The 72,089-nt window shown below is 31.8% G+C and overlaps 1 protein-coding gene across 1 annotated transcript; it reads right to left on the bottom strand.

Moving 5' to 3' along the window:
- Window positions 1-34,414: 34,414 nt before the first annotated feature.
- Window positions 34,415-54,555, bottom strand: LOC137918879 (monocarboxylate transporter 2-like). The gene is made up of 12 exons (XM_068761808.1): window positions 54,363-54,555; window positions 44,913-45,129; window positions 43,630-43,799; window positions 43,011-43,158; window positions 41,313-41,431; window positions 39,229-39,396; window positions 37,866-38,025; window positions 36,483-36,624; window positions 36,114-36,245; window positions 35,870-36,044; window positions 35,294-35,446; window positions 34,415-35,053 (listed from the first exon to the last, which is right to left on the bottom strand). Exons 3-12 carry the CDS (start codon window positions 43,751-43,753, stop codon window positions 34,521-34,523), a joined length of 1,854 nt encoding a protein of 617 aa, XP_068617909.1. The 5' UTR covers window positions 43,754-43,799; window positions 44,913-45,129; window positions 54,363-54,555; the 3' UTR covers window positions 34,415-34,520.
- Window positions 54,556-72,089: the final 17,534 nt, after the last annotated feature.

A 72,089-nucleotide genomic window follows, 5' to 3' on the forward strand; every position in this document is an offset into this window, starting at 1 on the left:
TGAAAGGTGTTTAAAATGGCTTACATATTTATTGTCACGGATAAGTTAACATAGCCGTCGGACTTTGTTTATAATTAAACATAAATTAATACTTATCATTTATTAAAATCAATTACTTTATTTATTTAAATATTATCATCATCATCATCATATCAACTGATGCTCCCTAAAAAGCATATCTCTTCTTTTAAGATCGCCACGATGACTGCTCTTTCGCTGCTAAGATCGTGATTGCCACTCGGGAACCATTCGGCCCCAACAGGCGTCGGTTTGGAGTGCGATGTGTCCCGGCCACTGGCACTTCTAAAATAAAGTACCACAAAATTAGATTAATATTAGTTTATACATGAAATATTCACGTAAAAGACCTATCCATGCACTAGATTATACAAATAGATATACTAAAACTGAAACACATCATATATCAAATAAAAATCTGTGATTACCATAAACAATTTGATCGTGCTTCTGAATAAAATGGAAATACACGTTGTCGATATACATGTATGTTTCGTTTCGAATTGTCATAACAATAACCTCTCGTTGTATAATGATATAACCACATAAACGTGCTTATTACGAGCATTTTATTTTATCTCTGTTGTTTTTTGGTATCGCTAATGGCGTTGTCAAGCGAATATTTTTATCATAATACGAGTAATGTCGTCGTATGTAAAGTTAATTCATTTTGTGAAATGTGTTATTTTTAAAATATTTAGAAACATATAGAACAAATAAAAACGTTTTAAACAAAAAATTACTCCTCCGCGGCGATTTAAAATGGCGGTGAGAAGACTTTGTAACGCGTCGAATGGATTGCGACTGGTAAATGAGGACTTTGTTAAGGTCGTCCGAAGACGTCGGTCATTGAAAATCTATGGGGGGGGGGGGGGGTCTAATAGTATCAACACGATCTAAAATTGAACTGAAGTTGTAAATTAAGCAAAAACTTCTACATAACGGTAACACATAAATTAATTTCTATATTTATTAACATAAACTCCGGATATTGGTTTCGGCTGCGCTTATCGTACTTTTAAAACGTATAGGTAAATTAAATAGAGCGATGATTTGTGATTTAATGCATGAAAATGTAAAGAAAATACTAAATTATCAGCAAATTAATATATCCGCTCGCTTTTCCCTTGTAAGAAAATTTGCTTTTAATAGCTGACAAAGGAAATGCAAAGTTTATTATATAAAAACAGTTTCCAAACTCTGAATTATTATCATTTTTTTATTTTTGTTCGTCATTCAACCCGTGGTATCCGGTTTGATTACCGGGATACAGTCTTATATAACTAACACTTTGTGCGTTAATTATATAGGATTGCCACTGCTCACAAACAAGTTTCCAGAGGATAAACAGCAGCATCCTCTGCGTACCATAATACCACACTGCGAGCGCCAACCCGCCTGCCTGGTGATTATGGCATATCCTCCATAAAGATCTTTGAGAGATGTCTATGCCTTGCAATAGGCGTCTATAGTTTGAAACGGCTATTCGTTATCCACCACACTAAATAAAGTTAAAAATGTGGTAGTCCTTATAATTATAAAAATAACATTACATTGTAAAGAAAGGCTATGTACATAAATTTATATCGAGCAGTCATCGGAATAAAGTAATGTAAAAACTAGCTTGAACCAGAGTGAATGTTCCAACGCACATAAACCAAAGGCTTCTTCTTTAGAAAACTTTTATTAGTGCTTAGTTCGCTGTGTGGTTTTAGTATAGCACAGCCTAGAATTCACGTCTTTTCAGCGAATTTTATTTTAAAGACGTCCACGCTTGTTTTTTGTCATCAAATATTTATAAATCTCAAACACTTTTAAGTATTAGCTCTCTCTTAAAAGAAAAATACTTTAATTGACTCATGTTTTATATGTATTACTGAAGGTAATAGAATCCATCGAATACATTTTATTGCAAATAAAAGAAACGTACAAAACGGGTGTTCAATAAATTGAGACCAATAAAACGGATGGTCTTATTGCTAAAAGCGATTTGTTTTTGACAGCCTTTTGATGGACCTCATAACATATGTTTATTTAACTATATATCATCGAATGAAGCATTCTTATGTCGAATGTTGGCCCAAAGTGCTTGTATAAGCATTTAACTTCGCTCTAGATCAATAATATCTCTGTAAATAACCATAGTATTTCTGTATTAATAAAAATAATACATATTCTCTCAACGAGCCATGGAGAGAGCTATGCTCCAAAATTTATTTGATCGATTTTTAATGAACGAAATCCAGCAGTTCAGTATGTTGTAGTGACAGTGGATAGGCCATATAGCACCTAAAATAGATGGCCGTTGGGGTCTAAAGGTCAAAAAGTCTCGGCAAACGCTGCTCAGAATGCCTACTCACAAGGTGAACAGACGACCTTGTTAAGGTTGTCGGTGTGGGAGGCCTATATCCAACACTGGATGATCGACGGCTGAAATAAATATATTGCCTAAATAATATTTGTTATTTGATCAGTCACAAGTTTCCAAAGAATTAAAGGTCCGCGTGGGAATTAAGATTACCAATAAATTAGTAATTAATGTTCGTTTAGAAAATATAGCACAAGGACAAAGTAAAGGAAACGTGTATATTGAGATAGCAGTTTTACAATACACAACACAGGCGGGATTGTGATATGTGGCAGTAAAAATTAGACAACATTGGCGATCCAACCAGTGCAGTGTATCTCTTCGTTTTCACACAACACTTACAGAAACCTTTATTCCGACATCTATTCTTCGTACAATACCGTTTGACTAATAAATATTTATTAAATATTTCAACTAATAGCATTCCTACAATATTATATAAATAATAATTAACACAAACGCTATATATTCGATTTAATGTTTAAATGTGTCCAGAAATACATTAAACTAAAAAAGGATTTATTCCAAACAATGTTTTAAAATTGTTGTTTTATCCTCTTACCGGACAGGCACTTAACTGCCGATGTTAATGTTTTCTACAAAACGAAAAACGAAATATATGTGGCTTTTAATTTCCACATATCCCATTTTCCAAATGTACTTGTACAAATTTAAAATAAATTCTAATATCTTTGAATACAATCTTGTTTTACAGATTTCAATCTTCCGAACTCATCATCTGACAATCCAGCAATAAAATTCAATTTGAAAATATCGAGAGACATTAAAATTGAAGGCACGTTTCGCTTTGTAAAATTAATTTAATAAATCTTACTCTGAAAGGTCTTAAAATCAATGCAGCTTTCATTCTATTACTGAATTCACTGACTATTATTGAAGGTTTATTATATTAAATAGAATTGATAGGTTGAAATATGTAACATTTTAGTAAAATTTGAATTAAAATCGTAGCTAATTTGTTTTGCAAAAAATGAATCATCACAGCGCCAATTTTGCTGTCTAAGAAGTGAAGTACAAACGTTATTGCATTCCAATTAAACTATTATGTACTTTGAGAAATTACTGAGTTAATAAGACTTACCATCCCATCTAAAGGTATAAAGGGAACTTGTGTTTTAATACAACAACAACTTGACCACGTCTTAATCAAAGAAAAGTTGAATAAAATTGTTAATAAACGTAAAATTTTAATTTAGATTTTTTTGTCTATAAGAGTACCAAAATATGGCATGAACGTGGCACCAACGCTGAATTTATATTACGAATTAACTCTAGAAAATATCAAATAATTCAGGTAAAAGAATAACTTTTACAGATTCTTGTTAATGTTGCACAATTTTTTTATTAATACCGTAAAAATATTTCCCACAAACCGAAAAAATATTGTCGTACATACAGATGAACAATGTGCACAAATTAAAAAGCCAGTAACATATAGCTAACGGCTCTACGCTGTATTGCTTTGGATTCTGTCCAAATACAAATTATTGACTTTGACATTGGAAACGTTTTGTTTATGTTTTTGTGCAAATAGTGTTTTCCATGAAGCATCTAAATTTTAGATAAAAACAATTATAGATACGCTATTGTACCATAGATTAAACTTTTACACTTACAATGATGATTTGTTATAGCTGTACTACATTTACCTATTTAAAGCTTAATATAAAATGCTTACATCCTGCCAAAAATAAATATTTTTAGAAATAATGTATAAAGTAATAATATTTAGGAAAGAAAAAGTGTTATCAAAATTCGAATTACTACATATAGTAATAAATTATTGTTTACTATCTGTTCCTGCAGACTTTATCACAGAAGTTATCATCCTGTCGCATCTAAATATAAAAAATGAAATTTTTGGAGTGATCACTTTACATGGAATGATTGGAAATAAGTGTACAATTTTTTTCTTTTTTTTTCTGAATAATGAGCTATTTTACCTCTAAAGTTTTAGCACTAATCTTAGATAGTAGAAAGTTAAATTCAAAAAATTTAACTTTTTCCCGCAATTTCTGCATTCTTACTTTACAAATAATTTGTTTATTTTATATTCACGTATTTTTTGTTACATTATGTATCTTTACAGATTTTAAATAAAATAGATGTTCTGTTTAAGAAAATAGAGAGTAAAAACAAAATATTCAATGTTTACGTAATGTAAGACTCACGTGCGAACGGGCCATCACAATTCTAAGTGTCCTATTAAGGAACTTAAACAACCACCCCCATATAACCTCAATAGTCCTGAGAAAGGACGAACTTTTTAAGGGAGCTATTCATGAATAAATAAAAAGAATCGTATCCAACATTCTTGAACCCTATTCAATTGTATAACAAAAGAGCCTTAGAGAATTTCAAATACAAAAGTAAATAAATAATTAAAAATTAAACTTTGAAATAAGTCAAGTGAATGTCATTAATTTTTATTACATATCGGTATACCTTGTGACCCTTGTCGGTATTATGTGGCGATACTAATGTGATGTCGCCGCATCCAATAAAAAATATTTTCAACAGATTTTCGCTCCTATGATGTATACTTTAAAGACTAGTTTGTTATATCTTGTTCTACAGGGTATTATTGTGTTAATATTGGCGAATCTTTGTTATATCATAAAGATGCAAGATGAGTAAGAGATGACACGCATATTTAACATTATGATAGTATATAGAATAATGAATTATAGGACATTGTTTAGCGCTTTTGAGCCTTCTCTTTTGAGGGCTTATAAGATGTTTCCTTGCAATTCAGTAATTTTGCATGCTTCAGCGACCTTTAAATGAGAACAAAGAACTGTTTATAAATTACTTTCTTTAATTTAATTTTTTTTTATTTAATAATTATTTATTTTAGAAGATATACAACAAAGGTACTACCACTCTGATTTATTAAACTAGAATAGAATAGAGACTGATGTCTTTTCGTGATATGTAGAGGTAATCATTTGCAAATAAATACTAATTTTATTACATTTCTTATTTATTAAAACTAATTATATTTAAATTTTATTTATATTTAGGATCTGTAAATAGACTTTTACCACTTTCGAAATACTAATTAACAGTCTCTTCACGAGTTCGTTAAACGTGAAGCTCTGTGCTCCGAGTATTTGGAGCAAGTCTTTCGTTCTCTATTGAAAAGGCAGCTGTGAATTGGAACTAATTACTTTTATGTTTACTACTACTTGAGATTAACCATAAAAGTGTGATTTCTTTACGACTATTTATTTTAATTATTTTATTTAACAGCCGTTAAATAACGACGTAAAATTTACATTTCATAAAAAATAAGAATAATCATTATTGATTATATTTAATAATTTTATATCTATACGTTGTTATTAGTTATTTAGAAAAGAATATTGTTCATGTATCATGAATAGCTAAAGGAAAATAAATTTACTACAACATTATCGATATAAAATAGAAATTCTGATATCTAAATTCTATATTTTGCTATTTTAATACAAAACTAATAATATACCAAAAAGCCGCGTAACCTTGCTTTTTGTCATCAATATCATCATGTCAGCTGAAAGAAAACCACTGCAAGGCATAAACCTGCTCCAAAGATCTCCACGATGACCGATATTTTGACTTATAAAAGTTTACTTCTTTAAAAATCTCCTGTAATTTATAGAAGTCATGTGTTAAAAATAGGATGAATAAATTTGATACATTAATTTAAAAGTAATGTATAAAATGAAGGTTCATGGAAAAGATCTAGAACAAAAAGTCTGTCTACGCCCTGGCATGGAGCCAGAAGCCGGTGGAAAAGAGGTCAATCTACGAGTTATTTATGTCAACGATGATGATGAGTTATCGCTTACAAAGGAATACAAAGAAACGGTTCTAGTTATGACAATGAAATTTAAACTTCCGTCTGCACTTTAACACCACACCAATATTTGTTGATTGATTAACGCTTCAACCAAAGCTATAAGAGATATGTTGTATAAGAAATTTTGTTTTTATATTGAATTTTACGGTCGCATAGATAGTCCAGCGAACCTGCAGCTTAGCAAAGATATTTGCACCGAGTCTATGCATGTATTTAAAGTTTAAGTAATAACTTTTTTTTAACAAATCGTTTTTTGGACGGATCTAAATAGACTGCTGCAAACCTGTCTATGGTCAGACTCTCGAAACAAGGAGCTAACATTTTTTATAGTCGGAAAAAGGTACTAAACTTAATAAAACAAATATTCATTATGCTGATGGATGTTACCAAGTAAAGTAAAAAGCTTATAAGCAACATAAGTTACCATTGTTCCATTATTTATTCATTCACATATTAATTCATTCGTATTACAATTTCCTTTAGATCGTTTGTAGAACGCCGAAAGAGTCTAATTTGATAAATACTAAAATTGAATTATGCCTCTGTACGATAGCATTCGTACTATATACAGCCACCAACTGAGAATCAAATAAAGATTACTTTATTATTATTTAAAAATCACATAAGGCTTTCGATATAATATCTATATATTGCCATAATTTTTCTTCAAGGAACTTTTCTCTAAGAGAGTTTTAACCTTTATACTGTTTTTACAAAAAATGTCCGATGTCATCACTCCCTCAAAATTAATATTTTATTTTGCTAAATTATCGTATTACATTCAGAACAAGTAAAAATTCTGCAATAGGCAGTAATATTATCCGTGAGCAAAAAATGTATACATTTGTATAAATCACATTTGATATCAATTATTAATTAATGCCCCGACATACATTATTTCAATAACGTGTGCAAATATTACGTGACTTTGTGTCTAACGTTCACCCAGCGCTCACATTACATATTAATTATTAATCGATAGGAGATTAATATTTGGTAAACAGAAAACGGTCCATACAGAAATATCTGTTAAAATTTTGTTTTGAACATATTTTCTTTAAAAAGTAGTAAAAATGGTTATCTGTTTAATTACTAGTCTTCACACGATTTTTAAGAATTTCGCAAAATGACATTTTATGTAAAATAAAAAGGTAGCGTTAAATGTTTGCTTAGTGCAAACCTCTAAGAAAAACATTGACGATATTTTCGATTTTTTGACTTTTTAGAAATAGGACGCGAAAGGTTTAATAGACAGACAAATGGTAAATTTAGGAATAGAATAAAAAATATACCATTGTTTTCCTAAAATTACTTCGCTTTTTTTCGTTAATTAAAACATCTGTCCATATCAGTCAAATTTTTGATGTCGATAAAATACAAAAATGACGATAAAGGAAAATTGTAATTAATAAAAAGAAATACAGTGGTTAATGAAGCATTAAATTTGACATATTCATATCAAACATATTCACATCATTCATATTGCAGTCTTTGAAATAGAATACTTAATTTTGTTAGTAATCGTAATTAATAGTTAGGGCATTAATTCAATTAATTAAGTGGTCACTTTGAAATACGTTTTCTTTATTTTTTTTATTTTGAACAGCGATAGACATTTGACAGTATGAGGTATGTCGCGGTAGCTGGCGTTCAAACTACCCGACAGGGTAATGACAAATATTAAAGAAACGGCGACGGAGTTAGTAAATTTTGATTTAGATAGAAAAATTCCCTTTCTATCTTTTGTAAGAATAATATAATCTTGGACACGTGTTTGAAAACTATTAAATCAGTTATTTCCACACGTATGGATTCATTATTATCAGTTGTACAATGTTCACTGTTGAACATAGGCCTCGCAAAAGATTTGCAAAAAGTCCAGGTGGAAGCGGCCTGCATTCAGCGTCTTCCGAAAAATTTAACAAAGTCATCTGGTCTCCTTCTAGGTGGACGTCCTGCGATGCGCTTCCCCATTCGTGGTATCTAATATAAAGTTGAATAGCTGAAACAGGTTGATAAAGATTAAAGCGTCGTAAAACAATAGTCTGATTCAGCGGAGTAAACTAGGTTTGAAAGTACTGCAGCGTTTAGAAATAAATGCTAATAAAGCCGTACCTTTACTGTTGGCCGAACGACCCGTTGCTTAAATTAATAAACGTTTGCATTATGAAATTACCGCAAACGTTTTGCTTTAAGTGTTATTATGTTGAACAATTTCCTGAACCAAAATCATTGTAATTCCAGTTAGGCAAATGGTTATATTATTAAAGTTAGTTTACAATTACAATTCATTAGAAATGTTTTCGCTTTAAACAAGATTTATTATTTAAATTATAATAAGTAAAACTTTTTCATAACAATGTTCGTATTAATGTTATTACTAGTTATTTAAGAAAATATATTATTATGATGAATGTATATATACCAGTGATGACATAAAGATCTGGGTCGTGATCCCTTACGATGAGTCTCATATTAAAAGCTCATAGTTACCCAGAGAGAAATGGAGACCGCTATGGTAAGGAGTTTTGACACATGATCGAATGAAAAATGAGGAGAACCGCAGAAAAATCAGGTCTCCGACGAAGCTCGAAGAATTACTGGTCTGAAGTAGCAGTGGGCGACGCATATCGCTCGTGCAACCGATGGCCCTTAGATCGAAAGTTTCTCGAGTGACTTCATGAGGCGATGAGGTTAGGTCTCCCACTAGGTGGGCCGACGACGTAGTTAAGGTTGCGGGATATCGCTCGTCATCGTGGCGAACTTTGGGGAGGCCTATGCCTCGCAGAGAGAGTCTATTTGCTCTAAAGAAGAAGAAACGAATATTATATTCACTAGAAACGGCATTCACAAGCTAATTACTATCGTGTTTTAAACATACACACTTAAAATAAATACCACCAAACATACATACACACTATTATGAAATTATGAAGGTATTTCATTATCATCATTGTCATCTTGTCAGTCGTAACCCGCCCACATCTTGGGGAAGGCCTCCTTTATGGATTTCCAACAGCAACAACAAGCGGTGTGCAACGAGCGCCTTCCGACAACCTTAACAAGGCTCTTGTGGGTGGACATCCTACGAGTATGTTGCCTTAGCAGGCCAATGATCTCCACTTAGACCCCAACTGCCATATGTACCGCATACTATGTGGCCTGAAGCTTGCTAGTGCAACTTGTCGATCCGCTGTGCTATGTGGGTTACTTTTGTTCGTCTGTAGTACTCCATTCACAGTAAATATATTTTAAAATATAGTACATAAACTAATCAACAGACGCAGAAATACTCGCTTATTTTATAAATCCAACCAAATATTGACTAAAAGTTTCATCTCCCCGGACGTCATACTGTACAAACGCCGGATGCAATTGTTAGTGTAAATACAAATGGCGCTAACTTTAACATAACACTTCAATATCGAGAGTCTTCATTAATTCAGTGCAGTTGCAAAATATCATTTGTATTGAAATATTTTTGTGCAAAATTGTACTTTAATATCGATAAAATTCTTTCATTGTTTTGTACTTAGCGAAGAAATTTACTTTCAAAATACGTTATTGGTTATGTTAATTACTTTTCTTTCGATTAAAACAATGACCTACGCTTTTTTCTAAATGTTCCATCATTTTTTAATCTTTGACACTTGGCTTTTAAGTGAAATCATGAATCAATTCACAAATACATTCATTGTTGATTCTTTGTTTATCAGCTCGTCTTTTAGTATTCGTAAAACAAGACCACTGAAATTTACGTTTCATAAAAATAGGAAAGATCTACAAAGGAATAATATAAGAGTTATAAAATCCCATTGGATATTTCATCTTTCCACATTTATTATGCATTGAGACTTATCGTACTGTCCCCGACTGTTTTATGCGAGCCTGACTCAAGTATCTTACTCGTATTTTATGAACCGGGATCTTGAGCACTGGTTTACTTAATTTAAATACGATTTTCTTTAAAAACTTTGTCACAATTTAACAGCATAATTTGTTTATAGTAACGGATGTTCACCGGGGCCACTGTTTTGCCTTAGTGCCATTTGTTATCTCCGCAGATAAAAGATAGAGTAATTCAGCTCAAGTTTCATAAAATTAGTAATTATGTTATGGCTAGTTATGATCGGTTTTAATAATGTAATCTGAATTATCATGTAATAAAATTTAAAAAGGCTGGAAAACATTGAACGAACAAGGTGTAAATGTTTAGTAAATACGCTTAAGCAAGAAGCAAGAAGCTAAAAGATAAACATTCTAAATGAAACGGAGAGTCAAACAAGAAAACCTCCTTTCACCAAAAATATGTTTAGCAGAAGAAAACCAATCTTTATAGTTAAATTGTGAAAACCTAGGAATAAAGATCAATGGAAAACATCTCTCTCATCTAAGGTTTGCAGATGATAAAATATTGCTAACAGCAAATCCCGAAAAACCAAAATAAACGGTGAAGACTTTATGTAAAAAAGTGAACTAGTGGAACTTACAATTAATAGTACATGTATTTTCGTTTGAAATTGGATGGATAAGAAAATTAAGGTAAAAATAAATTTCACGCGGAACATGTGGTCAGTCAGAGATGGAGAACTTTAAAATGAGACGGAGGAGGCTTGTGTCTCTTCAGACCCTTCCATTTTATCATTACTAAAAAAACATTGACATGAATTTAAGAAAATTAAAATGAACCTAACTTAAAACATATAGTACCAAATTATTGTATTCGTGAAGCTCATAAATTTAAAAAGTTTAATATTTATGAAAGTCCCAAATAATTATGTAATAGTAAATCATCACTCAAAATTGAAAAACGCTATTACAGAATATTTCGATCTGATTCTAGTTTCTACTAAATCGTGCATTTCTAGTATTTTTGTCTAGAAGTACACAAGTGACCACTGTAAATGATTCTGCGAGGATATTAATATAAAGAAAAATTATGAGTTAATAAATAGGGCTAAATAAGGCTCGTTTCGACAATATTTAGCTTGGTTGTCATTGTAGGGCTAAAGTAAATTTATCAAACAAAAGGCAATATACTTATTAATTTAAAGACCAGTCAAGGGCTTAAAATGCCCTTTCTTAAAATACGAGGGTTCTACACTAACATTAACAAATTTATGTAAATTAAAAATGACCAAAATTTACCTTTTATAATTAGCCGCAGAACAGATGGCCGTCGGTGCCTTAAATTTCTGGAGAGAAAATTTCGGGTCGAGAACCGCAGAGTAGTTCATCTTACCATAAGATGAACCGAAAACCTTGTTAATAGGAAAAAATAATTGGAAATTTGGCGCATGCCTGTATGGTGATCTAAAGCAATGGATTTTCTAAGGCTGAAATTACGATGGTTATTAATTGACATTATTTCAAATGTAACTACAAAGAACTTTCAGTAATCATGGTTGTGATTGGATTAGGTTAGCTGAGGGTTAAACCAATTAATATGGAAATTGTATATATGGAAATGGTATGTATGCTATGTCTTGAGCAAACCAAATTAAGGTCATCTCAATTATATTAGCAAGCGTAGTCAAAGATTAATTTACACATTTTTTGTAATATAAACCAATAATATTATGTTAGACAGAGGCGTGATACAAGCTCTTATCTAATAATATGTAACGTCCAGTGCCTTGTTTTGTAAAATCCAGCTTCACTTTACTACTTGAACCCCTTTATTGATTTAGATAATCTCTTTTTACCCAGCTATTTCGGTGTAACTTATTATATAACATAAATAATTCATTCCTCGATGAGAAACAGTTCGAGTTCGAGAAAATGCCAAAAGATTTTATTGTTGAATTTGATTATTCAATAATAATATAATATCATTCAGAAATGATCACCAGATCGTATATATATATCTTTGCCAGCATTCCCGACTAACCTAAGAAAACTCATCTCACTGCTTTAGTTGTATTCTACTTACTTTGGACACGTATCTTACTATAAATATGTATTCGTAATGGTTTTGGCAACGAAAATACTTTTCCCGGACATCGAGGCAGCCTACGGCGAGCTTCGGGAATTCTTGCTGGACATGGTTCCGGACCAAACGTTCACGGGGCACCGTGGACTCGCTAAATACATGCATAGGTTTAAAATCAATAAAAACGAAGGCCATAAAAAATATGAACCTATAACGTTTGGTATCGCGAAATACGTGATTTTTCGGACGCGTGGTTAGTGTAATTAAATGTATTAAACCTCTTTTGTCACCCTGACAATGGGTAATCGCCATGCGATTTTTACTTCTTTTTAATAGGACAAATCATTGTCAAAATGGAAAAAAGGATAAAGACCGAATTTATATTCGGGAAGGACCTGAATTTATATTCGGGAAGGACCGAATTTATATTCGGGAAGGACCGAATTTATATTCGGGAGGACGAACTGTTATTGGAAAGACCGAATTTTAGTCGGAAAGACAGAGAGAGTATTTTTCAGGACAAATACGACATGCGTTGGTGAGGCATGTTTGAGCGCACGAAGTGCGCACGGGCAAAGGAGAATACGACATGCGGTGGTGAGGCATGTGTTGGCGCACGGAGTGTGCCCGTGAGAAGTGCAAAGGTGGAACCGTGTGGTGCTGTGAATAATTGGTAAAACTTTCACAGGCCTCACGTAGTAAGATTCTTGCACGATAATGGTTGGTTAGTACTTACCATCGCCCGGGTAAGTTGCACAAACCATTGATAGATTGATTTGTATTATGAGATTATGTATATCGAGAGATAGATTAAAGACCATGTTGAGATGATGGTGGTTGTGGCGGGTCTGCAGGGCGAGTGTGGAGGACCCTTCCGGATCAGTGATCCGGCCTTGTTTGCTGATAGCCTAGGACGACGGGCCTACCTGATTTACACGGGAGCCGTGCCCGGGTTTCTGGGACTCCTGAGTAGGACTGGGTGTCCTAGGTAAAGGCCGATATGCTTGAGACCGTGTTTCGCTATCGGTGTTACTCTGTAGTGATGTGAATTGGTAAACATCAGTAGCTGGAGCGTAGTTGGCAGCGGGCGTGCCCGTCCTGTGGGAGCCGTGGACCGTTTGGTGACTCCCGGGTGCGTTTCGTGTGTCAGTGCGGGTTCAGTTACGTGTGTTGGGTCTCGATTTCTCGGTATACATCAACGTGCCTTTGTCGCCAAATTGATTTTCTATTTGAACCTAAAGTTGAAATGCGAAGCAGATTGATTGTAGATTACACTATTTATGACAGTAGTCTTAGTGTAGTGTGTTATACAGTGTAAAATGTATGGCGGCGACATTTGGTGAATATGATGATCGCAACGAGTATGTCGAGATTTAAAATTATCCAGTTTAAGACATATTAGAATATATAATTAATAAAGATTCCTTTTTAATAATAGTTGTTATATTATCAAAGATTTAACTAGTAAAACTCTATGTTCATTTCTTTTACTCTTTTCATTGAGACTATAAAGTTCAATATATAGGGAATATATACTAAATAAAACCGCATAAAAATGCGAGTATACGAAAGGTCGGTACTGCAACTTATTACGAGGGCAGAACCAGGATAAAGCCATAAAGAAAAGTTATCAAAGGAGCTGCAAATCCTGTCAGATAATACACTTTTTACTTTTATTTGCTTTGGGACTTATTGGAGCACATCTCTGTGTTACGTACTCTCGAAGCTTTTGCTTTGCAAAGGCAGTGTTATTATTTATTCTCTGTCCTGGATCATATTTAAGTTATTGAGTTAATAATATATTAGTATCGAACAAACATGCAATTTTACTTTTAATATAATGTGTATAGTATAAAGTAAAATGAATAAACTAAAGAACAAATTAAAGACGGGAGTTTCTGTCTATTCTAATTGGTTTTTTCTCTCTATTCCATCTAAGAGCTAAATTTTAATTAAAATCTTAACGACAATGGGTCAGTAAACGAAACATTCATTTTATCGGATGTGAAAATAATTTATGCAGGCTTTTATACTTTTAAGTACATTATTTAAAAAAATCTTCGGTGCGTTATATAAAATTAATCATAAAGAATAATTTAACAGACTAATAAAATTACTTTACGAATGTTGTAACAGATATTATAATTATACTTAGTGCTTAATTGCGAATCATGAGTTCTTTATATGTTGCCGTGATAGAATTTAGTATCGATGTAAATAGCTTAAACATAAATAACATAGCACGGGTTATTCATTAAAACAAACGTATTTTAGTTTAACAATACGACGGGGAGATACTTGTTGTGTTTTTTTTTTATTACAACTTCACGTAATAGCTGCTTGAAACTGAGTTGTGAATCCGCGAGGTATCATCATAACTGAATATTTTATGCGACACGAAACTGAAACGATTCTGAAAGGGAAAGTTTTCCATTACCGTTCCCGTATGTTGTTTAAAAGTTGTTTACCAGATTTTCCTATTTATTATTTTTTTAAATATTTTTTTAGGTATAAAACATAGATGACGAGAACTTAATTACCTGACAACATATAGTTAAAGAAAATGATTTTCTTATAAGATCGTTTCAGATTTGATTAAACAAAATTATCCCAAATCCTAAACACATCAGCACTACGGCAAAAACTAAAGAAAATGGCTTATTGAAGAGAGTGAGGAAACGAAGGTGGATTTATTTTAATTCTTGCCTAGAAAACAATTTAAGTAATAACATAAATTCTTCTCTTAACGGAAGGGGCGGTGTTGGAGTGTATTTTGCCATTTTTTCACCCAGCACTTTCGTTCGTAGTGCTAAAAATATTAGCTAGAAGTTTATGTAATAATCAGGTAATAAAAAGTGATCAAGCTGGGTGCCCTGTTATGCAACCTCGTATATGAATGCTGAATACGATTGAAGTGACAAACCAAGCTAACGTCCCTTCTCGGTAGCCCTTGAGCCTAGTCTCGGAGCGTTTGCCTAAGCGATCTAAGAGCTAGGATATATATAGTCCGTTGAAATAAATATATGTAAAGGTACGAAGTGAGGTTTAAGACAGTCCTCAAAAGTAGTTAACGATAACTTCTCATTATAAACATAGGTTTAAACTAAGTACAAACTCGACGAAGCTACAAATGCAAACAAATTGCTTTATTCGTGATGAAAAATATAATTTAAATTTTTAAAACTATCGCAAACATTGATTTATTTTGTCTAAAAAATCTTCTTTTAAAATTTATTTCAATTAGTATTTAAAATATAAAATATAATAGTATTCTTAATACAAATAATCTATCAATCTATATCCCATTGGCAAGCCTGTAGTCGCTCAATGAGCCACAGAGAGAGGAAGGTATACTAGAGATTTCTCTACGAAAACGAATCAGCAATACAGAGACTCGTCTAATCTATCGAAAGCAATCAATATTACACAGCGGATTGGCAAGTTAAAAACAGATGGCCGCTGAGCCTTTTATGGAGAAGAGTCAGACCGGCGAGTATCGTGACCGCTCACGAGCAGGACAGATGATCTTGTTAAGGTCGATCGATGATGATGATGATGAATATAATTTGCTATTTATCATGCATTTCCATTGAGGTTTATAATTACTAAAATTTTATGAAGGAATGTAATAATATCGTGAATAATACAGACATTACTAGGTTCTTGGTTAAATTTCGAGGGCCTTTTCTTCACTTTGGATCAATAAATACATGTGATGTCAAAAAAGTTTTGTACACTCAAAATAAGTTTACTTTGATCGATGCCGCAAACAATTGTTACAATTAGATATTCATCGATCGTATTTTAGTTTTACTTGCGGGGACGAAAAACCTTCTTATCGGTTTAATGGCAAAAAACACGGCTGTCGGGATTGTTTCTAAAAACTTTATTGTATATGTCCTTAGTGTTAAATATGGGCTAGTATATAAATAATTGTATATAAATAAAAAGTATAAGTCAATTACTTATAGCTTATATTTTAGATAGACAACGAAAAAGGAAACAATTAGCATAAATATTACTTTTTTACTTAAATCTGTTTAATTATTATTAAATAAAATCATGGAATAATTACGTACCAATTACGTATTTATAGCTTTATTTAAGCGGTTTAATTTGTAGTAGAGAATGAATCCATATAACGTATTCGTTTAAAAAAACATTACTTTTTTGTCAATTTATGTCGACTGTACTAAATTCGCTAGACGGAATGAATATAAGGAGAAAATGTGACGGATAACAATCATCAAAATTCAAATTTTTAAGAAAGTTACGAATGCGTTTACACATTCGTATTTTTTTTAAAGTTGTGTAAGTAAGGTGCGTAGTGTCGTTCATTTTATATACTAAGCTATACTTCTTCGATATTCGTTCATAGAATTTTCAGACATTGTGTCCATTGCCTGAAAACGACATAAGTAGATTACTATTTTGCCCCCTTGTAGGCGCAACTTAGCTCTTTATTACGGAGCAATGAGATGAGTTGTGTTTTTTCTTGTACTTGGTATTAATTCTCCAGCACAGTACAGTGACATTATTACTTTAAACAATGTTACGTCTTTATATTAACCAAATACTTAAATAATATTAAACCTTTGTAATATAATTATTTGTTATAACAAGGCTCGACAACAGCAAATTTATAATATACATTTACATATGTTGCACAAATTAAATAAAATATATTATTTTCAAATATTGTACACGAACACCGACATGGCCATAATATTAAGCTGTAAAACCTAACGATATAAAAGGGAAAATATAAAAAATATACATTTTGATTATTGACATATTTTGATATAATCAAAAGGAATGAACAAATATTTCTTTAACTAATCGTTTTATTGTAAATTAATTATGAGCGTAACTTTAAAATCCATTCTTGTTCTTTATCGTCCTCAAAATATTTTCTGGTCAAATTTGTATGCCGGTGAAATTTTATAAAATTCGCATCTTCTTAGCTGATTTTTACTCGGTGAAAGGAAAATTTCCTTTCAAATTTTAAGTTCGGAGACTTATGGATCTAAAGATATTTAAGTAAATAAGTACATGGGTAGACATTCTTATAATTTATATAGGGCAGAGTGTAGGAAGTAAATATTTTATTTCATTAATTCCGCAGCTTGTTAATAATACACTGGAAGTCTATATTTACCCTCGTTTACAGTTGAATTCATTTAATTCTGCGTTTGTGGAACTGGACGCGGTAAAGCGCACTTTTATATGCGAGGGCGATGACAGCAACATACAATATGTGCAAAATATATCGCAGGATTGTGGAGGGGATTAACGACCCCTTTGCGGGAAAATAACCGTTGAATAGGATCGGAGAATAATTTTCATTTGGAATGAAAACTTATTGATACTAAAGGGTATAAAAATGGTATTAAAATTTCGTATCCACTATCCAATTCATATGCACAAATATGTGTTACCAGTGATGACTTACAGCACAGAATTGGGGTTTCTCACTTTGTGTCACAAGCAAACTCAAAATCGCTCTACGAGCTACGAATAGGGTTATACTCGTAACTTTCCTGCAAAATTAAAACAAGAACGGGAAAGAAGAGTTTCGTAAATGTACGTGAATGTGACAACGGGCAGGCTTGCGGATTTTAGAGTGGAGGCTACGGACCGGTAAGCGCAGTGTAAGACATCCACCCAAAAGGTGGATAAATTATTGAGTTCAGGTCCTCGGAAAAACCTGGTCCCTGGATGCAGGATTCAGGCCTTAAATAATGACGATGAGGTAAGGTTGGAAAAATAAAATAACATTCAAAGAACTAAATTACGTGAAAAAAGTGAAAAGAATAAGAAATTACTAAATCTTAAAAAAAACGTAGTACAAAACAAGTTAAAAAAGTATCCATTACTCTTAACGTGTAAAATAAATGGAGGAAAATGTTACAAAGCAAAATACAAACAAAGAAAAAGAAAGGCCATGCGATACGATATCTATCGCGGTCATCAAAATGAAAAATGTGTAACACATTTATTTTAGAAACTTCTTGTGAAATGAAATCATACGGGATTTTATTGTTATATGATATTTCTTATATTATAACAAATATTCTATTTTTAAAAAAGTACAATTATTGGCGAAAACTGTACAAAGATTCTTGTGCGTATATTTTTAATTCGTAAATAATAACGTTTGATTATTAATATTGGACCTTCCCTTGTAAATATAGATACTAATAATGCTAATATACCAAAATTTTAAGTATAATCTCAAAAATTATCACAGTATCGCATCTAACGGAATAATATCTTAGCTGCTGAAACAATGTGGATTGTTACTTATTTACAATAGCCTTAAGTATGGTAGAAGAATTAATGATATAAAGTTAAAATATGCTATAGTATTTGTAATTGTAATTTGTAAACTATATTACAGATTTTTATTAATAAGTTTACTAGCTGATATATATATATATATATTGATATAAATCAATTAATTGATATAAATCATCTACGGATCTCCCTATTCTTGATTCGATCTTGTAGAGAAGCTCGAGCATAGCCTTCCGTGGCACATTGAGTGACTGTGAGCTTGCTAATGCGACCCAGAGTAAGAAACCACGTTTCAATGCCGTAAGTCATAACTTACTATAATAGTTAAGACATAAATACGTCAGTCAAATGCTACATAGTTTTAACATTAAAAAAGGATTGTTCACATAATTTATTACAACGGTTTTGTTTCATCTTTATCTAATAATTTTATGTACATATATAGAAAGAACGTAATATATTTATGTTATCAATCGTTTCATAGTATCTTCAAAAACTTCATTAATTTTTACGACTATACAATGTAAACTACGCATATATCTTTTACTGCAATATAATACTATTTAAGAGCACCTAACGACAATAAACGTAAACATCAAACGTGGATTTATGTTTTAATACATCGGATGTTATATTACAATATTTATAACACAATACTCTGAGGAGATTGTACTAGAACTCGATAAATTACATTATTTACAACAAATGGGCTATAAAAATAATCTTGACTATGGATGCAATGAAAAGTAGTTAACGACGGAGAGAACCGAAATAATTTAGGATATAAATTATTATTTGTAGCTATTTTCTTTACTAGACATAAATATTTCTTTTAAAATAATTCGTCTCTGTCTTTTAGTGTTATAATTATCTATTTTTACTAAATATCTCTTATTTATGTGAGTTAATCCCTAACTTCTTAAAAAAAATTCTTAAATTGAACTTTAGGTCACACATTACCTAATTTATATAAAAATAAGAGTGAAAATCATATGTTAATTTAATCGACTTATGTCTCTATTGTTTTGCTGATTTGTATTGCTTTTTGATTTTTTAGCTGGAAATTCTTGGGTCGAAGTTCAATAAATTTATTGAAAGCGAAATTTATAAAAAACTCTAAATAGTAACGCCAGAATGGTAATAATCAAGAGTTTCAGCTGAAAATTTGAACGAACTAATATATCGTTATAAATATATTTATAATAATTTTTTGAGAATGAGTCTTTTTAGCGAATTTTTCATTGATAATTATTAGCAGTAAACTTATAGTATATAATATTATGAATTTTTTTAATGAAACTATGACGATGAGTCAGTTTTAATATACCTATTTAACAAACATATAAAAGTAATCTTTGAAAAAGTAACCCAAAAAATGTTACTCTCTAGTAAACTTTAGGAATGACTCGATGACATACGGCGGCAAAAGTGATGAAGTAGAGCAAAGCTCCATTCGTTTTGCGTGATCCATTGTTCAGTAATGCCGCCGGGAATGCTGCCAAAATAAAATATTTCAAATTATTTATTACTGTTTATAATCGTTTTATTACATATACTATGAAATGAAAAAAAATGTTAATGTTTCGAAAGACAAAATTAGGATAAGTACTAAATAGAATGTTACTAAGGAAATATTATTGAAATTTTTAAATAAAGAATATTTAAACAAATATACGATATAGCTTTATATATAAATATAATTATATGTATAAGTTTTACGACGGTTCTGTTTATTACTTTTTAACCAAAATTGTTTGCAGCACTCCCAAGCAACAAAGTGGATTCTGCAAAATTTTCTTTTCGTTCTTTTATTTTACAACATTTAAAAATCTGAACATATATTAACCTTAATAATTCCTAAATGTAAGACAATACGCCTAAGAAGTAACTAAGAAATATCGTATATATTCTTTAATGAGACTATGTTCTGTTTGATGTTTTAATGATTAATAAAAATAACATATGGAAAATAACAAGATCACAATGTCAGAAAAGTCATTTACCGTTACTTAAGCACATAGTATATTTAAATTTTAGTGAAGTCATTGCTTAATGTGTAATTTTGCACTTATTTAATATTCAACACTATTTTATAATCGGTTTAAAACAGTTAGAGAAAAATAAAGTAAATTACTGTTTTCATACATGGAAAGTATTTTAAATAGATAAAACATTTTTCTTCACGATCGTCTATCTAAATATTTCTCTCATAGTACTCACCCCTTCTTCGGAATACAACCTATTCTACTCTGGAATGCGCTCCCCCTCAATATTTAGATGATCAGGAATAGTTGCGCATTCAAAGGGAAGGTTCGACAGCTGTTGCTTGACAAGCTTTAATTAGATTTTATTATTTAATATATTTATATACATATATGTGTGAAGGGCTGAGTTGTGTACGGCCAACCCCGACGCAAATCGAGCGCAGTGCCACTTGGTTACGAAAACCAGCTGAGACAAGACAAGACCAATAATATGTGTAGATATTTAAAAGTATGTTTTAAATATTTTTTCTTTCTCTTTTATGATGTTTTCCTATTTCACATACCTTTATTAATTTCTGTGCACCGCCCAAACGGGTGACTGGCGTTTTGTATGAAGTTTCAAAATAAATTAATAAAAGCGTAGATGTACATAAATAAAAGAGATATAAACATATATAATAAACTAAGTAAACTTGAGCGCCTTTAAAACATCTGTATTCGTTTCATATTCGTACTCCGAAACTATGATCATATTTCGGAATTACGCTTTAAGCTCCACTGGTTACCCATAAGGCTTAGCCGGAATGCTTACATATTTTATCTACTCTATAATATAGTTTTGGATCCGCTCACTCCCTCTTATCTCAAATCAAGGTTACAATTTCTTCATGACGAGAGGTCTACGACATCATAACTGAATTTGAAATTAAATATGCTGGCGCATTCTTCTTCCTTTATGGAAAAATCTTTTACCACACAGGCCGTTCGACTGTTGGAATGATTTACCGCTGAATATAAAACGTGTTAACTCACAACCTATTTCTATAAAATGGTTAAGAACTATTTACTAGCTATGATTGTTTATGTGTTAATTAATTTCTTTTTCTTTCTCTGTTTCTTTATTCTATCTAAGGCAAGTGCGATCCAATTCAGTTTGATGCCATATGTATAATAAATATAAACATACATACATACATATGTATAGCATATATACTTATAATAAATGTTTGTATATACAAATGTGTTTTATATATGTTATTTACCCATCATTTATACTTATACTGTTTCTGTACCATGGTTGTCTCGAAGAAATTGCCTCGTGTGATTAGACCGCTCATTATACTTTTTTTGTTTATTATTATGTACCTATTTATATATTTTCTAGCGTGTACTATTAAGAATAATTAATTAAATTAAAATGTATTTTTCTCATATCTTAATTAAAGTGAATTAAAATAAATGTTTAGTACTGCTTTGGGTCTATGGGAAATTTATCTGGTTAATAACCAAAGATTGTAAAATTTCTAGATAAAAGACCTATTCTTGATATTTTTCAATATGAAATATTATCTTTTCAGCTCTAACCGACGAAGCGTTTCCAGTCCCGTGGAAAAAACGTTGACCCACGTAATACTATTATTTAAAAGTGTCGGTCGGCGGTTAACCCCTGTAGTAGAAGGTAACGTGGGCATGTTATATGTCTTAAGATCTACGTGAACCAGCACTTACGGCGGTTTAATCCATCAGCATTCTCGTTTTCTTTTGTAATAAATTATGTCGTACATGTTCAAGAAAATTTAATATAATTTAAATTAATTCAGCAAATGAAATAAAAATTAATAACCATTACAGAAAATATTTTAGGAGAGTGGTTTTAACATATTATTACGTGACATTTATACATATTATTGTCTACTAAGGGCCAGACGAAATCTACGGGTGAAATTTTTAATGATCATTTACAACTTATTATTATTGAACTTATTATTATTCATCTTTAGTTTTGTGAGTTATATTCTTGTTAGATAGACTACACCACTACATAGATATAAGCTTTTCAAGTATTGTAAAAAAGAAGTAGCGATAAATGTAATAAACATAAATACGACGTATATATTAAAAGAATGTACTAAAGTAATTTAAAGATTTGTAAGTCAAAGTTGAAAATTAAATTGCAACAAAACAAACACAAGGGCACAGTGGTATATATACTCGTAATTATATATACCGCTTGTACCATCTAATAGACTCAGAGATAAAAAGTATCTTACTGCTTTATACTGGTATACATGTAATCTAATATATAGTAAAAATATTACTATGTTCCTGATAAACCAGTATGTTAATTGATTCTTACGCTTGATTGTGACTGATAAATACTCTACTCTTTAACAGGATTTTTCACGGTGTTTAATAAACTTTTAAAATGTATTACATATTTTTATAAAAGTGTAATACAAGTTTGTATTTTAATACCACACACAGTCTACTAAAGAGTTATTAATTTTATAAAAGCTTGAGAAAGGTACAACAAGCTCTATAAGATTCGGCCGAAAAATACGAAAATACAACTGCGGTATCTTGTACTGTGTTATTGCTGGATATAGAAAGAACATAGGTGATATGTAAATTTTAATATTAATCATACAAAATAACGGTAAAGAATTGTTAGCATCCGGTCCAATACATAGAAATATGGCAACTATAAGCTTACGAATTCTGATCAAATATCACATTATTGCATCGTCATTCGTCTCGGTTAGTAAAGAACAGATTGTACATGTAGGCGTGTTCTACCAATAGAAACACCAAAAAACTAATTAGCAAAATAATATTTGTCGCTAGCCTACGTATTGTCGACGTTGTATACGTAAATAATATTTTGCTCTAAAATGTAGAAATATGAATGTCATCGAAACGATATAGTCTGTTCCTTCTGGTAAAAGACTTTGTAAATATTACATACACGAAGTAAAGTGGTAATATAACGACCAAAATGTTATTTAGATATAACAAAAAGATAACTGTGAACACTTTTCAGGTAAAGCGTGCGGAAATTGGCTAAGTATTAAATTTTCGGCGAAAACCAATTTTAAGCAGCTAACATAAGGCATAACATTATACTCGTATTAGTAAATTCATATATATGTAGGCAGGTTTAACGATTTAAATTTTAATATTTTTATAAACACTTGCTTGATTAAAATAAGTCACCAACATCGATGTTTTTGACTGTAGTATGTATTTTTTTATTAGGAAAATAGCCAAAACCTGCCAAACAAACGTGTAAACTTAATTTATTGGCGATAATTGTAAACTAGAAATACATGCGTGAATATTAGTATAAATAAATCCGTTTACCTATCTCTCAGTGATATTTTATTTAATAAAGTCATATTATTCTTAGCAGAGACTTCTATCAAAACAGAGAATAATAATAAATAGAACATCAAATTAAGGAATATTTAATTTTGAGATGCCATCATAAAGTTAAAGAATCTCAAAACTCTCTTAAAACGTTCATTGCTGGACTGGCTCTTCCAAAAATTTCTGTTAAGACCGGGAGGAAGCGGTTTACATCCAGCGTTTTCTCAGGATCCTACAAAATCCTCTATCCACCTTGGGTTGACCTCCTATGCTACGCCTACTGGTCTATGATTTCCACTTCAGAAGGTCATCATTCATTATTAACAAAATATTACGTTATTAAATTTAACATGAGAAATAGATAACCTTATGGTTAAAATATAAATAAATAATATAATATAACATAATATAAATAAAAAAATATGATTTAATAAAAATAAATAAATAAATAATATAATAAATACAATAATAATAAAATATTAACACCAAAAGATAGGTTATAGCTACGAGTGCTAGAAAATTCTGTAACAGAATTGTATAAGGATGTATAATGAAAAATGTATAAGAATTTAATAGTAGTTAGATTATACGATATTCCGATAAACCTAAAATAGTAAATGATTCAACAATAGTAAATGGTTCGAACTTCCTGTACACACACACTCAGGAATTCTAAATAGAATGACAGACCAAATCGAGATTCCTCTCTGGGGCTCTTTCACTAAGTCAGCTAGGCGGCCTTCTAATCCGTTGAAATAAATATTGTAACAGTCCGAGCTGAGCTTCCGTGAATGCGTTGGAGCTTAGTTACTATACAAACTTTTCTATATAACGTTTCTCTTCCTATGTGTAAATTCCAATTAATATTGTTTTTTTTTTCTTATTTATGTACTCCTTATTCATTCACAGGATAAATTAAAAGGAATAAGATAAAATAGGTAAATGATGAAGTTCAAAGCGCTGCCTTATCGCAAACGGCAATTTCTTTCAGACAGCTAATTAATGGATTTGGATAATAAGGAAAAATAAAGGCAGTCATCAAGTGATATAAGGGATTGGAAACGGATGTACATATTACAGTTTATTTATATTAAATATTTCATAAAAATCTACATAATGTTATATATATATGGTCATCTAATGCCATTCATTTAACATGTTATTTTACTGGAGTTTTCCACCTCAAATTCTAGGAATCGCGTGATTTATATAACCCAATTTAATAAGATGTTCCGCCTTTACTGTTTTTAAGCTATACAGTAATACAAGAAAAGATGTATTCGTTAATATATTATTTTTCTTCTTCTCAGTGGTGCACTCTTGGTAGTCAGTCGGTTCGATTGCCTCCGATCCTCTCACTATGCGTCTCCATATAGGCGTTTTCGTTTATATAAAAGTATTCAAATTCTCTGTAACACCTAAAAAAGGATGAACCCTTTATTAATAATTATCTACTTTCTCTCTCGACAGACTTCGTGCCGTCAAAAGTAATTGACTTGTCACAGTCTGGCATAAAAATTTGTAAAGGTAATTTAAAGTAATCACTTTATTCATAAATTTAATCTTAACTTAAATATTTTAACATAATTAAATATTAATTTTCTTTTTTGTACACTATGACAGTGATAGTATTATTATGTCAACTGTACACAATATACTTTTGTAGATGAGATTCTAGCACGTCTTTAAATATCTAACTTAAAATTGCTCAGGCCCACTCACAATTGTAAATTCATTTACCCATATAAATTATGAAATAAATGTCTGTTTATTTACTAAAATTATTTACTTTCATTTACAAAAGGTGAAGGCGAAGTAACATAATTTAAAATAACTTGGAACCGTTTAGTAACGGATTACTCGAACTGTGTTTAGAATATAAAATTATTATATTTGTTAAAATGCAAATGTCTTCTTTAGTAAGGTGATTTATATTTCACTCACGTATCTTTGTTTCCAATCCAATCACGTATTCAGTCTTTGGGAATATCGGAAAGCTATTGCACACTCCGTTACTAGACCTCTTAAAGGTATCGGCGACACAGGTTGACCACAGTTTTATTTCCACGCAATACGTGTTACTATTTGCAATAGTGAAGTTATGATACAATTCAAATTGTAATCCGAAAAATTGTTTATTCAACATAAGATGTACGAGTATTTCATTTTTTATTCATGTCAAGATTTATTTTGAACATGCAAAAGGAACTCAGCAAGACAATTTTTTTAAAAATATATAAAAATTAATCTTTTTTAAACATTGACATAGTAAGAAAGCGGACACGTAATTCCCAAGGTACGTTCATTTCTACAGTCACTTACAGCGTACCTTTAGCACACAAACGTCCTGTGACCATTTTTTTAAATCTAGCAATAGGAGTCTGAACATTATCTGTGATCTTCTTGGCAAAGGGCATTGCTTATTGAAAGATTTAGTAACATCATGAAATAGTCTTTGGTATACAAAGTTAGATTTTGCTGAAAACGGTAACGTATTTAATACGCATCAAACTATTTTTTATTGCTAAAAAATTTTTATACCATCGTTTCTGACTAAGAAATTGTGTATTAAAGAACAAAAAATAAATATACAGTTCCAATAACTTTCATAAAGATAAATCTTTTATAAAAGTGTTTTCTTATTTCTGATGTTATATATATTCGTGCTGAAATAACTTCCAATTTAAATGTATTAACTATACGCCTTAACCAATCATAAGCTTCTCAGCGCATAGTTCCCTGGCTTATTGCCAGCAAAGATATCACGAGTTATAACAGACCGCTGTATCTTACACCAAGGGCAACAAAACCTAAAAGCGTTAGAAGTTTATCGGGTCTAATGATTTGAAAACACAGTTAATAACTTCAACTTATAAAAAATTCTTAGACGTATATTAACTTAATAAGGTACGAAGACGCGATTACAACTGGTACATAAGCATTAATAAAACGTTTAATTAAAAAGTTAAACATAACTTGAATACAGCTGTTAAAACGAAAACAATATAAAATGTTACTTTAACTAAAGTTTTCTAATTGATTATTTTTATTGTAATTATTATACAGACACAATTACGACAACACAAATTAAAATGCTTAAAATTATAAAATGATTATTTTAAATGTTTTTTTTTTAATTACTTAGTCTAGTCATAAATATGGCTAGACTAAATAATCACAATCGTCATAAAAATTTATTACATTTCAAATAGGAATTTTTCATTCACTTATAAATATTTATTGCGTTATTTTTATTTTCAACAATCGCTGTTGGATATTTTTGAGCTATTAAAAACGAGCAGGGTGGTAAAGATCACCGAATAATATAACATAATACACATAGTAGGTTGCCAAAAGCAATTTTTGAAACTTTCCATCTGTTTCAGTCGAATGTTTGTATACCGGGCTATTAATAGGTATTCTAGAAAATTTAATACTCACATGTATTGAACAAAATGGAGATGATTTTAAAAGAGCTATATAAAATTTGTATGTTCCTTATGTATATTCTAGCACAAAACAAAACGTATAATAATAATTTATGTGATAAAAAATGTATTATACTTGTAACAGTTTTTATTGCTAGACTAAATATATTGATGTTTATTGTCTATTATAATCCTGAATTTACAGCACATTTATAATAAAATATATTTATTCTGGAACACTTTCATCTCATCGATAAAACCACTCATGTTCATATAATTATATAAACCGTATTTATTTTTTATAGTGCTAATTCCTAACCTCTACAGTTTTAGTTTTAATTTACTCGTAATTAAGCAAAAGATGGTATCTTCGGGTCACTAATACCCCGGGCTATTTTCATTAATACTCCTGTAATTATAACATATTAATATAAAATGACCTTAGCGTTATCTATTTGTCTAAAGTTTAATAAACGTAAAATTAGAGGGGTATATTTTTATAGACGGAATTAATAACAATGTAGTTAGTACTAAGGTTCTGTAGTGGATGCCATGGGCCAGGAAGCGTAGTGTAGAACGTTCACCCAAAAGGTGGGCAAATGATCTTCTGCTTCTAACAGATCCTTCTGGAAATCTATGGGGAAACAGTATGTCCAGCTGTGGACATCCTACAGCTAAAATGATTATGATGAAATTTGTACTCAAATACGCATTATTGAATTAAAAATGATACATTAAAAACAATGTTAATATTAAAACCTCATTCAACTCAGTCCCCTCTATCACTATTTTAAGTATGCAATTTACCATGCAAAAGGAGGTAAGTGAATGTAGACTCACACTATGAATATCAAGTATTTATTTAAAGATTGCAAAGGTCACCATGTCTGTTTAATTTTAGCATACTGTAATACAATACCAGCTTACATTCATAAATAAATGTAAATGCCAAAGGACAGTTTGTGTATTCCAAAAATAAAAGGCGGACAAATGAGCTATATATTCACTATAGCTCATTTGTATGGAAAAAGCTTCGAAGCTTTTATATTTATTTTCAATCACCAAGTATTAATGATCACTCTGAAATTTATAATATTAATTTATTGTTTTTATTTGCGAATAATTACCGGCAGAACAAAATGATACGGACAGACAGTAAACAAGAATCAATTTTAAATGGGAGTATTTCTAATTTTGAAAACACTTTTACATGTGATCTTGTCAATATTTTATTTATTACCATTACCATTTACCTCATGGACTTTTCATTGAGTTAAGATGCATAATTTGTTACTATATTCCTTTTTCTTTAACTAGTGGCACATCCCTTTTGCATTCATGCTCTAATCCCCTTGCCGACCGGCTTAACCGGCCATGACATCATATTTGGGTGTGATCCACCACACGTTTGTTAATTCCTCGTAGTGGCGCGCGAGATACCCTTTAGAAATACGCAAGTTATTTAAAGACGGAAAGTTCTAGCGCTACCCTAAATCTTTGAAGCATGAGGTCAGTGCCATTATAAATACTGTAATATTAACGTAGTTTTAACTACAATAGTAAAAATAAGATTCTCTTGTTCTTGTCGGTGGAAGTCCGACTTAACTTTTCAGTAGCCTCTTCAGTGGAAGTGTATCCTATGATGATTTTTCACGAGAGAAGTGTTCTTCATACAAGGGACCTTGTAGAAGATTGTTAATCTAATATCTATTCCTATTACCAACCGAAATCGCTGTATCTGTAAACGGTCGCTCTGTTCCGCGATCGATGCTCGCGATGGCACTCATGCGCTTTATCATAAGACACCCATCTTGCCGTGCCTTCCTATAACGCAGTACAGCGGTTTCGGTAGCACAATAGCGTATGTCCATGGACCCACGGAAGTCCTACTGTCTTTTACAAGGTGGTGAATGTAAGTACTGTGATTGGTGTTTTCAAATATTATTATTATATTTAGATAACGCTTACCATTAGATCATAGCAATCTTTACTTACACTTTTTGTTATATAATAAAATAATCTATGATTTAAAACGGCATAATATCAACAGTGAAAGCTAAATATCCTCAAAACCTTCATTTATATAACGTTCTATGACAATAACAATGATACGAAACGTAATATAAGACAGTGTTAATTGGATAATAACATCAGACGTCATTGATATAACTGGACACGATGGTCGAATATCCACAGTAAAAGAAAATAGTGCCTCTAATCTGGACATCTATTTATTACGCCGTTTCGCTATTATGTTTTCTTGTTATTAGATACGATGAGGCCGTATGAAATTATTATCGTAACTATTGTTATGTACGCGATAATAATTATCCTTGAACAGACTAAATATAATAGACATGATCTTTTTCGTTTTATATTTTATTCATTTATACTTGTGCTGTGGTGACTACATATTTTAATTCTGAAGTTTTACACATTAAACTTAATTAGTCTTGCAATGCACATTTCCAGTCACAGGAATGTATGTAAAGTTAGATTGTTTATAGGCGTTAAAGCTTCAAAGGAGCGAATGTATAACACATTAGCCAGCAAAAATTTTTTAAACTTTAATACCGATTTACAATCAATCACCTGTATACATAGAGATTTGTTTTTAAAAATACCTAACAATAATATGTTTTGTCTTTTTGAACGCGCCAGTTCAATAGATTCTGACAGCACAAAGTCTTTAAGAATAGATAGTAAACTATAATTAATTTTAATATCTAGTGTTCCAAATTAAAAAAAACGGTTTTTGTTACTAAGAGTACATCATCGTTACGTTATATATTATTTTTAAAATATTTAAAATATTTTGTTTAGAGTGTACCATACATTAATAGTCAGGAAACCATAAAAACATACATTCACTTAATACTTTTTGGACTACAACCGGTCAACCCGTGTATAAATAAAAATTAAATAGTAAGAATGAAAATGAATTGTTTTTAATGTATACCAAGATCAGTTAGATCATTTTACATCTTAACTTATCGTCGTCGTTTCAGTCCATTGGCGCCCACTGAAAGGCATAGTTGGCGATTGCAGTGTGGTAATGTGGTATACAGAGGACGCTGCTGCCCTGGAAAATTAATGCTAAGCAATCCTATATAATTAATGCTCGAAGTGTGACATGTGTAAGATTGTATCCCAGGAATCGAACCCGCAATCTACTATCGCAAGTTCCAGTCGTCTACCGTTGATGTACCACTACTCTTAACTTTTAGGTCAGCTTTATTTTTCAGGTTCAGATTTTTATGCGGTTTATACGATGTGGTTTCCTACAAATACAATTTTTATCGTTCATTCCAACTGAAATAAAATCCTTTTCAATTATCTTAAATACAATCATGTTTTTGTCAGAAATATTAAACAATTAAAATGTAATGGTTTTATTGGAAAAATGTTTTCGCCATTTTTTCTGGATATAAAAATTGACGGTTAATCTCATTACCGAGGATTATTTAGAGCGTTTATAAACATCCAGTGATGGATGCGGGTACTGCACCGTTAAAGGCAATTTACCAATTAGCTAATGTTTAGTTTTTACGGTGGGTGTATAAACATGTATTAATTAATACATGTTTATATACATGTGTGTATTAAATAATACAATTTGTGTCATACAAAAACTTTGACGTAAATTGTAAGTGTAAAATCGTAATAAAATCGCTTTGATTGCACAATTCGTATCTACCCAGTTTTAATGACATTAAAAAGGGTTACAGTTTTTCAATAAAATAGTCAGAATTTTTTTTTGTTTACTTAACACACAAGCTCGCTAAAGAAGAGAAGCCTAATGAACCGTGTACTTATTAATGATTCCTAATTGAAACGTAATGAAAACGAACCGTTTTTAAGAGATTGATAACTGGAGACAAAAATTGGGTCACGTATAATAAGGAAACGCGAAGGAGGTCGAAGTCGAAAATCGGTCAGGCTCCAGAGACTGCGAAAAAACACGGGCTATCTCGCAATAAGGTGATGCTGTGTGTGGTGGGATTGGAATGACATTAGTTGTAATTAGCTTTACCCATCGGGCTAAATTATCAATTCGGATATCTACTGCCAACAACTAATGAATTTAATCTAACACGATGTAGAGACTAAACGTTTGAAGTGTGTTGGCACACAGAACCACACGAATCTTTACACCCTCAATAACTATTAAGAAACTTTGCCTGGGAGATGACAATCTATCCGCCATATAGTCCTAGCTACGGGCCTTCAGATTTCCAACCGCCTCTTCAACACATTTAACAGTATCACGTTAATCTCAAAATTGGACTACCGTAAACTACATGTAGCATGTTTTTAATCAGAAGGTCCAAAATTTTTACAGCAACGACTACATGTTATTACCTACAAGATGACAAAAAATCATCGAAAAATTATTTATACTCTAAAAATAGGCTCTATTCCTGCTACAAATTATACTTTATATATCTGTAAAGATACTATTATTGAATTTGCTTTTATATTATTGTAAATACTTTTATAAAATAAGTAATTAGAGCCTTCAAAATTTAAAATATATCTAACAATAACACTACAAGTAAAAAGGTGACTTTAAATATTACACTACTTAGGGGTAGGCCTCTCCTAAATCTTTCTATTTATCACGTGCCATACGCGTGATCCGTCGTTCGTCCGATCGTCCTTATCTAGTAGTATTCATTCTATAGACGTGTTTTGCCCAATGCAATTTGTGTACAAAAGCTATAATTAAATGCAAGCAAAGTTTAAAACAATATGTCTTGTTTTTCAATACAAAGAACTTCCTTATTCGCCTTTTTTAGTAAATTTTATAGGAAAATGAAGTTAGATACCATTTTCTTCGAGACAGTATGTATTGTAATATACATATACGATAACGTAATATACAACTTATATTTAAACGTTTAAAATGCGAAAAATCGTTAAAACCCATAAAATCTTAACATAAAATAGTGGTTCGTGTACAAAAGATTTTGCCCCATTTAAGGTTTAAATACAAGTAACTTACTACAGTCTGAATATAGTTCATTTTCTTTTGCTTTCATAGCTCTACCCATATTATACCCTAATAAGTCCTTATTGTATATTTGATAAAATAAATTCAAAGATCAGAATAACAATGAATTATCAATATCGACCAAAATTCACGACCAAATTTACAAATTTCCGTACGACGAAGGTGAACATCCGAAAGCTTGTATTCATACCATATGGACGCACCAAATTCGCTCGACAATTGCCACCAAACCTATGCTGTGCTCTACAACGCCAAATATAGGAACAGGTGCAGCGTAATGAAAACAAAGATTATTTCGTATCCAGAGGATTACGGCCTTCAGCAACAACTAAAATGCTAGATCGTTGACAAAGTTCTATACCGTTTCGTTCTAAAATAATCGAGAACTCGGATGGACGTTTATTCCTAAAACGCATGTTATTATTGTGGAAAAAAATTGTGACGTGATCTAATTTTTTTATTACATTCCTTCTTTTTCTAATTTAAAATTTTAATAAAATGGTTTAGTTATAACAGCTCTATCAGAGTGAACCAAAAGTAATGATAAGTAATAATTAACAATATGAATATGGTAATAATAATAAAATAATTAATGTTTCTACGTAATTAATAAGTCAATACATTTAGTTTTTTCTTACCTTTTTTATACACTCGTTCAACTCTATATTGGAAGGAACAGGCAACAGCGGCCATCACTTCGACATTGTCGTCATATTTATGCGCATTTTGTGAGGAAGAAGTCACTGGGAACTAGTCTCCGCGAAGAGAGGGGTGTTTCAACAGTTTAAAGCCCGTTTCTTGAACGCCATGGAAACTGCATTCTTGTGAGCCAGCGGAGTTTTATAGCACAAAAATATTATATTTTACATCGTGCTTCTTGCGTGTGTTTTCATATATTAATATGGCATTATATGTCCCATAATACCAATTAAACAGAAATTCACTTATTTTCGTGGTTTACTAACAATTTTAACAACAGAAATATTTAAAGTAATGACACTTCGACTACCTCTGGCAATAGAGACGAATAATTTATTAAAACCACATGCACGTCAATCGACCAATGAAGCATATTAAGTATCGAATAAGGGTGAAACGCTAACCAAATTTACAATTCACGTTGTGATTGACATTTCGTCTTTTATTCCTGGAATAAAGCCAATCGGGTAACGGGCTCGCAAACACGAAATACATACATATTCAGAGATTCATCTTGTTCACACAGACGGAAAGGTTATTTAAATTTTATATTTCGATCTACTTTCTATACTATATTAACATTTATAAAATGAAGTAATATTTTAAACTTAAGGATTCATAAGTAAACATGTACAAGCCTTTTGTAAAAAAAACTACAGTTAGTACTGCTAATTCAAAAGAATGTGCTTGTATTTTTTATACTAGAAAGTGACAGGGCTAGTAAACCGTTAACCTAAAGTCACCTAGAACAGTGCGTATTTATTAGAGTACAGAGCTTTGTTAGTTATACCATAGGCAATACATTTGTTTTCATTGACCTGAGATATTAAAAAAACACTCTCGTACCAGAACAATACTAAGCTACTATGGCTTTGTAGTATATATAGCTCTAAGACTATTTTTCTCGAAAAACTTAAGCTATAGAGGTTTATGTAAACATGTACAACAACCAAGATCGCAATATTTTGAATTAGAAATAAGAATTTAAAATGGAATTGAAATAATTAAAATTTAGAGTGATCTTAAAAAAAATAAAAGTCCGTTTTGATAGGTCCCACAAGAATTTATTAGGAGAAGTAGAAAAAAATTCTAATTAAACAGACAATCGAGATCTACGGCAAATATTTTTTTTAAATATTAAGTTAATAGTTTAGATCGTTATAATACATTAAATCACTATAGAATTAAAATGTCTACAAAATTATTACTATTCAATTACGTACGGACGCAGTCAGATGAAAACTGTAGTATTTCGTTTTGAAAATTACATACATAATTTTAAACTATATTATACATTATAATAAGATTTTTTAAACCAAGTAAAGATATTAAATATACATACGTATATTATTATTGAAAATTATTTAAATAAGTTAAATAAAAAAGATATATCGAAAAACAATGTAATTTTGTTTGTTATGTAATAAAAACCTGATGTTAAAGCTCTTCTACACAAAGTATTTACACAATCACATTTTACACCACAATTTAATTAGAGACTTAAAAACTTAATTATATCAGTAGTCCGTCAAATAGTCTTTAATAATATCATACTGAAGTGGTAATTTGCTCAATTAGATGATGTTCACGTCGCTCACGACAAGAAGCTCTGCAGGAGCTGGAACGGTTCCACGTGCTGGGACATTTGGCCAAACCTTCTGGAACGCTTCGCGACGGTCGTAAAATAGCTGATCGCCGGCAGCATTCGGGATAACTTGCCGCAGAGCAGCATGTGCGGTTAAGTGGTGCCCCGTATGAAAACGACTTAGGAAGTCGCGTAGTGCATGTCCTGGTAGGCCATGCGCAGTATGCAGTTGCTCCTCCCGCACTGCAAGCGCACCATGCGGGCTCACATCGGGGCGGCGTCAAACAAACACAAGCTTCAGTGATTGCCGGGGGAGGTGCTGGTGGCGGTGCTTCTGGTTCTCGTTTTGAAAATCCCACGAAGAAAAGCATCAACGCACCTGCCAATGTCGCTGCTGTCGAGAAATAGAATCCAGCTCGTGGAGCTTGTTGATTCATGTAACCAGTCACGGGAACCCCGACAATCACTGGGAGCGCTTCAGCACCTTGTACAAGACCTACAAAAGATAAGTCAAGTCAATCTACATCAGCCGATACACGCCTCTTGCATGACATAGGCCACTCTTAAAATTGGCCACGATCATCGGTTTAACGCTGACTGTTATCAGCGACTTGTCACAGCCTTGACTATCTCATTAGTCTACAGAATTTAAATTAGTATATAAATAATTGCTAAACTATGAAAAAAATATTAAAAATTAAAAAAATAATGTAACGTTAAGAAAAAAAAAACTTACTCCAAACTTTAGTAAAGTGTCGGCCTCGAACGCGTTCCATTGTGAGCATTTTAATTGAATAAAGAAATCCACCTAGGCATAAGCCATACATCCAGGCAAAAAGAACATATCCGTGGTAGCCTTCTACGCTGCTTAAAGCCAGCATAGAAATTCCTAAAAGAAACGTGAATATAAGGAAACATATTCGTCATGATCATCAATACTACTGGACATAGACTTTCACCATAAATTTACAATAGGGTCTTTTTGGGAATGATCAGAGTCGTCCGACGACTTTAACAAGGGCATAGGCCTTGTAGGTGGACTTCCTATATTGCGCTTGCCGATTTTTTGTTGCACATCAGAACCTCGAGGCCCCAGTAGCCATCTGTTCTGAGCGTTAAGTTACTTCTGTGACCTGCCCACTCCCATTTCAACTTGCCTATCTGCTAAATTATATCGGTTACTTACGTTCATTTACAGATCTTCTGATTTCTGATTTGGTCTTGTACATAAATCCTGAATACCCTCTCATGGCTCGTTGAGTGACTATGACAGCATTGATGGACTTAAATTATTTATTTATTACATACGTACCTATACCAAGCATCGCTGTTTGACAAAGGTATTGTTTTGAAACTAAGCACTGGGCCGACGGGCGGACTAAGACGAGCCCAAACCCGGCGCATCCAAGAACAGCGGCGAAACCCAAAAACGTTTGCAACAAAACCAGTGCACTTTCTTCCAAACCTTCTTGAAAACCTTGTAATGCCTGTGAAATAAGCATTCATTGAAGATAACACCAATGAGCAACAAAGCCAACACTTACACACGCTCTTACCAGAAAAAATACGGGAGTGTATAGACCAAATGCTGCCAGACCGGTAGATAACGACAAAACTTTTGCAGGTCGCGAGTGAAGAGAGCTCAAATCAATAAACGGCGACCTTTTTAATCCTTTCTTCTCTTTTACCTGGTAAAGTATAAGGAATAAATACTGTACAAAGTCGAATAAAATTTCTATTTTGTTAATTTACCGTTTACCTTTACATTATTAATTAAAAAGAAACCTTGCTCTTTATTTCCGCTAAAACAATAAACAGGCTATCGTGTTACCAGGTACAGGAAAATACTGTATTAAATTATACATTCATTATAGCATAAAAGACATTGTGTTTAATTAATACTAATTTATAAAATTATTATGTACCTTTCGTCTCTGATTTTTTAAATGCTGTATGGCACGTCGTTGTGGATGATACAGAGAGGCGCTCCTATATACAGCGCTTAGAAAAAATGCAAGAACCAGTATTACTGTCACCGCCTGGAGACCTAACCGCCATCCAAGTTTGCTAATAAAATAAGATTTTAAAATATTAATTTTTTCATAGAAAATATTTAATTATATGTAATATGTAATAATTATATATATTATGATAAAAATAAATTAAAATGAACTGTTTTAATTTATTTTTAACATCAATTAAAATTTTTGAACGAAATCAATGAAAGAGATCCGTAGAGTCCTTCTACTAGTATATCACATCTCGAGTAGGGATTGCCTTATGGGAAAGAGGTCAATATATCTATAGCAATGCTCCATATAATTTTACTTTACTAAACATGATTGAAATCATTGAAACATAAAATGAGATTTCTTATATATTTACATCTTTATAAAAAGCGACGGCCAAAGTAACATATTTAAGTTGCACTTTAAAAATATTATTAAGGTTGTTATACACTACGAAAAGTAATATTGTACAATGAATCGTGTTGAACAAGATTCATACCACATCTGTCGCTGAAAATCGCTTCCCTGACAAACCAGCATATGATGAATCAACACATCCAATTGAAATTGTAATTTAAATTACTTGAGTTATGGATGAAAATCGGTTAACATACGAATTAACGAGATACATACTAAGCGACTAGTCTATTGAGGAAAATAAATCGTTATTGTTATAGGCAGTCTTATAATGTTATTCTTCTCTCCGGCCCCTTAGGAATTTGATTAAAATCGCAATTGATCTGGACGTTTGGTACGAAACGGGCACGAGTCTACCAACAAGTAAGGAGATTTTCTGCGAAAACGTATTAGGAGGTTTACAACCAGCAGAAAGATTGCTTGCGAGTGTACTATAGATTAAACGTCGTACCTTTGGTGACCCGTTTCGGTGAATATTTATAGTACTAATTTTTATCATTCTATATGTTAATTATTACCATTTACATATATAGGGAGGCTGGTTATACATATGTGCTAAAGTTTTAAAGTGGTGGTTGTTTAGGTAATTTATTGTCAAAAAACTTTTTTACCTATTTCTAATCACCGTTATAAAGTGATCAGCACTATGCAAATATCTTTAAAATAATTTTTTTTTTACGGATAATATTTTTTTTTACTTTAAGAAAGATTTGCAGCACCTATTGTTACGTTAGACTGAGGTTTTGGAAACAGATTAATAAAATAAAATGCAATGTAATTCGTTAAATAATACTTTAAAAGATCTAAAACCTTTGAATGAAATTGCAAATTAAACATTGAAACTTAAGCAAAAAGGTATCCAAATATATAATTTCGAATTACCCAACGGCTTCTTTATATGCGACGCTGAAAAGAGCAATACCAACTCCTCCGCCCGCATGAGCCACCAGTTCCACAAATTGTCGACGCCGACGAAAATATGCGCCGAGGACTAAACCGGCGGCTTCACGTACTAGACCACAGCCTACTCCAAGAACTATTCCTGATAAAAAAATGTTTGAATAAATTTTAAATTAAAGTTTCTTTCTTCAATACAAGAAAAAAAGATCTGTGTCAAATTTTTTCGGACAAATAATTGCAAGTATCGATTTTTACACCGTGTTTATAAATACAATAAATTTCTTAAACATATAATTTGGTCAAATATAGGAAGAAAGTGTGCGAATAGCTCGTTCAAAACATGTAATTATTCTAAAGGAAGCTAAAACTTTAATTCATAATGTGTACTAACATTTTGAATGTATTCATTTAAATTATAGGATAGTTTAACAGCTTAATAAACAAATAAAAATCGTGTACATGTTTTTGTACAAATTGTATTCGATAAGGATTTCTAACTACAAAAATTAGATAAAACTTTCGTTCTTCAATAGAAATCGATGTCATTGACATTTCAATTGTGGTTTCAATAGGAGGGCGTCATGTCACACGGCGACAGAAACAATGAATTTAACGCAGGCCAAATTTCCGGATAGCCTAATTTCTCGAATCTAAGCTATTAATTGGCCACACTAGGTTATTCGACTTTATATCACTAGATTATTTGTGTGGACCAATTAAAGATATTTATTTATAAAGTTATATGAATAAAAAAGACGATATAGAGAGCCTATTTCATCGAATGCCTTGAAAATAAAGTTCATTACGTGATTAACAACTTTATACATGTGTGTGTTCTTGGTGGGCACAAGTTTGATATAATGTTTTATAATTTCCAAGTTTATCCCACATAAAAACAAAATTCATAATGTTAAACCCTTCACAATTAAATTGCAAAATTATGCAATAACTTTGAAAGTCCCAAACTAAGGAAAAAAATTTTCGTTACTAACGTCAATATTTCAATCATAGGATCTCTACTCCCGGATATAAGCCTTCCTAATAGATTTCTAATAAGACCCGTAGGAAGCGGCCTATATTCAGCGTATTCCGACAACCTTCCTTAACTAGGTCCGTTTATCTACTTTGCCAGTGGATGTACTGATCCGTTGTCTCCACTTCAGAAATAGAGGCCCCGGCGGTCACCTCGAGAAAACCCGAGCATAGCCATCTCCATGACTCATTGACTCATTGACGAACAGAAGCTTGTCAATGAAGACTGAAGGGAGAGACCACGTTTCAAGCAAGTCAAAACACATAGTCGTTACAAACATTTCTAATTTTTACTCTAAGCATTTACACTTACCATAGCTAAGTAAAGTTTGATGCAATTGAGTTGCAAAGGAAGTAAAGAGACATGCTAATGGTAACAAGAGGCCTCCTAATAGAGCCGCCAGCCTCGGAGACCGTTTCCGACCTGCCACCAGCGCTCCTGCCGCTCTTGAAACACCCACGCATATTGCTCCGGCCCATACTGTTAACCAAGAAAAACTGTTAATTTTACTGCGAATATAATATCAGAATATCTACGATTCGATAATAATGGTACAATCAGAACTCGTAAATACAGAATACAAATTATACATTAAAGGTACGTATTTGCTAAACACTTTATTTGAAGTAAACATGTACAATAGGTTTATACAAATATTTCATCATCCTCATCATCATCATTTCAGTCTTAAGATATCTACTGCTGGACCTTCTCCATACATTTGCAAGAAGCTCAGTTGAAGCAGAGTGCGTTTGGCGTCATCCGATGACTTTAATAAGGTTGTTTGTCCACCTCGAGGTTTAACGTTCTACGCTTCGCTTACCAATTAATGGCCTCATACATCTTAAGGCTCTCTGTACTTTGCGCTATAAAGATATTTACAAACATGTAATTATATACTTTACAAATTAATAAAAGCGCAAGACAACTTTAAATAAGACAAAAAACTTTAAATTTCAAAACAGCCAAAATCTGTAATTATAAAAATTTATTCACTTCACAATAAAACCAGTGCATAGTTTTGTTTCAATATATTTATGGTTTGGTATTTGAGTTCTGAGTGGTCCTAAAAAAAACAGTGAAAATTGAACTTATTTTAACATAATAAGGAAAACGCGGCTACCCAGATTTAATTTTTATCGTTCATTTTCCCACTAAACATTAATGATGTTAACTATAAATTTCTAAATATAATAATGCATTAAATAAAATAAATTAACATTTAATTTTAATGGAGCCGAGGAAGGGCGGAAAAATGACAGGAAATTACGCACGTACGGTGTCATTCAATTTGTGCATTGCACAAGATAGAAAAGTAGGAAAAATAAATATGATTACTTTACATTACGCGATTGAAACTATTGTCATCTTGTAGCAACAATATTCTCTGATTGCAATCATAAAAAATTGAAAATGGAGATACAGAAGCAGAATTTTAATGTTCTTAATTATAATTGAACCGTCCTCGATGCGTGTACATAAATTTAAACCTGCTTCGTTAGTACTGATGTTACATTATTTACGACTGCTTATGCATATTACGTTCCACTTGTAATTCATTCTTAACGTTTAACCGTCATTAATTTTACTAATTTAAATGATTAAAAAAAACATAATCTTTATTTCTGTGAAGGAAAGAGCCTCTCTCTATCTTCGCAAAATTTATCTGCAAAATTACAATTTAAGCTTTGACTATATAAAAATAGCGAATATTGAAGCTATCGTTATGAGAATAACGAAGAGAGCAATACATACATGTAATTTTTGAAATTACAATTCTACTTTAAATCCAACAAATAATATGACGGTTGATCTTTAAATAAAATTAAGACGCAACCGAAGCACAGCCTTTTGCCACGCACTTACAATATATAATAGCATTAAATATTCTTTATTACTTTTAAATTAAACATCATAACTTTTACGTATGAGACAAAAGTAATAAAGCCTAGTTTTTTTTTTTTCAAAATATTTATTCAATAAAATCGTTTTACTCGAATAAAGTTATTTGTGAAATGCCTTTTCAATAGAACCAAATTATTTATGGCATTAAAAACTGCAACAGAACAGTATTAATAAATAAAAATAATAAACAATATAAAAACTAAATCGTTCATAGTTTACACTGTAAATATTCAACATGTCGTTTAAACAAAAAAATGTTCACTTTGGTAAAATTCCACCTTCTAACAAAAGTACTAGACAATCATAATAAAATGAATACTTGAATCAGATGGAAAAATAGTATACCGAAATATATGTCCAAAAGCTAAATTTTAGGTGACCATAAAAACAGTTAAAATTTGACAATAATATAGTGTTGTATGTAGTGACAGTTGTGTAACAACAAACGTTAACTTAGTCGAAAAGGAAATAAATTTGAGTGTTCTTTTTACCTGCATGATCAGCAGCGGGACCTAAATGCCTCAACGCGTACACGTGGAGAGCTCCATAAGCTAATTGTAATCCCGTTGATAAAAGATGGGCAAGGAAGGCTGCACCGCATACGATCCAACTGCAAAATGTGATAAATTTAATAGACGGCATAAAACACTTGTCTAACTGTTACATCTTTTCTCATCTTACGTACAATATAGTAAAAAAGTCATAAAGTTAGAAATTTTTACGTTTCATTCATTTTATGATATTTTGTCCATTTAAGATTGCAAAAGAAGTGAATCTCTTACAAGATAGTGCCTATAGCCGTTCCTAAGTATTTTCCTAAACCCATTAGAGTAACAATTTCTTTTCCACCATATTACCCTTAAACAGATTACAGTCAAGTTTCAACACAATCCAACATCTTTAGATCCACGAAATATCATATTCTTTGAGATGCTTCTAATAGTAATCTTCTAATAGACTGATGATTATAAGTACCCGAATAAATTCAAGTCAAGTCAAATTAAAAGATAAAAGTTAAGTGAAAACATTTTAAATGCCTTATTTTTGTGCTATTTTATTTTTAAAGAAAACTTTAAACATTCGCAAATTTGAATAGATGAATATGCCAATAAGTTTCTTAATTTAATTGTATTAACCAGTCGGATAGAATGGCTACAATTTCATTTATAATCATCACAGCTTATTTATATGTTTTTCCGGCGGACGTTTTTTTACCGTTTTTCAATGTAATCGATATGTCTCAGTGTAAACAAATAGAAAAAAGCAAATAATTGTAAAAAGTAAAAGGGCGGAAGAAGATAAGTTAGTTATCGGTGCGAAATAATAACGCACCGACGGCACAAGGTAAATAAGTCTCGACGATCCCTCAAGACATTGTTACGCTATTAGTCGAACTTATAAAGATTTTCGGAAACTGTGTTATTGAAAGCGTACTGTTAACACCGAAATAATATTAAGTAATAATTAATTTACACCGTAAATACACTTTCATCTCGCTTTTTAAAACAAATTTAAAAACACAAAATACTACTGAGGTTATTTCTCCGACGATTTTATTAACAAGAAATGGAAAAGAAGTCACCTATTACATTAATAAATTCCAGTTGGAGAAATTTAATCTTGAGATTACAGTTACCCGGAAGCATGTCCATAATAATATAAATGGTGATCGGTTATAGATTTAAATGCTCTAAAGCGATAAATGTATGCTCCATTTATCAATGAAAGGCTCTATAGCTTTTACACCTATTTCCAAAAAACCTTATATAAAGTGATGGCTTTGAAATATGTTATTTTCATTTATTTATTATACGGAAATGCGAAAGGCCAATTACTTATGGCAATACAAAGTCTACAGGGTAAAATAGTAAACAATAATTAATTTTAATACTTAGTAATCCGAATTTTGTAAACCCTTTTGGTTAATATTATGTCATTATGTTATTTATTTTTTATTGTTACCTTAATTTTTGGAGAGAGTGTACCATACATCATTTGACACTAAATGAGTTATGCATACATTTGTTTAAAACTTTTCCATCTATAACTAATTATCGTTTATCATAATTTTTACAAGTATTTTTATCTATACCAATATATGTAATAATATATTTCACAAAACAAATGTTGTAATAGACAAGTAGTTTGTTAATAGCTATGTTTATGAACGTGAAAACAGTTTGATTTACCCCCATCCACCTTCTGGATAGAAATGGTGCTTGATTGCTCTTGTATCAAGTTCACGTCTGCGTAATGCCGGAACAGTGCGGTGAAGCGAACGTAACTCACGTTCCCGTAGGACACCACCGGTTGACTCGTCTTCTCCTTCGTGCCAACCTTATAAAAATTATTTACATAGAGTGATGGTTTTAACGTCTCATAGTCATCAGAAATTCCATAAGTATGTAAAGCATACATTATAGAATATTATTAAAAAGGGTTATTAAAGAATATCCATTACAGATTAATTTAATAATAAACATCGAAAAAGTCTGAAATATTTCTGAAGTAACCTTTACGTTATTTAAAAACATATACATTTGGTTGTTGACTATGTTGTGTATTTTAATGAAATTCATTTTGCAATAAATTAACATTTTTAGTGGTTTTGTGATTTATGACAATCCTATCAAAATCTCAGGTAAGCATAATAAACTTTAGTTTTGAACATTACTGCAATGAAATACCTTGCGATTTTTCATGGACGTATAGTATATGACAGTAGTGTTATGCATATATTATTAAAAACAAAGCGTTTGTTTATAAATTTATTAAAAGGGTTTTTTTTACTAGCTTGTATATACTTGCCATAGTGGGGTAGGCAATGGTAACTGTTTGAGAGTGTATGTCGACATCTACAGCGTTGTGAGGGGGCGCGGGGCGGCGGCGGCGGTGATGCCGACGGCGACGGTGACCACCGGTCGGCGTCCATCAGCCGAGCATGGCTACACCCACACCCGCACCCGCGCCCGCGCTACCTGCAAACAGTTCTTATAGTTTACTTTTTATGTAGAAAAAATCGCATCTTCCATCACAGTTCTGTATAAAATAGGTTTTCGTAAAAGCCCTATTTAAGTTTAACTTAAATTAACGTGTAAATAATATACCGTGGAAGTTTGTTATTGGCCTGCAATCTTGCTTAATACTCGTACAAGAAATAAAAAAATACATGTAATGCCTAAACTTCGTTTTGTAAAAGTTAACAAATGATTCAAGGATCTGAGAATACGCATATGTAATAAAGTACAACATATATTAGATCTTTCATTTTTTAATTCTAGATCTTGAATTACAATTATATAATCACATAAATCTTGTTACAGCATTCAAGAGTTTCAAGTTGAATGAAGCGTGTGGAACTTAGTTCGTTGTCTCATTTACATGGTTGATATTATAATGAATACATCAAAGATTGCTATATTTCAATTCAAAACAACAGAGAGCAGTTTCTGATCCTCTGGTTTTTCTAATCAATGCGAGCTGGTGGCAGTTTACTACTTATAATCATAAAATAATTAACGATTTAAAAGATAAATTGCAGTTCAGTATTTATCTAAAGAAGACCTAAAAAGAAACGCACCTTCAATAAATAATATATGGACTTATTCATAAAAGTCCTGTGTAATTAGTGCGTAAAAATAACTGAGAGAGCTAGTTATTAGCAATCTCTAATATTTATTTACTCAATGTCATTTTACTATTAGACTTAAATCTTTCTTAATATTAAATAAATTATTAAAATAAATAAATAAACAGATAATTAATATAACGGATAGTAATCAAAGTATATGACTGACAGGTAATTTTTGGTTGCAACCTGTAATTGTCTATTCCAGGTTATTATTTTTGCAGGTTGTATCTTTGGTTTGGTATTTCTTCAGCATTAAAATTTTATATTATCCATCTAGATAAATATTTAATAATTGAAAACTTTGCAATTGCGTTATAAATAAATTGTAAGTTATTTGTAAGTTTAGTGTCACACGTAATTTTATATCGATCTTCCATTTCACACTAAGCATATGTAAGCTTATAAATGATATGTATGTTAAATATATGGGGGTATCGATCCCGTCATCCCGAACGCTTACCTAGCACAAGCGCACCGCTCCACGCCCTCACTTACGCTGTAAACGCTGCCGCGCCTCATTCGAATCTCTTCTCTGCGACTTGTCAAACGGCCCACATCCACATCTTTCGTTTTATTTGATTTTTCGCTTATACGCCATCCCCCCACATACTAACGGCGCACGTTACTAACTTGTCAGCTCTTTCGGCGACACGGACATGCTTCTCATTTTGACGAAGCTTTAACAATAAAAGGATTTATTAATATCATTTCATTTCAGTAAAAGTGCCAATTCCATTCTTACATTATGTTCATATGTTAATGAAATTGAAAACGTACTGCTAAAATGTGAAACTTTTTCAGTTGTTCATAACATTGGTTTTTCATAAGCAAGCTTATTAGGAAAATAGATATAACTATTTTGATTATATTTAAAGCGCAATTTTGCAATTGCTTATGTTAAGACGCCAATTTTAAATTGAAGAATAAAAGTTTTATAACACAGTTTTATAGTTCATAATTATTTATTATTTAAAAAAAATCTTTTGTCGAATTTTTTTCGTAACAATACAACGCTAATCCAATATCTAAGCCATTTTTAATCGCTTATCGATGAAACGCTTAAGCACGCGGACTCAGTAAGTACTTGTTCACTCTGACCTTGATGAGACCTGGGTTATATTTCTCAGGAAACAAGAAAGCCGGCAGATTGTTCCATTTTCAGGCTGTGCGTATCGGACACGTATAAATGCTTAGTACGCCTCCACCGTGTAAGGGTGGTAGTGGGTCGACTTTCTATTCGTCCTGTAGATTATTGGGATAAGGTCGTGTAATTCCGCAGCCGTAATCGTTAAAACCATATTTTATTATCATCACCAACACTATTTCAGCCGTAAGGTCTACGTCTCCCGTAAATTTCTGGTAGTACCCGTTAAAAGAGGACATTCAGCGTCTTCCGACAACCTTAACAGGATCGAACAAAAGCCCTTTCTACTATTACTATTAATTCTGATGCATTTGTTCCTCTTGCAACATTTTAATCGTAGAACAACAAATTTAAGATCAATATCTTATATACTACACACATAATTCTACAAATGATTCGACAAACAAGCTATCTATTAACTTATTTTCTAAGAAATATTAACACACCTTTTTAAATGTTATTTATAATATATATTATAAAAGTATATTTAAACAAATTAGTTTTAATGCGTGTATAAAATTAACGAAATAAATGCTATACATTTAAAAATGAAAATGTTATTAGCTTTAGCATGCGCTTATTTGCTCGAAGAAAATACTTGATTTAGTAACAGACTAATAAAAAACAATACATTTTAGTTTTTGAGTTAGAATACAATTTTCATCAGACCAGGAGTTTTAACTAGATTAAAAATTCTCGGATTCAAAGTTAAGCTTCGTAACACCTGAAATCGAATCTATCGATTGAATAGTTTGTGCATGCAGTATGCCTAAATAGTCATACAAATAAAAACCGCTCTTTCGCTACACTTTTAGTTTATCCCTACAATTTAATATAGTTATACATCTATAGTAGTAAAACGTGTTAAAATATATTAACTGCATTCAATATGTGTTTTTAATGTACTTTTTTTCAATATTCTATTAAAGTATAGTTTTTGTCAACATCGGAACTTCATTTTAACTTGTTAATATATATTATTATAAAAAACTATTTATTAATATTATAGTGCTACAGAAACCGCTGACCCCCGCCTTTGGAAAAAAGAGAATCAACGCTGCCGTGACCCTTGACGGCCAATACTACTCTTAGATCATGATCAAATCTTTTTAAATAAAAAAGAATCTACCTGATTTACGTATTATTGTAATAACGAAATAGTGAAAAATCGTATTTACAACTTTATAAAAATAAAGAAAATATTAACAAATCATAAACGAGACGATGTTTATTTAATTTATAATCATCATAGCACAGTTATGACTTGTTTCAATCTCTCAACTTAAATTTACAAAACGCGTGGGCAGCTTTTGAAGCACCGTTTGCTTATAATACGACGTTCTAATGATTTAATGAATATTTTACTTGTTCTTGTAATATGGGCAACTAAAAATCATATAGGATTTGTAACGTCTGTACCTAAGTGGCTTATAAATATGAATTCACTTCTAGAGTATTATAAAACAGACTTGAAAACTCATAGCCGTTAAAAATAAATATGTAGCCCTAGGTATTGTATCGTCTCAGTACCATAAGATGAATGTGCGTTTATCAGTGATGGCTCTGAAAGTAGTCGCTCACTTTGGGCCCCAAGGGCAAGCTCATAGTCGCTCAACGAGCCATGGAGTGTCCACTCTCCCGTGCTCGGGAAGTCTCTACTAGATCGAGTCAAGAGTAAGATCTGTAGTCAACGAAAGTAACTGACGAAGACCACTGGGTTGGCAAGTTGAGGTTGTCGGGGGCAGACCACATAGCGTGCACAAACGATGTCTGCTTGAGCCTTATCATTCTGGAGTGGAGACCATGGACCTACAAACTCAGCACAGGAAGCCCTCCCCTCCCACAAGGTGAACAGACAACCTTGTTAAGACCGAAGAAAGACGCTGTATGCAGGCCGCCAGCTCTCGGAAACCTATGATTTATCTACTTTTATTTAGAAAGAAAAGCGAAATCCAAGATGAGTAAACGTTAGGAATGCTTTCACTTTAAAAAAAATACCTGGTATGAACACGTCTATCAAAAGTAAATTAGTTCACATTTATTTCCTAATGAGAGTTTACAAAAGGCGTGTGAATGGGAGGTGTGGTTAGCCACGCCTCAACTTGAACAATGGCGACTCTCCACAATACAAACCCACGTACCTGTCCAGTCAAAAGCATTCATATTTCAAAACACATTAAAATAAAATCAATTCCTAGGAGCTTAATGAAACACCGTTTTAAGTACACAATTAATGCAGTTACAAACCAAGTCGAGAGGAAGACATAGTTTAGAAATATTTTCGTATTTAATAATTAAGTTCAACTAATTTTCAATGAAAATTTACGCGCAATTAAATTATCCATTGACAAAAAAAGGATGCCAAAAAGCTTCTTGTTTATGAGATTTATACTGTTGTTGATATAATCTATGACATCATCGTCACATCAGTGGCTTCTTCTTCTTTTCGATGAATAGACGCCCCCTGCAAAGCATATGTCGCCCCCAAATACCATCACGATCGCTGCGCTTGCGCTGATCGTGTCCAGCAACTTACCGCGACCTTAACAACGTTGTTAGTCCACTTTCAGTGGGGCCTACCTACGCTCACAACAGCCATCGATTGCATGAGCGACGTGCCTTGTTCACTTCTACTTCAGACGAACAATTCTTAGGCCTACGTCGGTAAATCTGTTTTTCTACAAGAACGGCTCATAATATCGCGTAGCGAAAAAAAAGCATCACTCGGTTCATTACTCTTTGGATGACTTTCCTCTAAGGCTTCCCGTAAACGACTACCTCTGATCCGTAAGTTATCACCAGCAACAAACAATAGTTAAAAACCTTCGGCTGCAGTCATTGCGGTATTTAGGGTGAGAGAGACGATTTAGAGCCTCCTAAACGCTGCCTACACCTTCAAGAGTAGCTACTCCGACAATTACTTAAGTAAACACAAAATGGACATTAGGCATTAACTTCGCCATGTCCATATTTATTTTTAAACATACTTGTCTGGCCTACCTGTTTCTACACCAATAATTTAATATAATGAACAAATCTTTATCTGTTATACAACGAATCTTGACAACACATTCAAAGGCAAGTTAAATTAGAAATTTTTGGCGGCATGAACAAAAATAAATGAAACGTGGAAAAGAATAAATTAACTGAAATTTAATGTACCTATATATTCACAGTGCGGTGGGCATGAATCCAATCCGCCATGTGATAAAATCGCAATTTTATAATAACTCTGTATTGTACATTTATGTGTATCTACATTGCAAAAAATTAATAGACCATATTGTATTAACGGCGACGTGAGTGTTTTTGAAATTATTAATAATAAAAACAAATCCTAAATTCTTAAAATGAAATGTTTAAGACAAACACCGTATAGCACCACAAACTTCGGTTTCACTTAACAAAAAAAACTTAATTTTCATTTAAGGGCTTACTGTCTTAGTTGAAAGCGTGTTTACATTTAAGTGAACAATTCGTCGGATCATTAAACTATACTTCCTTAAAATAAAATTCAAGTGATCCCTATGAAACGCTTATTACACGGTACAGTGAATAGCTTTGCCCTTTTAAATGAAAACCTATTAATGGAATCTCATATAGTTATTCTTTTCTGGATCAATAATCCCTTTGAAAAGTATTTGTATACACACAAGTACTTATTTCAGACGTTGACTGTTAGCTCAAACAACGGATCCAAACATAGCAAATTTACTTCAAGAAAAATAATTTGTCCAGTGTGAATAAAACCTCTACAAATTAACAATAAAACTGAAATGACAATGATACAATTGAAAGTTTTAAATGATTCAAGAAATAGATAATTATATACATAAAAACTGGATTACAAATAAAAATATGACTTAAAAATTGCAACTGTTCAATATACATTTACTATTTATTTTGTTTACATGTCACACAGTAAATCTAGAAGTTTTAGGTAGAAAAAAAAGTAAATGAGCTTAAATATTTGATATACAATTTTATGATAATACTGCAACTATAGGACTCTCCGTACCGTATATTAAGTTATTCTTAAAAAATAAGTAAAAAGTATGATAATAATGCATGGGCACGACGCAGAATGAGCGGCATGGGCACTTGACTAGCAAAAACCTCCACTTTTAACGTTTGCATATAAATAGCAGAATGATTAAAAATTATATTACTATATTTACTTTATTTACTATATTTTTAGAAATATGTTTTGCTCCAAAAAAGATGTACAGAGAATTGATTTTGTTTTAATATCTTCCGTCCTTTTATCCACCTAACGGCCATTTTAGATAACGTCATTGTTATTGTAAAAATAATGTTATTTTACACAATCATTTTTTTCCTTTTCAAGACCACTAACTCGTACTAGTTCCACTAAATCGTGAAGGAAATCATGAAGTATTTTAATTACATAACCTTTCGATACAAAGACAAAATGCTACCAAGAATAATACTTTATATTTTACGCCATACAGATGTTGCGCCTGTGATTAATAGGACATTTTGTTATAATTTGACTGGTCACAACGTGTTGTAAAACCGTAAACTGCTTACTTCACATTTCTCAGTAGTCATAATTAAATGTGATATTTGTTTGTACGTAAAAATTCTGATATTTTTTTTCATGACTAAGCCTAAAAAACTTTTATATGTATGGAGGATAATCTGGCGCCTCTTTTAATTCACTTGAAAAGACTGGTTTATTCTAACGTTCACTAATTTTTACATAAATACTGGAAAACAATATAAATCAAAATTAAACGTGATCTATATTTTTATATAAATATTAATTATTAAAAATATTTAAGATTGCTTTATTAATTTAAATTTGTAATCTGTTAGTAATGATTGCATAGATACAACAAAAATATTTAATCTGTACTTGAAATAAACATTATAATACAAGTCGTAAAGTTTATAGCACAATGCTTCGAATAGGAAATAGCTTGACCTATTTACGTTGTATCTTGCATTAAATTGAACATGCGTATAGTTTATTCATTTGCAGCAACAGCAGTATTTAGAAACGCTTTATAACACAACTGCTCATAATAAATTATAACACAATCCTATTAATCTCTGTAATAGTAGCATTCGCCGCTATTATTTAACATCGCGATGTCTGTGATAGCGCCAGTAAATAAATTACTTCGTAAATAGAATTGAATTACATTTATTTCGATACGCAAAATAAAATTATGCTAAGTAGAGAGTTCCAAGAAATTTATCTTCGTAATTAGGGTATAGCAAAACATGATTTATAAAATCAAAAAGATCCAATTACTTTTTAATCGGTTATTTCATGGTTAGGGAGAATGTAGAAAAGATATATTATTTACGGTGAAATATTTATAATAAAGAAATTGATCAGAGTTACCCAATTAACAAAAATTTGAAAATATTGTAGAATAAAACAACGTAACAGATATCAAAGTATAATTAACATCAAATTACCAATAAAATGACGTAAGTTATAGAGCAGTCCATATAGATACCTTTCGAATGTTTTTGCATTAACCAAATAGAACACATTATTAATTTATTCAGTCATATGAGATTTCAAATTACTGTTACTTTAACTTCAAAATATCACAAATTTTAGTAATCGGACAAACAAGGAGGCATATAGAGAGGTAGTTAACTTGCGCTATAATTAATTACGCGGTTTGCATACATTTTCTCTAAAAGGATTCGGTGAAGCAAAATATTTAAATTTATAACAAACCAATGTTTATTCATAATAATTACCAATACTTTTGGAAACAATTTATTCCAAGAAAATTTGATCACCATGGTCTTAGCAGACTATCACCTCTACATATATACCAAACACTGTATGGGTGATGGAAAACTCATATTCCTGAACATCACGTTAATACAACAAAAAGCGTCTTTGAAACACCACCAATTTACGGGCTTTGATTACATTTTGATTGGATTACTACTTGATGATATTGATGATGATGATGACGATGATGACGACGAACACGATGACGATGATGAAAATTATGGTAGGTGATTATGATAATGACTGTAGTGGTGGTGATGATGATTATAATGACGGTGGTGGTGGTGGAGATGATAATAAAAAAATGGAATTATTATTGTTATACGATTATTAAAAGTACTCCAATATTAATCGAAAATAATTGTCTAAATAATTTTAACAAAAATAAAAAAAATTATTACTTTAATCCTAAGTCTGTATCCACACCAAAATTAACATTTAACTTAGGCGATGCTTTCACTCTAACACCATTTTTTTTTAAGTTTTTTTGTTATTTTGTGTATTAATAGTGTATTTTTAAATTTTGATTTGGTCAATCGTTGCCACTTTCTTTGTAGTCAAAAAATAAAAAAGCTGAAAAAATTATGAGATTTTTTTTTTCAAATAATAGTGATAAATAATTTAGCAGTCTCTTCTTTATATTACGCTATTACTATTTCGTGAATAATTTTGATAATGAATGATGATTGAAAGTCAGGGCTATATGGTGGAAGCTTCATTTTCAATCATCAACTTTTGCTATTTGTTAGGTATGTTTGGTCAGCCCTTATCATAATAAAAAACGGATGTCCTTTTTTGTTTATTTCTTGCTTGATTTTAATCAGTAATTTTTAGTAAAGATTTAGGCCGTCGGTTTTGCCCGACGGTTAAAGTTCATAACGAACGATGCCTTTCCAATGCTGCTACACACGCCTAATCACATTTTTGCAAGTTGATCCGGCTTTCGCTATAATTTGAGAAGATTAACTGCCCTTTGAAGATGATCTGTTTCATACATTTCGCCAGTGTTCAATCTTTTCAAATTCAATTACCTTTCAATAGAGAATCGCAGTAAAGTACAATGTTCTACCGTTGTGCTTATGACCTAATTAACAAGCTTTATATATGCAGTTAGATCATAACTAATGTCGTCACCACTAGCTCTTCGACTATGTCGTACTATATTATGTTAATCATACTCTGATTATTTGGAAAGACTAACGATATCCATAACAAGTCATAAGAAATCTTTCCTTCAACACACGTTTGAACCTAAGCGTGAAAATTAAGTCACATAAATATTTTTTTTTGGTTTTTAATGTTTTTATAGGATCTTTAAAAACAAAATATACTAAAGATCACCGTTATACTCATTTGGTTTAATAAATACTAAAATAATAATAAAATCGTGAGTAACCATTTTATCTTCATATTTTTTTATTGTATTATCTGTACAAATACGTATATGTGTGTATTTCTGTACTAGCCAGATGCAAACAGTGAAGCGAGAAATATACTGCATTATTTTTATATGTTAAATATGAAAATACTATTTCGTTCTCTTACGAAATTAATAATGGTTATTTTAACTAACAATAAATTCAGTCTCACGTCCTTTATACGTAGCAAAAGCCGTGAAATATATTCTAAATAAAGATTGCGTAGGTAGCTAATAAGTGTTAGGATCTGAAAAGGCCGCTTCCACACTTGTGGCTTGATCATTTAACCTGCTCTCATAAACTCCGAAACATATTGTTATGTCATTATTTATCTGTAGGTTATTCTAGATTAAAAGAGTAGTTTGTCGGCACTAAGAATATATTTAGCTTTTAATTACATTTTAGTATTCAAACTATGAGAATTACCTGTTGTTTACTAATACATATAATTATTAAAAAATACACGACTACTATCCATAGCCTAACGTTGTTAACATAGGTTTTTCTGATATATATTATTATAACCAAAAGTGTATTAAAACAAGCAGCGAAAATATATTTTCAAGTTTCTTAAGAAGAAAACGATTGTTTCGAATAAAATACCATTTTGTGCTTGGAATCCTTTTTGTTTTGAAGTTATTTGTATTAAGAATAACTGCTCTTTATGAGTAGTCAAGTGGCCAAGCGTCCCATTTTTTAAATGCTCATTTAACAAGCAACATCTTCAAAAGAATCTGACTTCGCAGCATTTTTATTTGAATTTCAAAAACTTAAGTCCTTCTTTATGATACAATTTTGAAAATCTGGTTTATTAAGTCAGCAAAATTACCTTAATTATCACTTTCTTACGTCGGCATCTATTTAACTAATATTTGAATTAGATTAAATAAAAGAGACTAATTTATTGTAATAGTGTTGTATATATAAAATCGGTTTAAATTAGGACTCTTATTTCTCTAAATTGTGATGAATTTATTGATTAGAACATAATAAAATAAAATTAAAAAGGCACTGCTATAAGAATAACCTATAAACATTGACCGAAACATCATTTTTAAAGCTTATTGCTTATTAATGAATCACTGTCTGCGATGATCACAGAAAGTTTTAAAATATATCAGGAAAATTATGAAAAAACGTTTCACTCACAATCTTTTAGACAGCTTCTCTGATTTCAAAGTAACATTAATGCAAATATCCAAATTATGTTTACAAAAAAAAAGGCTACATGAATTATTATTTGTAATCATGTAAGATATATTTGTAAATTAATATATAACAAAAATTATAAAGCAAATATTGCTGTTCACAAAAATATCCAATCTCTTGTTTTAAGATAATTATTTTTGTATATATTCAATCCTCTTCGTGACTTACCAATTTATTCAATTAAATTTTTGTGATAAGCGTTACGGAAAAATTATTCGACCGTCTCTGATGTGGTTTGCGATGTGCGTAAGCTTACAGTAGGGATTTACGGATTTTATACAGGTATGTATAGTGTTAAAATGACTGTCCTCAATCGAAACAAAAATAACATAGCAATAATAGCAAGATACTTACATTAATAGAGTATGTTAATGTTCAAATTCAAAATTAACATTACAAATAGGAAACAACACTTATTCCGAACGGCAACGAACGTGTTTTAAAAATAATGCAGAGCATGTGAGTTTAAGAACGCGTCTAATTGAAAAGCGAAGCGGGAAAATGGTCACAGATTCGCGCGTGGGTGAAAACGGAAAAGTTGATCAGAGGTCATGACGAGAACTCTGGAGAGCGGCGAGTGCGGCGTCCGACGCGATACTACCGCGGCCCGGGCACGCGCCTCCCGAGGCTCGCCGCGCCTCGCCCGCCGCTGCAAGCTTTCAACCTACGGAGTGTGAAACCACTCTCTTGTCGCACACAGCCTCAACCCTGTCATGTTCTCGTGATATCTTTATTAAACCACAATTTTTCTTTCATATTCCTCTAGCAATCATGAGTCATAATATAAGTTGAATAATATTCTTAACATTTGTCTTAAAATTTGTGACTATTAATGATTGTAATATCTTAGAGGAAAGTTTACGTCTAATTCAAAATATATTTTTTCAAGTTGGCACTTGCGTTGTCAATTATTTTACCTTTGTAAGTTATAAACCACTTCCGGATCAGATTGCTGAACTCTCCGAAAAAACTCTTAGATACTGTAATTTAGTAGTAAGCTTTTAAAAATGGAAGGTTTAAGATATGTTCTTGTGAACAAAATATTACAACCGTGCACATTCGTTTGTAATCTGTTCTTTGTCAATATATATAGCGATACATGTACATGATATATAAGGTTAGCGGTAAAAATAAACGAAGATAAGCTTGTTATATATTTATCAATGATTTATATAATTAGATAGTCTTTTCTAGGCAACTTTGTACGATATTATAATACACTTATGTATATTTTCTGAATTATCATGTAAAAATTTCCTGATACAAAACTTCTAAAAAAATTCTATTACTCTGAAGGATTTTTACGTGATAGTAAAGCTTGGAATTGTTACTACTGTATTAAGAATATATAAAAAAAAGTGTCCTCTTAGTTCAAGGCTCTTTTGGAACCCTCGTATCTTTAAGTTGAACAATGCCATTATAAAGGAGTATAATCTGATTCTAGTTTCTAATAAAAAAAAGTTTTTCCGGCTTTCGCCTCAACACAACATCACACAATCATAATAAAAATGAAAAAAATTAGCTGTTCGTTATTTTATATTGGAAACAGTAATCCACAAATAGTTATCAATTTAAAAAAAATATAATATTTTCTTCTTATTGTTTTATATCTATATAATCTAAAACACGAAACGATACTGTTGAAGTATAAAAATATAAACTTTTTCACCAATTTCATCTAATAAAAAGAGTTATTATATGCAACATTGTACCTTACGGCTGTTTAAAGAGTAAATACTGAGTTTTTAATGCCTTGTTACGATTGTTTTACAGGTTCAATAAAATGAGTTCATATACGTAGAACATTAAGTACAAGTACTTATACCCACGTAATTCAATAATATTAATAGGTGGTTTATAAACAAAGGTCCTTTTAATATTTATTCCTATTCGAAGACACTAAAATTTTTAGATATTTTTTTTCTAAATCTTTTTACTAAATAAATATGATCTGGGAGACTTGGCTCCGGCCGCAGAATTAGACGTTTCACCGATTAAAAAGTTCCAAGTTTTAAGATCACTTAGACGGATGCTATGTAAAGTGCTCAGGCGCAGGAGTCACTAAAACGTGAAAAATCACTAAGTATTAATGACAAAATAGTACATTTGTATTCCTTTTATAATTATTACAATTTTTTATTTTAGTAATTAATATTTTGGAATGACTGTAATGAATATAAATGATAAATATAAGAGATATTAGTAATTTAATTTATTATTCTTAATTCTGCATTCTGCAACTAGCTGTGTTCGCAACTTCATTCGTTTGGAATTAAAAAAAATAAACAGTTTATGTAGTTTTTTTCCATTTAAGATTTTCTTTAAAATAAAAATAGCGTGAGTTACTTCTTATTACATCAGCTACTTGACACTATGTCTCGTCAAAATCGTTCCAGCCATTTAAGAGATTAGCCTGAACAAGGGACAGACAAACAGTCAGACACAACAACAAAAATTGTAACGTATATGGATCGCATACATATTCATATACATATAGTAAAAAGCAGATATTTTAATATTACAAATAGACACTACATTATTTTATTTATATAGATAATATGTATGATTTGTTAAATCATATTTACAATTGAGAACAATAACTTGTTTTGACTACTTACTATGTTTTTGACTTATTTTAAATTGTTATTTCAAGAAAAGTTTTGAATTTATAACAGAAAAATAATGCAATCTTCTTAACTAATATCTTCTACTAACTAATTCTTAACTATATCAAAACCTTTCTATGAGCACGTTTTTTATTTGATGCAATAGTTTCTATCTGACACACATTTAAGTTGCCATTAGACATGAAAACCAAGTCCCAACTAAACGCAAAAACCTAAGTTATTTTTTAATTCAAGGTCATTTCTGTCCATAGAGATAGTTCGAAAACCATTATTCAACTTGTAAGGATAAGAAATGTTACCTGAATGCTTTACATTGATGAATGACTAAAAGAAGCTTCGAATACAAATCCTTGAATTTATTTACCACATACGAGCAAAATAGTTTCGAATAATGTGTAAAGTTAACAGTTTCAAACAGCCTTAGCATCTGGTTCGTCCTTAATATTAATTATGCTTTTTTTTCTTTTTTACAAATGATAGTGAATACAGCAAAAAGCCATTTAAATCTCATTAAGCAAAAAGCTGAGGCGATATACTCAGCCAACACTTTTTGGCAAACTTTGCGATTCGCACGTTACTAATAAATCTTTATGATTTATAAGCTACAAAAATGATGCAAAAATATTATAAACACATCTATGACATGATATTTATTAAATTAATTTCATGACAACGTATTATTTAATACCAAAATGTTAAAATTTTATACTACTGTCATTAACCAAAAAGTTGAAATATATTTGCCGATATATCTAAAAAGTTTGCGGCGTTTTAAATAAAATAGGAATGATTGGCCTATTCAATCACAAGATCCATAAATTTAAAATCATCATAACTGAATTCACGAATACATCTTACAGAGCCTCCAGTTTACTTGCGTTCACATACAGCACATTTACATGACAAAGTCGGGACATCTCGAATACGAATCACGTTTTGTTGCGTTTCAAGTTGAGTTGAAAAAATGTAGGTCGCCTATCTGTGGTTTGATATTATTTATGATTATTGAGTGTTTGGAAACGTACTACCTTATATAAACATGGATAGTAATAGTAAATAATAATTAATTTTAATATGCAGTGACCCGAATTTTGAAAATTCTTTTTCTTACGGTTAGGTTCTCTATTATTTTTAAAACATTATTTCACAGCAAATACACTCACTTGTATGATTCAATTACTTTATTAACGAACATTTATACTTGAAAAATAAAACAGCAAAGTGTTTACATGTCTTCAACAACGAAACTCGTACGCACTATGATTTTCTCAATTTTTCTCTATTGTGCTAAGATATAGACCCTTAAGATTGCAGACAGGAATATCAGAAATCGCATTAACGTTTCTGTGATACAATATTGGAGAAGCATGCTGCACATTAACTATTGTGAGAAACTGTTAATGAGCAGCATGCTCTACTAGCGTTTGAGATAGAAGGTAGAATGCTTCAAACGAGAACTTGAGTTTTTAGATTATTATACATATACTGAAACTGGTGAACTTCGGAAAAGTACAGAGCAATGGATGTAAACGAAGCTCAAGACGGTGGTCTGATCATATGCGCACTATTTATATTTTGTTACCATTCTATAAGATGCCATACAAGTGTGTCAATAGTAGATGTCGACGGCATAACATCATACAGCGTCACCTAGTGAGAGGTAGTCGTGATCGACACAGCCTGAAAACTAAAAGTCTTTAAACCTTTAATTAATTAATTATTAACTATTTATACACCTCTCGATACGCATCTAATCTAAAGAGGTACAAAGATAAGAAGTATGCATATATATAAATGTAATTGAAAATTAAAATTAATATTTAATATACATTACTATATAATATATACATACATAAGATACTATACTTAAATAGGAGCTTATACGTAAATTACACATAGAGTGACGTTACGTCATTACTACAGCTAATAAATGACCAACTTTCTTTATAAACATTTTATAGGTTTATTGACTTTTTAATTCCGAGGGGGAATTTATTCCAAAGTCAGAAGTTTTGGGCAGACGAAGAAGAACGATCGATGTCAGATTCGTCAGAAGGACAAAATTCAAAAACATAATTTGGCAATAAGGTTTTTATCTTGTTTTGAGTTAAGAAATTGCAAGTACCGGGTTAAGTAGAAGGGGGAAGTGTTAGACATAAGTCAGAAATATAAAGTAGTTAAAACTGGCAAATTTCTCTAGTCACGAATTGGCAATCATCTAAGACCAGATCAACGTATGGAGACATGATCGTATTTCCAAAAGTTAAAAGCGAATTAAATTCAGTTTTTGAGAAGACGGCCTAGTTTGCTGAGATCTGCATTCAGGTTGAAATTTAAAATATCTTTCGTTTAGACATTTACTTCCTCAAGTTACAAACTATTTATAAACCTTTCACAATTTTTAAAGTGATGTACAGAGCTTAGCCTGACTTTAGATTTACTTTCAAGGGTTATTTTAACTGTAGCTGATACATGTTGGATATAGGCCACGATGTTACGCCGACACGACATGCTAACCAAGTTTCCTGTTGCAAAATTAATTTAGTACTGGACTCTCCTCTGCTAAGACGGTATAAAGCATACAATGGACGTTGCGTACAAGTGACATGTCATTAAGAAATATGTATTTTTTAACAAATAACTCTACACATCGCGTTTTAAATAAATTTTAGTTAACTCTTATCTAATTTTGATTCTTACTGGTATCACAAGAAATTTTGGAAACAATAAAAGAATTACATACATTGGTTTTGAAATTAATTATTAAAGTTACTAAACTTGCCGCCCCGATAGACTTTTTACTGTCATAAGCCTTTGACTTTTCGTTATCTACGAAAGCCTTTAAAAAATAAAGTAATAGTATTACAAAGAATCCAGTTTATTTATTGATTTGACAACTTTTTTCATTAACGAAAATTCTTGATAAAAATAAACCATCTGTGTATACGAAACACTGCTGAATTTTAATAATAATTGTTTGATTGAATTACTTCATGGTACACGATATTATCGGTTCGAATACAGGATGTATTCGAACCGATAATATAACCTCTAAGCTATTAAATCGGAGAAGGGTTCTAATGCAACCTCAAATAGCGGAATAATGACAAAACATTATCAAACGTCCTTCGGAAATGTACATTTCATTAATTTCGTATTATAAAATTTGTCCTAGAAAATAAACTTGTCTATCTATATTAACTAAAATATTACTTTCATTTAGTCTATGCACCGATTTTAATAATTATCTATTTTCAATGAATAACCTTGACCGATAATCTGCTTTATTATATACCAAGGGGTAAAAATATTAGGCTATTAAAACTTACTATATATATAAGAGATTTCCACTTATGTCCAACCAATAAAAATGGATGCCCGCTTTCTTGAGGTCGTCGATTACGTCAGCGATCTCTTTTTCGAGCGGGAGGCCGCGGATAACGACTCGAAGTCGCTTATCCTCGGGGAGGGCGAGTACGAGTGGAAGGAGATGCCTTCCTCACGCAGATGGCGGGATAAGCGACGGATGTCGTCGACAAAGGTGGAGCTAATCATGATACCTTGAGTGGTATTCTTAGCTTTGGCTTTGCCCATCTCGTTGGCGAGAAGTCACGAGTGGACGGATTTCCACGCTTGTTTGTCGTGGAGAAAGACGGGCGGGGGAGGTTTAGTCCCGTTTTCGGAAGGGCCTTGGGAGGCCACTAGTTGGAGTTGGGCGGACAGTTGCTTGGGAGCAGGTGTCCGACGAGCCGTCACTCAGGTGTGGGTCCTCGACGGGGAGGGATTTTCGCTTTTCATAGCGAACGGGGGTGTCTGGTGACTGCAGGAAGTCACTCAGGAAGCGGGTGGGGCAGTCCTTGGCATCTGCTTTGTGTTCGTCCGGGTATTTCATGGCCATCTTACAGCCAAAAGTGATGACCGGATCTTCGCCGAGGGGAGAGTCCGTATAATGACGCCAGGGTTGCACCATTGTTGGGTATAGTGGTGAGGTTGGGGTCGAACTACTCAGCACCTCCCTGCCGAACGGCAGGGGGGAGGGAAAGACACTGTGAACACGGAACGATGGAGAGCGCGGGGTCGCAATAGTCTAGATGAAGTGACCTCTGAAGTCACTCTGGGCACCCCTGAGCCGGACAGCGGTATCCGGCGGGAAGTAAATCCGCGTTACTGAGCGTCACAACGCGTCAGCAAATCTAATTAGGCTCGGCGAAGACTGAGCCCTAAACGGTTGTATGGACGCGGAGTCACCCGGCATCCGTAAAACACGCCTAATGGCCTTACCTACCTAATTCCCTAAGCAACCCACGCGTGGATACTGTTGGCGGGGAGGATAGTACCTAGTCACACGCGGACCGCGACCCTGCCCCGGGCGGGGATAACGCGCGACGGGTGTCGGAACGTGGAGGCGCAGGGAGCGGGCAGGCCGCCAGATCTTAACCGAATACGTGGCTTGGGTGCGGCTTGTTTCTTGACTTGGCATAACGAAGGAGCAGTCCGGACCGAAGCGACAGGAGCAGCACGTTCTGCGACCGTACACAGGCTGAACGTGCATTCACTGTCGGTTTCTCAGGGACGACCTTAGGCGTTCTCTAACAGTTAGAAACAATTATCTGCGTCAGCTACTAAGGAAGGCGGGGAAGTCCAGAGACACTTCCCACACTCCAAACGCTGATCGAAGGGTTTTCTTGCACTGAAGTGCAAGAAGGCGGACACTACGTCCGCAACTTCGGGAAGACACTTCCGACACTCCAAATGCCGAGCGTAGCGAATCCGTGCGCAGGGGCACAGGATTTGACGGGTGGCAACAGCAGAGAGGGCAGCGGGAAAGTCCGAAGACAATTCTGCACTTCCAAACGCTGTGGGCGGGAATTCCTTGCACTGGGGTGCAAGGCAGCGAACCTAATTGCAAGTCAGCAATACGGGAAGCAGGAAAGTCGGGAGACACGTCCGAACGCTCCAAGCGATCAGCTAGTGTATTTATTTTGAAAAGCAAACGCGTTACTGAGAAGAATTAAATGTTTTATATCTTAGCAATCACTATGATACAATCTTAAATGTTCCTCTTATAGATTTCATCTACTCCTCCTTCGCGATACAATCTTCTCTGGAACGCACTCCCCCTCGATATTAGAATAATCAGGAATCGTTACACATTCAAAGCGAAGTTTCGGAAGCTGTTGCTTGACAAGTTAATGGAGGCGTTACAATAATTGTTTTTTATTATTTATGTTACCCGCTATTCAAATATTATATTAGAAGTATGTAAATAAAAACTATAATCATATATTATTATAAATAAGAATAATAATTTCAATCCATGATGGACTTGCTCATATCTTCTCCAAAAGGCAACTAATCCAAAAAAAAATTTTTGGGAATGCTGTAAAAATAACATTAGTAATATTTTTTTATTATCAACCTTTGTCAAAATTTATGTCAGTACTGACACGCCTAATAAATGGATTACAATTCAAACGAATATCTTTCACCAAATTATAAGTAACGAAACAATGAAACTAGACCCATATCAAAAGCTTTAATTTCTTTACGTGTCACTAGTGAATCATTGGCTTATAATTTACATACAGAATATAATCGATGGCCATGTCTAAACAGTTTTTAATTTTTCTCTGGACTTAGTAATAATTCTGTTCTTTTTAGAATAATATCTTTTGAATAGCGACGTTGTATTTTTTACGTGAATATTTGTGGGGATTACGGGACATGCAAAAATCGAAGATATGCCAAAACACGTGCAAGGAAACAGCTGTTCAAAATTATTTGAATATTCAAATTAGCTGAACTTGTCTGCTTGAAGAACGTGAGTACCAACATAAGACCACAAAAAATCCAAAATCAAACACGGTATATTTATTGGATTCACGCACGGAAATTCAAAATTCGTGATATGTTTTGAACAGATGTATAAATGTTCAGAAATATTTTTTTATACGTAAAAGTTTTATGTAAAGATATAAGTATCACTTATGGTTATGTATGTATCACTTATCGTCGTAATATACGCATCACTACTTAATGTAAATGTTTTTTTATATTAACTATCTTAAAAGGTATAGAATAAATTTTAATTACCTTTAATTAAAAGCAACAAAAATAACAAATAATTTTTAAAAAGCACTTCCTTATTCTCTATAATAGAACCGTATGAAATTGAAAAGCCTTTGTTAATTATTTTGAATTGCATAACCCTTACTTTATGTATATATAATAATCATTAATGATATCAAATAAAATTTAAAATCATACATACATTTGTATTTGTAAAGTTTATGTAAATTATAATAATATATATAAGTGTAGAACATTCCCTACTATGTAATATCTTTTTTATTACGTTCGACCTAAATTACTTAATTACCTTTCTGCTATTACTACCGTCTCCATCCAGTGCTTGTCTTATAGCTAAAGTTGATTTAACTTCAGCTATCACACAAACGTTTGTACCGGCGCTACATAAATTATACAAGTTTAAGCTAACCAACGCCATTTCTTCTCGTGTTTTCGGAAATTTACAGAAGGTATCTTGATTAAAAAAATCTCAAATCGTCAAATTTAGACCGGTAGCCGCTCAATATTATCCTTCTTTGACTTGACTTCTCTTGAAAACATACGACCTTCGCGCTGGCTTCAGATGTTCGACAAGTTGCCCTGTCCTGTTGGAACCAAGTCATCGAGTTCTACTCATTGAGCCCTTGAACTTATGAATGCAAGAAGTTGTTTAAAAACAAAAGAAAGGTTTATTATTTCCCACTGTTTTTAAATAAAAAAAATATACTTTTTACTAACTTGATACATAGTTAATTTTGATTATATATGCTTTATTCTGTTTCGATAAAATTACGTCGCATCTTTAGATGTAGTCTATAACATGCAGCCGAAACCTTATAACACTGACTTTATGCTAACGACATCCTAAGTCCGTCAAATTATATCACATCACTTTGCATCGCAACCTGTCCAAGTTCTTTGATCTTCAAAACGTAATTTGTTATGTACCGTTACCCCCATACGATTTAAAGAAATGTAAGTTACGTCCGTTATGTGTGTTATTGTTTAAAACTAAGTTTGTGTGTAACTTTGCTGTGTATGTCGTTAATAAGTAATTGTATATATTACTGTGATAAATCAGTTGTAAAACTTTATTTGCGAATCTACAGTTTCAATCCGGTTGAGACAAACATTTTTACATCACAAATATTTGTTTCTCATTTCGAGTTGACTTATCGAGGTTTTGTTTTATTTACTAATTACGTTAGTGGAAATATGTTTAAACAAATAATTACGTCTGGATGATTAAACACTGGAAACACAAAACATGACAAATTTGAAATGGAAGAATCTGCTTATTTATCTGAAAGAAGATGCAAATCTGAAAATGATTCGTTTGCATGTTGCACTATTTTTTTCGCCACTGACGTCCGCATTGTTTACAAAAGTCATTTCGTGAGTGGGTAGTACGGACAACATTGTGTTTTAAGCTTGCTCTTGTTCTTTTTGCAGGAAAAAATACGTAAAGGCATATGTTTTCTGAAACTTGATACAGGAACGTCTAATGAGATTTTACAGTCCAAGGCTTCAAAACGATTCACATGTTACAAAAACGATACACCGAATTTTCCCTTACTTAAAGTAAAATACTTTTTTGGAACAAGGTATACGCTTCTGTAATATAATCACTGAAGCAATTTTAAATTTATCTTCGAGAAAATCAAAGCTTATGTTAAAGCAAGATTGAGTAATAAAGCGTATTATTGTATTAAAGATTATATAGAAGATAAACATGCTTCGAATTAGGATCAAGCTGATGTTCACGTGACAAATAAACAATTTATATCAGATTTGTTTTTGAATTGGTGTTAACGGAGAAATTACACTGAATAACAACCCAAAAATATCTTGTTTGATGATTACATTTTCTAAAACAGTTTTTCATCCTGATTACAAATCTGAAAACCGTTTTTCTTTATCACGTCAGGTTTTTAGGATATTAACATAAACATACATTTTTTAGTCCCTAATGTTAAATTTGAAGGCTGTATTATTACACAATGGAAACATGTATGCATCAGTACCAGGTTGGTTATTCTACTCATCTAAAAGAGACGTACGAAACCATGTCGCTACTTCTTGAAAAAATTTGCTATCGCGATTACAATTGGAATATGTGTGGTGATTTAAAAGTGATCACTATTCTCATGGGAATGCAGACAGGGTACACCAAGTACTGCTGCTCTATCTGCGAGTGAGACAGCAGAGATAGGAAGCACCACTATATAAATAAGAATCGGCCCATTAGAGATAAAATGGAGCCAGGTAGTAAAAACGTCCTGCGTGTGCCATTGGTTGAGTATGAAAAAGTTATTATGCCTCCACTTCATATAAAGCTGGGGCTCATGAAAAACTTCGTGAAGGCATTAGACAAAAACTCAGATGCTTTTCGGTACCTATGCAACAAGTTTCCAGAGTTGAGTTATGCGAAAGTGAAAGAAGGTATATTCATAGGTCCACAAATAAGGAAGATCATAGCAGACAGTCATTTCGAAGATTTACTCAGCAGAACTGAAAAAAAAGCATGGTTGGCATTTAAGTCTGTTGTAGCCAATTTCCTTGGAAATAATAAATCTCCTGACTATGTAAATATTGTGAATAAGTGCATTAGTGCGTACAAGTTAATGGGTTGTAACATGTCCCTCAAGATTCATCTCCTCGACTCACATCTCGACTTCTTTCCAGAAAACCTAGGTTCTGTTAGTGATGAACATGGTGAACGTTACCATCAGGACATCTCGGTGATGGAGTCACGCTATCAAGGCCGATGGTGCAGCAATGTTAGCCGACTATTGCTGGATACTTCAGCGCAACATGTCAAATTGTTGTCAGCACAAACGCAAGTCTACAGCCAAGAAATTCAAACCAAACTAACTTTTAATTTAAGGAACTTTACGTTATACCTTTGTATTTTACAAGTTTATTATATCTTAAACTATGTTTATTTATGTTAAGTAGTACTCTATTCAGCGATATATGCTCTACTGTAACCTGCCTGCGAGTTGTTTGCTTTGATACAATATTAAACATTTATAAATGGTCAATGCCAAATATCTCAACAACGGCGGGTGATAGAGACAAACGGTTTCTATATTTGTAATCAGCATGTCTTACTTGTCTTTAAAAACAACGAAAGTTTTTTTTGTTGATCAGTGTTATCGACATCGTTCCAAATCGTTTTCTTGCCAGGTTCTTCTAGATAGAATCAACATTCTGAACCTGGCAGTAGTATAAATTACATAATTATAAATACATATTTATATTTACATTTTATCAAAGTCATTACTTTTCAAAAGTACCCAGTTAACTTATTCGAAAGACCTTATATTTATTTCATAGTTCCATAAATTTTTGTTTAGATTCAAAGGGTTTACGTCAATAAAAGCTATAATTAAAATACAAAACGTTTGAAATTTTTAATAAACACACTTTGCTGTCTGACAATGAGGAAAATATTAAGGTTGCTGAACTGAACCTGAAAATAAAATTCAATTCGCTTCACGGAACAACGTAAACAAAAATGTCATATGTTCAGGTTTTTAAAAAAAAACGACTGTAAACATGACTCATATGAAAACCGAAAACTTTTTTACATAATTCAACAGAGTCGAACTGCCGAAAACAGATTTTACCTAACGGTATTTCTACCACATTACAAAATTTTCCTATTTAAAAAACAAAAACCTATCATTGTAAGTTGATAAAAAACAGTTAGAAAATAAAATTGTTATCTAACTCTTTAATTAGAAGATTTTCTAAATCAATTCAAATTCATTAATAATTCCTGTAGTAAAATTAATTATAAATATTAAAGATCAAAATGAAGAAATAATGAACATCAGTTAAGCGAGCTTATTTCGTTTAAATATCAATTAAAATTGACAACAAAGGAAAAGCAGAGCTGGGAAAACGATATCCGTAACGTCAAATATCAAGTTGTTAATTTCTTATATTTTATATAAAGTAATTAACAACTTTGAAAATGTATCATCAATTCTATTATTTCAATTGTCGAATATCTTTTATCACGATTCACATTTTGATATTGGAATTTCTTGTAAATTAAATCTACAGTTTTGGTATCAATTTGTAACAAAATAACTTTTATTCATGTAGAAATATCGATATGACCAATATTGATTTCGCAACACTAAAAAGCAAAATTTAACAGTTTATTTCATAATCGACGTAAGATAATTAACATGGGTAAACCTCTACTAACAAATAGGATTCTTATAAGTTCATTAACTTTATCAATCATTAATATGACATCACAAATTAAAAATGATTTAACTTTAAAGAGACAATTATTATAATTAATTAGAATATCATTATTATTTTACTCTATCATTAGAAAGCTCTCTAAACGCAATGTACTCTCAAAGTGTCTAACGAATCACTCTTTGTTCGTGACTTTATGCTCAAAGCTTTAATGAACTCTCAATACCACCTACCGGATAAAGTACTCAAAGATACTTTAAAAACTTAGAGAGTGCATAAGAATTTTTTTTTATTATCTAAAGATTACGCTTCAAATTTATCGACGTCTGTGGAAATTATCTGTCAATGCGATTATCAGAAGGCTCCAATCTTTATATATATTTGTTGCTATTAATTTCTATTGTATCTCGTTTGATTACGACAATACTATAGTAGAATTTAGAAAAAGGAAATAACAATGTTCACTTAGTACTTTGTCGTAAAACATTCATATTTAATTAAAAAATAAATAAAATTGTAAACGGACTTCACTTACTATGTACTTCACTTACTGTGTACTTTTGTATACATATATGTTAATTTAGTAACTTTATAAATATAATGATGTTTAACTTTGATTATTATCAATCTTATCTTATCTTATCTTATTGATATCAATCTTATGTCTCTATTTACTCTTCTTGAAGTGTAACGTGGAACTCTTTTGCACTTATTATATTTAAACTGTAATTAATTTTAAAACATGGAATAAATATCACCGTAAATATCATTGATAACAAACAATCAAATAAAATACAGTAATTTATTTTTTACATAAAAATGTTGTTAACAGACTTGACTTCTTTATGCATTTTCTAAGGTTAGACGAAGCGTTAAGTGATACGCTTGAAGCTGCTCTGTAAAATAGAAAAGGTGCCTTTTATTCAATGAATGTTTACAGGAACTTTTAAGCTCGCTGGTGGAAAGCTCCATCCAACGGTTGGATTTATGTACGTTTGGGAGTATATACGCTAGAGGCGTGGAAATTGTAGTATTATATGTTTTGTATATATAATTTCATTTCTAAAATTTATCGTCTCAAGAGATATGCTTTTATCGTGAATATAAATCTATAGCTACAATGTTCTAATCGCTAAGTGGTTCAGGTATCCCAATATTTAATTTTTCGCACAACTATTAATGTGACACCGGTTTTCAAATATTTGTCTACTGATATTTGAAGATTGAGCAAGTTTTAACTCAATTTATACTAAACTTTTAATATAAAAGGCTCATCAAAATAGTCAAAAAACATTTTTTTAATACCTTCATTCGTAAAAAAACATTTAAGAATTTTTTTTAAGTAAATGACAAACATCTTATAAACGTGAAACACCAAAGCTTAATAAGAATTTTAGAAAGACAACAGAGACAGTAATAATTATAAAATAAGTCCATTAGATCCATAGCTGGACATAAGCCTGGCCTGCATATTCAATAATAACCGATTAAGAAAAGCTTCATCCAGTGTTTCCCGGTGACCTTAATTAGGTCGTCTGTCTACCTTGTGTGTAGATCCGTAGTCACCGCTCCAGAACCTTAAAGCCCCAGCGGCCATCTCTTCTGCTCCCTGTATGGCCTGCCATTACCAATCATACATGGCAATCCTTGTTGTTGGTTACTTTCGTAATCAAATCTAATAACAAAAATATATACATAACCTAATAATAAAATAAAAATGGCCGTTGATTTAATATAACTTTTATAATCATATTATATTCATGATTTACCCTAAACAACTTTCGTTCTCGAAAGATTTCATGACAATTTATTACACACACATACACACGTACTACAGTCAATGATATATGATCTAAGGTTAAAAAATTTCCTTCACTCGAAAAAAGAGGTTATTTATCACCTGTCATCTTATAAATGTAATAAGATCTTGACTCGACTTTCACCTTTAGTTACGAAGATATAATTATGCTTATAATTTAGCTAAAAATATTTTTTTCTTGTATTTTTGTATAATAATTTAAAGAATAATATTAACTAAACACATTTTAAACTAAAACTCAAAATTCAGGTTTCTTATAAGCAATAATATTATTACTGCATTGAAGAAGTCTAAATAAAACGCGGGCCAAAATATACGAAATAACGCGAAAAGTATTCACTGCGCATCAAAGGATGAAAGCCATCAAGAGATAGACTGACAGGGGTATTCGTTTATAAAGGTAATCAATCAATCTTCCATACGTTTAAAAGGCATAAAGAACTCAATCTAAAGAAAAATCCATATTACGGTAATAAAGCAAATGGTACAAGAATGCATTACTCAAAAAATACGGTATGTTAGTTTTAATATGACCAAGCAATTCCTTTCAAGTAAATGATTTTATACTGAACATCTACAGAATTAAAAACTACACGTACATTTTTAAATACAAACATGATAATAATGTGATGAATAAAATAACTTTATGTACTCAGATCTACCTACGTTTTTATTAACCGAAATTGAACAAAGGAAAATTAAATTAAAATCCAACGTAAATTTTCTTTTATCCTATTAAATAGAAAAAATATTAAATATGAAGAAGATTAAAAACACTAGTGTGATAATTGTTATCAACTTTAATATAACAGAATTCATCTATGCCTGAATAACAATAAGTTAATCAAGAACAAGTGAACAAAAAAAATACTTTCAAGGATTATACGACTTGAGCATTTTCGACGCCGAGCCGCTGTGGTAAAAATAGGACTGAAGGGTGAAAATGCTTACGAAAGTATCTGATGAGTTGGTAATTTACTTTGCTCTCATCTTTATTCGACGTTTCTTGCGACAATTTTTAAGTTCCATGAATAATTTACGTAAAATAGTCCCGAGCTCGCGTAGTTCAGTTTCCGGGCCCACTTAAATTTTCACTTTAACATTCGTAATACCAAGCAATCTTGATTTGAAATTTATGGCGGTGCCGACTAAGGTACTTCCATTAATTTTTTGCAATGTACCTCTTTACAACCAGTTATATCTTGTAATATCGATTAAAATATAAACCTTTTAAACAAAGTATAAATAAAAAGTAAAAGCATTACTGATTCATCAGCGTTACTAAAGCAAATTATGAGAGATGAAATTCTTTTCCTTATGATTTTTGATCTTGCGATTCAATCATGACTTGGAATTTCATTCGGCTTTAATTTATATCACGAGAAAGACATTTAATCTGCACCGACATTTTTTATTCATTTAAAAAGCTTGGGTGATGGATCTTGAACTTTTTAATAATTTAATTGCAATCTAATATTCATGTAAATAGCTGATGTAAAAATGTTTTTAACTGAACGCGTGTAATCCTCGAAAGGTTTAGTTAAGAAATTTAAATGCTATCGTTCTAGACCTTTGTATTTCAAATTGTCTCACTTAGTAAGTGCAAGGCGTTTTTGAATGTAATGCTCATGTAAATATTTTTCCAAAAAAATAGATTGCTCTCGATTGTTGAAAAGATTAATATCAGAGTATTAAGAAGGTATTCACGTACCAAAATGACTAGCTTTTGTCCTTATCGGAGAAAATCTGTGTTTGTCTCTAATTCTACAATATTTCGAATGTGTAAATAAGCGATTAAAGTTTGTCATACTGACCTATATTCTAATTACGTACATCATTTTCAGTGCAAAGATCATTTATAGTACACTTTTTCCTCCTTTTTTTCTGTATGTATAGTTTGCTTTTGTGTTTTTTAAGTATATCTTCTTTATTATTATTAACTGTTCTATTTTTTCTTAATTAGTGTGTATGCTTAAGTTTGTAGTAAATTGTAACAACTATTAGCGGGCGTAATTTAATAACAATTAAATAATAGTCTTTGATATGTATTACAGCATTTTCTTTTAATTCTTCATTAAGCTTTATGTTGCTGAATGTGTATTTCAATACTGATGGTCAAGTGTGGATTCCATATCACATGCTAAGCTCGAAAACTAAGATTTGGTGAAAATGGCTTTAACAATAATATTTCAATGGAATACTTACAGTATTAACAACATTACCCAAACGCAACTTAATGAATAAAAATGTACTTACCACCATATTGAACGAAAAAATTTAAATTATCTGCCCAAGGACCGATACTTACAAGATACAACTTCTTTTCAATATTTCAAAGGTAAATTATAACCTACTGGCGATACTCTGGTTACTAAATAAATGTGCCTCTCGAGGTTCACTTTGATGTTATACGTTTTTGAACAAACTTAGTATACAAAAACATGTAATAAATAAAAACGATTTTAAAGCAAGTAATTAATTATATTTAATTTTTATTATTACTGCATAATTTTATTTACAAATTAAATTATATGACAAGCAATATTTTCATTTCCGTTTTAAATTCGAATCTCCGGATTGATACAAGATAAATTAATAAAAAGAGAAAATGTTTTGTTCCATAACATTCACTTATATCCACAGGTTAAAAAAATAAAAAAGCAACAAGCCATAGGAATAAAATTGACGTTAATTACAGATTTTTAAAAATGTCTAAGAAGCTTATCCATAATTTTAACATTTTTGGTAGTGGACATCCTATGTAGTTCCATCCGAATCATGTCATGCTCCACTTTTTTATTTATAAAAGTATTTGTACTTTTTGCCCGTTATTATCTAAAATTTTACCAAATTTTATCGCAAGAGTGTCCTAGGGAGCTTCGACTAGGGCTTCTATGTTACTTTATTTACTGGATTTGACCGTCTCCAGGTCATCTTAAACGGACGCTTGCAATGAAGAGCGCCGAAGGGGACCTCGTCTAGGATTTTCACTTGAAACGTCAAAAGTATTCTCATTCCTGGAGCTGGACGCCTATCGACTGACTGATAATGATTCTGATTCGAAAGTAGCTGTCAACCTATAATTATTCATGTTTGATTATGTCTAAAGATCGCGCAAAACCAAATTTTAAATCAGTTTTTAAGCCGAAGTTATTCTCTAATTATTATAAACGTAAACGCTTAATACGAATAAGTGTATAACTTAAATTCTCTCAACTCATATATGTTAAACCCTTTTCTAAAATCAATGGTTATACAGTACAAAAGGGTTTTCAAATATCGGATTATAACATATTAAAATAATTTTATACTTACACAAAATATTGGTCTGTCGCATTCCAATTA

This window comes from Battus philenor, unplaced genomic scaffold (genome assembly GCF_028537555.1).
Source record: "Battus philenor isolate CCGP_79_NKW_IND1 unplaced genomic scaffold, ilBatPhil1.0.hap1 SCAF_15, whole genome shotgun sequence".
Taxonomy (NCBI): Eukaryota; Metazoa; Arthropoda; class Insecta; order Lepidoptera; family Papilionidae; genus Battus; species Battus philenor.

What these genes read in the sequence shown, in the direction of transcription:
- LOC137918879 (XM_068761808.1), bottom strand. Translation starts at nt 43,753, where the DNA reads ATGGACGCCGACCGGTGGTCACCGTCGCCGTCGGCATCACCGCCGCCG. An exon ending in ACACTCCCGTATTTTTTCTG is followed by an intron (nt 36,045 to 36,113) that starts GTAAGAGCGTGT and finishes CTTATTTCACAG; the next exon opens with GCATTACAAGGTTTTCAAGA. An exon ending in AACAGCGATGCTTGGTATAG is followed by an intron (nt 35,447 to 35,869) that starts GTACGTATGTAA and finishes CGTTTCTTTTAG; the next exon opens with GAATTTCTATGCTGGCTTTA.